The following is a 72,089-nucleotide window of genomic DNA, read 5'->3' as shown; positions in this document are numbered from 1 at the left end:
GGTCATGAAAGAATGGAGCGTGAATGTATTGCAGTGGGTGAGACACAGGTGAATTCTTTGAGCGGCTTCTCTTGAACATATCGGCGACACTGACATGATGGATTGGTAGCATTCACCCCAAATGTGGATGGTGTGACGGAACCATGGTGATGTGACCAGTGAATGGAACAACCCAACCCGACTCGGATGCGGAGTGAAAGTGTCATGTTCAAGAGCGACTTGCTACCAACAAAGTTTCTTCAAGTTTTCTTCCCAATTTTCCCCAATCACTGCTGACCAGTACCTCTTTATTTTTGTCAAGCTTGAGGAGGATAACATATGCTTGTTCTATAATTTGCCCTTTGAGCAAACCCATCGCTATGTTTTAACGAGCCTAGTGATAGTGAAACTCGTTCTTGTCTGTTATGGACAAGTTTGTCGCTATTCGGTTTTAACGAGTTTAACGACAAAGATAACTCGGTCCTTTTCAATTTTAGAGAGTCTGAAAAGGGATGTAAAGGAAACTCCAAAAATCCTTTTTCGTCATCTAATCCCTTAAGTCCGAAAAAGTATAAAATAATACAAAAGGGATGAATTTTCGGTAATTTTAACGAGCCGAACAAAACAAGCGCTCGATATTTTTGTGTAATAATCCCTCAGGTCCAAAAAGATTAAAATCTAAAAGAGGGATAGCACTTCTGTTCACTTTAACGAGATGGAGAGGCCAATGGCTCGGAAATCTTTTCATATTTTACGAGTCAGTTGAAAAGAGCTTAAAGGAGACTCGTTTTTTGAGGAACGAGTGATAGATTCGGGTAGCAGCTAATTCCAGGTAAGGTTTGGAATTTTCCAATCACGACAATGTCACAAGGATGGCTAACAGGATCACTCTTCACAACTGTTCCTCAAAAGGGGTAAACAATCAAGTGGAGGTGAATGATCGACCAATACAGAGTGGAGGTGATGATGAGAACACGACCAAGGCTTCAAAGGCTGATGATAATACATTCGCGATGGTTATTTACCAGAAATTGGTTCATTTTTTAATGAGCTTAAACACTGGGGGAACACTTGCTCATTGCTTATGTTTATTTTTAACGAGCTTGAATTCTGTGTTAAAACTTCTCAATCCAATGGTCATTTATTTTCTTGATTTTACCATTAATAACTTTGTTCCTTCAAAGATTGTACTGCCTGCTCAATTGCTTCATCAAACTAGTTAGAAATGAATGATATATGTTTGAAAAATGAGTTAAGACACTAATATCTTACTTGAATTACATAAAAAGTAATTTAAAATTGCTTTTACCCCTCATTTTACCATTTCATTTGAACTTTGGTTTGTTGGAGCTTTGGAGGTGCTTTCCCCCTTGATTTTCACCAACTGATTCCGGGAGATTCTGTGGACAATTTTCGGTGCCGTCTGGACCAAGTAGGAACTAAACCTGAGCTCTTTCATTTCATCCTTTCCATTTTGCATTGTAAGCATGTTTTCTAGTTTTTCTGAGCCTCTGGGGTTTGAAAAACTCGCCCTGGTTCCATCGCACCCTTTCTATATCGAAAGGTGCATTGTATGTTGGCCTGACCATTGGCCAATTAGCATGCAACACACCCAGAACACTACTGGGGTTGCGATGGGCATAAGGAGGGAAATTTGTGCACAGTTTTCCATGGAAATTTTTGCCTGTTTTTCACCAAATCAGGATCTAACTCTTCTCTTATTTGTTTTCAAAGATTCATTGGAGCAAAATGCCTGTTACATGGTGAGAACGTGAGCATGAAGAAGAGGACATGCTTGCTTTACATGATTTGGTTACGGTAAATGCACTGCGGAACTGTGGCATGTTCAAGTTCTTCCGCATCTCTAGCATGAGGCAACAAATCAACTTGTTGCAGTATTTGCTCAATGCCTGGGATCCTACCAGCCAGGTGTTCCAGATTAGGGGCAAATCTATCCCCTTGACTATCGTGGACATCTATTTTTTGACCGGCTTATCGAGGTGGGGTGCCCTTATCTCATTATTAGGTTCGGCCCGTGGGGGTGAATCTTTGAGAGACTACATTCGCAGGTATTGCAGAGAGGGATCTCAGCCGAGTAAGGACGGCAAGATCAACATCCGAGATGTCACTAAAAAGCCCTTGAGGACCATTCTGTTCACTTTTTCTAGGATGGCTGGTAGTGCGGCTCTTCATGTGGCCAACCGATCTTATATGCAGTATGCCTTAGAATGCCTTGAACCAAAGGTGTTCAACTAGTGTGATGTAGTACTCTTTGTGATGAAAGAACAATTGACCAAGGTGAAAAATGGAATATTGAAGAACTTTGGATATGGTTCTATTTTGACCGCCTTTGCCTTGGAAAAGATCCCGCTGTTGCAGCCGCAGTATATTTCACTTGGTTTACCTCCACCGACTGAGCCACGGATGCTGAGATGGGTCGACCATATGTCCAGACATGCTGGTCAATATCAAGTTTCCTTTTCTGATACCTTCTTCGGGTGGTTCGATCATCAGGAGATGGTTTTTTTCCGAGTATCCATATGCCGGTATGGATTTCCGGGTTGACCCGGATTTGGTACTGCCGACTGGCGAGCAGTGGGGTGCCATTGGTAAATTCTTTGACCATATTCCTCTTTATCGTTTCTCTTTATAATTTCCTTGTGCTTTATTCTATCAAGACTAATCAGAACTCATGTGCTCATGTAGATGTTGGACCAGTTCGGCCTGTAGTACGCCTGTGAGTGCCAGCTGCCGCTCCAGCAGGAGAGGTTGTGGGAAGGGCTATCCTTCACGACCTTGATGTGGCCGAGACTCTTTCAGCATTACAAGATCAGGTTGAGGGCCTCACTCTCGGTATTCCAGATGTGAGGATTGACGAGCTGCCTTTGAGGTTGCAGTGACATAATACTGGCGTGCCAAGTCGATGGACTAGGCTTTTACACATGATTGCACAGGTGGTGACTTGTTATCACTAGCATCATTAGACTATGGTGCCCCCTAGAATTTTGAGTTTTGGGTCATTTGACCAATTTTTGTCTTGGTTACAGAACATTATGTGTAAACCATAAACAGTTATATATATATATTTTTGATTTTCGGAGTTTTATTTTGGTTAAGTTACATGATCAGGATGCAAATATTGATGAAATGCTTCTTTTTATAAATGTTGCAAATGTCTATCTAACACATAATTTGCCAATGAGTCCGTTAATGTGTTTAAGTTTCTAGAAATATGCTGATATTGAATAAAATCAAATTTCCTTTCCAAAATATTGGCCCTTAGGAACATGCGATAGATAGCTGGATTTCGGACGGAGTAGATACCAGTGAGTTGTAGCATGACGAGCTGTGAGTCTAGCCTGACGACAAGTCGATGTATGCCGTGTGTGATGGCATCAGAGAGAAGTTCTATCAACGCGCTATATTCAGCGATGTTATTTGTTGACCGACCAATACATACCCCTCTAAAACTTACTAACTCGCCGCTTGGATCAAAAATGGCCTAGGCCACAGAAGATAGGTTTCGCGAACTACAACTCGCTCCGTCAGCATATCCAACAAATGATTCCAATAGGTTCGACATCTACAACAAATGTAAAAAGTGGATTACTTGACCAAAATGATTACCCTTAGCGAAAACAGAAATGTAACAAAAGCATAGGGGTTACTACACTGAATCATGCGTAGTAACGCTTAAGGTACAACCCGTTACGGGGTTGCGCCAGTGGAATCTCGTTGTAATCCATTAACTCGTAGGCTCCTTTTTCTAATACACACTTAACAATATAGGGGCCCATCCACAAAGAATTGAACTTACCTGCTCCCATTTTATTGGATTCCTGGTCGTAAAGCAAGACCAAGTTACCTTCTAATAAGACACGGGGTTTGACATTCTTGTCGAACTGCACCTTGACTCATTTCTTATGGGCTTTTTTAGCCAAAGCAGCATCACGACGGGTTTCATCCAATTGGATTAGTTCCAAGAAACGAGCCTCCTCTTCTAAAGTTCCGGGGAGAATGTCGATTGCGAGTTTGAGGGACGAGATTTCACACTGAACTGGTAAAATTGCTTCTAGGCCATACACCAGTTGGAAGGGTGTAAACTCGGTCACATTCCTTACAGATGTTAGGTATGCCCACAAGGCCGAGTACAGGATCAGGTGCCAACTCCTTTTGTGGACTCCAATCATCCTTTGCAGCATGCACTTCAGGACCTTGTTGATTGCTTCAACTTGTTCGTTGGCTTGCGGGTAATATGGAGTAGAGCTGTCGTGAGACATCCCTAATTTGGCAGCCAATTCAGTCATCATGTGATTGCGAAAATGTGATCCATGATCTGTGACTATAGCATGTGGAACGCCGAATCTGACGACTACATGATTGAAAAAGAAAAGGACAGTTGTTTCATCAGTGTTATCTAATGTAGGGATTGCCTCGGTCCATTTGGTAAAATAGTCCACAGTGACTATGATATACCCATGCCCCCCAGTCGAGGTGGGGTTACATGTCATGAAATCAATGCCCCATTTGGCAAATGGCCCTACAGCAACTATTGGCTGCAGAGGTGCGGGTGATCTTCTAGTTTTTCTATCAAAAATTTGACAGGCATGGCAACTTCTGACTGCGGTTATGCAATCTTTAAACATTGTTGGCCAGAAGTATCCTGCTCGTAAAAAATTTTGCGCCGTAGCGTAACCAGATTGATGCCCCCCACATGTGCCTGAATGCAAATCATTCAGGACTTTTTCGGCCTCCTCATGGGTGAGGCACCTCCTCAGAACTGTATCGACACCACGACGATAAAGTGTATCATCAACGATCATGTAGTCTTTTGATTGGTATAGAATACGTTTTTGTTCTAAGTAGGAGGTATTAGGCCTATATTTTTGGTTTTGGAGATAGATGATTATATCTCCATACCACGGATTGCTTGAAGATATCAGAAACAAAGATTCATCCATGATTGTTTCTTCTGATGTTTCATCGTTGGACAACGATGGGAGATCACATAGTAATTCCGCGAAAACCAGGGATTTCTTTGACTTGGATTTTACAAATTCTAGATAAAACTCTTGAAGAATTGCTATCCATTTTGAATATTTCCCCCCCAGCAACTGTCGCGACAATATATAATTCATGGGGTTGCAATCTGACAGAATGGTAATTTTTCGAAAGAGGACATAGTGTCGAAATCTCTGTATCGCTTGAACAGCTGTGAGAGCGAGCTTTTCAACATAGGAATACTTGCTTTCTGTATCATTTAAGTTCCTACTTAAATAATATATAGGATGTTCAATTCCGTTGTCTTCTTGAACTAAAACCATTGCGATGGTTGTATCCGCTGCAGCCAGATACAGGTTAAAGTCTTTTTGATGTCAGGAGCATACATTAATGATGCTTTCATTAGGGATTCTTTTAAAGCATCAAACGAAGCTTGCACGACTTGATCCCAGACGAAGGGTACTTCCTTTTTTAATAGACGTGTATAACCTTTAGCAAGTTCGGCATAATTCGGAATGAACCTCCTCAGAAAGTTTTCTTTCCCTTGGAGTTTATGAATCTGAAGCAAATTTGAAGGTGGAGGCAAATTTATGATTGCCTGAACCTTACATGGGTCGAGACGAATCCCATCCTTTGAGACTACAAAGCCAAGTAAATGACCAGAATTGACACAGAACACACATTTGTGTGGATTGAGTCGTATCTTGTAGTGTCGGCAACATAGAAATATCGCTCTCAAATGCTGCGGATGATTGGTCCACTTTCGCGAATGAGCCGGAAGGTCGTCGAGATATGGTTGAACGATGTTTTTGATGTCATGGAAGGCATAATTAATTGCCCTCTGAAACGTTGCCCCTGCATTCTTTAAACCAAAGGGTAATTTGCGATATGCGAATGTGCCCCACGGACAAATAAATGCAGTCTTTGACTGGTCCTGTGGGCGGATATTTATTTGATTATACCCAGAGAATCCATCCATGAATGAAAAGATTTCACATCTGGCGCATTCATCAATTATCTGGTGAATAAAGGGTGTAGGGTAGTTGTCTTTTGGACAAGCTTGATTTACATCCCTATAATCGACGCACACTCTGATTGTTCCTTGTTTTTTCATCACAGGAACAATGTTTGATACCCAATTAGTTAGAGGAACCAGGTAAATGAAACCAGCATGGAGAAGCTTTTCAACTTCTGCTTTGATGGTAGTGGCTTTCTTGGGGTGCACCTGCCGTAGCTATTGTCGTACTGGTTTGACATCTGGATAAATCTTGATTTCGTGTTCAACTATACTCGAGTCGATGCCTGGCATTTCATCATATGACCAAGCAAAGACATCTCTAAATTCGCGAAAAAGAGCGTTATATATTTCCAGTTCTGAAGGAGAACAACATTTGCCAACATAAATATTCTCTACAACATCTGTTTTGGTCAAGATATTTATGGCGATAGTCTCTTCAATATTGGACAAGTTTCGCTCGGAATCCACCGTGTTTACAGTATTTGATAGGAAATCAAAAACTAAAGGATGATGAAGGTCATCAGGAGTATCTTCTTGACAGTTTGGAAGATGGGAACGATGGTGGTAATCTTCCCATGGTGCCCCTTCAATTACCATTGACTGAACAATTCCTTCGTCGGTGTGATGCACTTGCGACCAAGGATCTGAAGGGGTGCCATATTCCTTAGACCTATCTATCCAAACGCTTGATGAGCGTTGATTCGGGTCTGCCTCCCATGCCAAAAACATTGATTGCTACAATATTTCTATTGGGCTTGGAGGCAATACCTGCGGATGATCCATGTTTATATCGTTTTCTGAGATCTTTTGAATCGAAGATATCATATTGCAGGTTCCTACCGTCGCCACTTCTGCCAGATTGATTGGAGGTGGGAGGGAAAAAGTCCCCATTAATATAGGGTCTTTTAGTAGGCCTACTCCGATATTTTGAAGCGTATGGGGGCTTCCATGGATCATCGAAATGCTTCCCGTAACTTGGGAACTATTGGGGAGAAATGTTTGTTGGTCGACGATTGTAATTCCTCCTTGAAAAGGAAATGCAATATTCCTAAAGTAGGTCGACACAACCATAGCCATAGCATATATCCTTGGTCTTCCCAGTAAGATGTTGTAGTCGAGGTTTCCGTCGATTACTTCGACATCTATTTCTATTGTTTTCCCTCCTAGTTCAACTTGCAAGTTACTTAGAATACCATATGGGGTATATGTTCGTCCGTCAAATGCTTTTAATGTTGTCGAAGATCGCAACAAGGTTGGAGATCCTAAAGTTTTCCAACAACTCATCGACATAATACATGTAGATGCCCCCCATCAATAATTGTTCGATGAACAGTTTTGCTGAGGGCTTTCACTTGAATGAGGAAAGCTAGTTGAGCTGGTAACTAAGGATTGTATCCTTTATGATTAAAGGACACAAGATTAGAATCCTTTGGGTCTATCCCACCTATAGCTGATAATAAAGCCTGCTTTTGGGATGGACAATTTTGCAGTACTTCAAGTGTTGACATAGCGGATGGCGATTGGGCCAGATCTCCACTATATTATAATGCGGTGCTACTCTGGCACGAGGATTAAATTTTGACTTGTGTACTACTCCCTTTGGCGGTTTTATTGTTAGCTCTGGAATGATGGGCGGTGCAACTTCTGTTGAAGTTGTTGTCGAACTACTAGGTTGATCTTTATCCTTGTTGTTCGATAGCTGTGGATTCCCGTAATCTTTATTCCTTGTCGATATCAAAGCATCATTTTGCTGTTTCGAAACCGACAACATCAGCACTTGGGACGGGGAAGCATTTTCACTAGCAACCAGATTTGTCCCTGGATTTGGAAACGGATCAGTCAATACCGCCAAGGTTTTTGAATTCTTGAAGAATATTTTAAGCTCAGCTTTATGTGGACAATTTTTTGTCCAATGATCCTCATCGCATATTAAGCATGGATTTTTTGGTTTCCTATCTTCAGGAGGGTTTGCAGAAGAATTTTCAGGTGATGATTCTTCGTGTTTCTTCTTCTTCCCTTTGTTTTTCTTCTTTCCTTCCTGGTTTCTTGGTTTCTTTGCCTTTATCAGTCGAGACGGAATTTACTTCCGAGGCGAGAAGTTCTTCTTTTTCATTTTGACTAGAAATCTTACGGGCCTTTTTAGATGTAGCCTTTGTCGATTTCGTGTCTGTCGTACCAATCTCGCCATCGCCGACATGAGAGTCGTTGTTTGATTTAGGAGGAGGAGGGACGAAAAATTTCGGTCTAGGAGCGTCAGGGATTTTATCGTAGAGCGTGCCAGACTGCATATAAATCAAGTCTAAATATTGTGCACGAGCAATTACTTGCTCTTCAGTGACGACTCCTCCTTTTAACACATATTTCATTAAATTTGGAAATATTTTATTACAAGGACAATGACTAGAATTGAGATTTTTGGTTATTTTGAAATTCTAGATCCACCATTTAATTCCAAATTTAATGGAATATGTGTTTTTTGCCACATCTTCTGTAATGGAAGGTAATAATGACTTAATAAACCATTCAGCTAAAAGATGATCAGGAACATACATTTTTACCATTCTACTATTGAGATTGCAACAATATGATGGAGCTTAGTGAAAAGAGTCGCCTTCACTAAGTGGGCCCGCAAGCTATTTTTGGCGCAAGTCTATTTTTAGACTATGTCTATTTTTAGACATATGGATCATGTCTATGGATTGCAGGTTGCTGTTTATGGATGATTGATCAAGTTGGGAAAAAATAGATGGACTTCTATTTTTGATGAAAGTGTGAGTGATCACAGTGTGAGTGATGAAAGTCTATTTTTAGACTGGCTGTCAAAAATAGAAAAGTCAAATATTATTATCTCACAATAATATTTGGACTATAAACTTAATCTTATTCTCTTGGAGCACTTCAGTTTGAGCTACAGAGGTGGCACATGCAACTGTCAGAAGGAAATACGCTTTTCTTATGAGTCAGTTGAGTTGTTGCATGCATGACTTCAGTTAGAACTCAATCAGTTGAGTTTGGTGGAGTTGATTGTGGAGTTGATGGAGTTGTGTTCAGTTTAGCTTTGTTAAACTGGTTGTATTTAGTCTAACTGGAAAATAGACTAGAGATGAGTTGGGTGAATTAGTTATTAATTAATTCACAAGTTATTAACTCATAATACAACTAATGAATACATCAGTTAACTCAGTTGCATGTCAGTGCATGTTCAGTTCAACAGGGACAGGTGGTAGAGAATCAGATTGCTATCAGTTGTGACTATAGTTGTGCACCAGATCTTGCACAATCAAGGGATTGAGTATGCCAATGAGTTTGCTCATGTATTTTCCCACATTATAGCTTTTGCTCATGTCCAACAAAGAGTGAGTGACTATTTTGCAGGTGAAAAACGAGTTTGGTGAGCCATTCTCATCAGTTCTTGAGCAGGTATTGAGCAGTGGAGGCAGGCAAGCAGTGGAAGAGATTTGGAGATCAAATCTGAGCTGTATTGTGTGTAACAGAGGTGGAGATACTTGTGAGAAGTATTATGTTGTGTAATGTTACATGACTCAATCATTAATATACAGATAGTTGGGGTTTTTAGCGAGATGCTTTCCCCGGGATACATATTGTGTTAATGTGTGAATGCTCTTGATGTTTTATTGTTATTGATGATGCTATATTGATGATCAACGTAGAGGAGCTTATGTATTGTGTATGTTTTCCACAATAGTACATGATTAGGATAATCTCCATTGAATATGTGTTAAATTATTCAAAATTTCTACATCTACGACGACGTCGCCACTCATGAATATGATCGGATATGTGAGTGGCTGTTGTTTGTTTGAAATTGGTAAGAAGTTCTGTTCCCGTTTCGTACCTTATTGGTAACTGAAAATGGGTTAAAAAGGTTGTGGCCAGGGTACTGAAGTTGCCAAACGAAGCTCTGGGTAACTCGATATACCATTTTACTACCGGACCAGTTAACATCCTCTGAAAAAGGCGAAGCCTAATCGAATCATCATTTAGGGTGTTTGATGAACACCACAGATGAAATGTCATCACATGATTCGACGGGCCTTCACCCAGATTTCCATTAAATTTAGGAATATCTGATGGAAGTTTATGCGGAATCGCTGGCCACCAAGGGGCGTAAGCAATTGGATCGTTCGTTAGCCGATTTAGATCTGGTAACTCTAAAGTCACCATGAAGGGTAACTGATGATTCAAGTTTGGCGAAGCATACCTAGGATAAGATGGAATTGCCTAAGCAGTTGGTCTTTGCATACCAACATAATTCATTTGATGCTGGTAACTTTGGTAAGGTTGATGGGCATAACCATTGTAGAATGGTTGATTTTGACCGTTTTGAATATACGGCTGCCCACTATTTGCAAAGATTTGTTGCTCAGATCCTTGGTATACTTGTTGGAATTGCGGTTGTTGGTGTTGTACCAGCCATGGTTGCGAAGCCATCTACTGTTGTCCAATACTAACTGTTTGACCAAGATGAGGGGTAATTGTACCCGTTTGGGCCTGTGTCACTCCACTAGTTGGCGATTGTGGTTGAGTCGTAGGGACAAGACGTTGTTGCATTAAAACCTGAGAAACCTGAGGTTGGCATACAACATGCAACGCTTGTACTTACGACACCGTCACAATAGCTGACGTAGTTGGTATATTTGACATAGGTAAACATTGTTGCATCGAATATACAACTCTTGGTTGTTGAGGCAGTACTAGCACCCAACCACTAGATGTAATTCCAACATAACCTGAATTTTGTTGTGAACTCTCGTATGGTTGTTCTCCCGGAGGAGACAATGAAAGGGTATACTGCCCCCCATACGACGGTAATCCGGTACTTAAAGGTATTGTTTGCCCTTGAGGACCGGACTGCCCAAATTGACACCCTGAAGGATCAATTTGTTGAGACTCAACATAAGAGTTCCCAGATACTATTCTGGATGAACAAACAGGAACAGACGATACTGTCGAAATAGCCCCTGAGTGGGCTCCTTCTAGCGATTGAGAGCTAGTTGGGATAGATGGTATGCTGGCGAACATTGTTGGAGTGACAGCAGGAAGTTCTGCCATCGCTGTGTCAAATGACACAGTCCTAGATGTCGACGTTTGTTCAAACATTTCTAGTCTATCCAAAAGATTGTCTAGCGATTCTACAGGAACTTCTGATGGTGGTATACTAATTTTTGACGAAGAAGGATATAGAGTGATCCCGACTCCAAATCGCGATGGAGTACTCGATGGAGGATCTTCCACAATCTCTTCTATAGCAATCAGACCAGGTGGAAGAGGTAGGCCGTCAGGTCTGTAAAATATTTCTGGTGCCGAAGAAGGTATAGAATCTGCAGCAACAGATGTTTGGGGAATAACACCTTCTGAATCAGCTGTAGATGGAGTTGGTTCAGTAACACAAGTGTTTACCTTCACACTAGGATCAGTTCTACTGTCCTTTGGTGGCTGCTGAACTTCTTCTGTAAAGGCAGGGATACCAGAAATGTTTGGAGTAACCGGAGTCTCTGATGGTGTTGGAACACTTGTTCTAACTTTACCAGGGGATTTAGAACCAGTTAAACGAGTTCGCTTTGTCCGTAACAGTTTTGACTCTAGAGACAAAGACGGTTGACTCATAAGCCTCCGTGAATGACGGGGTTTCAATTGACTTTCTTCCACGATTGCGGATTACTCGATCAACTAAAAATCAAGGGGAAGTATGTTTCCGAATTAGATGAATTTTAGACGCTTTGACACAACTTGTTTTTTCAATTTTTAAGAGTCGAGAAAAAACAAAAGATGACTCTAGTTGCCTTCGATTTTTAATGAGCCTGAAGTGACAAGTGCTCAGATGGACCTTTTCCGTTAAGGAGTCTGAAAAGGAATGAAGGGGACTGCTCTGGAAATCTAGACAGAGGGATTACCAAACCAATCGCAAAACTGCAGAATACTTTTTACGGTATGGCAGTCAATATTCCCGAATGCTATGTTCAGTGCATTGCGATCGATAGGTCGGCAGAGACGGCTTCCTATGGATAAAGGATAAAGCCTATTGTGGTCTCCCAAAATATACTTGACGGTACGTGGGAGCACAAGTCCGTACTGGCACTTGTCGTCTCAAAGTGGAGGAATCACCCAACCAACAGTGAAAACAACAGTTACCAGGCTTTATGACGCTGGAATATGTCTCTAGCCTAGACTTCTAGATGTTGTGTGTTAGGTTCCAAAGCATTTTTAGATTCATTAAATTTATTTTATAGTTGATCTTGCTTAAGAAATTTTCCTTTCAAGTTCACCGCGTGATGTAGATGTACAATTCCTAAAATGCAGTCTAAGATGATAAACAGTTGTTTAATCTTCTTTTTGCAATGAAAATCCTAGCTACTAAGGAAAGAGAGATGGCATTCTTTCAACAAAGAGAAGAGAGCACACCCTATATGCACTGTCCTAAATCAAACCAACAAACAGTCTAAATGCAAATGCACATGCATGTATTTTTTTTCAGCCTTCTTAATGTGTGAATGATAAAAAGAAAGCTAAGCGCAAATATGAATTATTTTTCAAAGCAACAATTACTAACAAGCTTCTTTTCAAAAAAAAATGAGGACAATGACGACACTTTGCTATTCGGAATTGAAAACTTGCTTTCGACACTTGAAAAACTATCAATTCAAATCAAATACAAGAGTAACAGTGTAATTGACTATCAAGAACAATTGGATTCTCTTCTATGACTGAAAACGACACTTGCGACACTTTCAAATCAAGAAACGATAGTTCAATTACGCTACTTCTTTGTAAAGGAGAACTGAAAATGACTAAAAATACATAAAAACATTTACAGTTCTTTGCACAATGGAGGTGGAATAACGGCAAGGAAGGGGGTTTCAATAGAGGTGTACTGACTACAGGCAGCAAAACTCCTGAATAGAGCTGAAAAGCATGAACACAGAAGCCAAAATCTAAGAGCAGAAGAGGTCTGATCAGTGCACCTATAGCACAGGGAAACTGAAATGCAACGCACCTACTACACTCGGGAAGTGTGATGCATTCAGGTTTCAAAGAAGACACAGTGCGATGGACCAGGGACGAGACTTTAGCTGGGTTCCGGGTCACAGTTTGCAGCTCAGTTGAGGGATTTAGGCCGAGAAAGTGGTAATCAGTAAATCAATCACAGGGGTAGATCTTATGAGGTTACTAGAGCCACCACAATGGCAATTAGAGAGCTTGTAAATCAATCTATTAATTCATAAACAAAACCCGGAGATTGCCTGAAGCAGCATTGATCTACTTTTCACTTGCATAGAAAATGCAGTTCGAAGGCTAGCTGGCTTGACTTCAGGCTCCGTCTATAAGTTTATAAAGTAAACAAATGTAGATAAACAAACAATCTATTCGCTCCCCAGCGGAGTCACCATTTTGTTATCAAGAAAACTAGTGTCTATGCAGAGCTGCTAGTCCCACTAAGGCTGGTAGCTACCTTAGAAAAAAACAAACTAAAAACTACTTTCGTTTTCCTTTATGAGAAATAGATAAGAGAGGAATAAGGAGACCAACCTCTGTCTTGCGCTTGGTTCCTTGCTCGATTCCTCTCCCTTCTGATAGGTCTTCGCCACTTGCTTCCTCGTCTACCCAGCTTCAAAGAGCACCTGTAGAATAAAAGCAGCATAACACTATCCAAGAACATAGATCTATTATCATAAACAATATAGGACCAGATATATATTGACCACACAAATGCATATAACGTCAATCATACAATAATGTGGAGGAAAACTTGAATAGATTTATTGATAATCAAGAAAGAGAAAAGAGGATTACAACCAATTGTTCTGACCAACATCATCCTCTCAGCAAGAAAGCCCTTCTTCACCTCATGAAAAGCTTAGATCACCCAACACTATGATATGGCACCAAGAAACAACAGCACTTCCTTACAAGATACAAAATTCCAGCCTCTAGATCTCTGGGATGAGGGATCCATATATAGATGTTTGCAAGGGGAATGAGTCAGCTTTTGAGATTTGATTAGTGTCCTCTCTCTGATAGTTCTTGATTCCACTTGGAGATTGATGATCTCTTACTCATCCCTGGGTGAATGCAGAGAGGCAAGTGTCACAGGAGAAGTTTATGGAAGATTCCATGCTCCTCCACCTTGCGGATTGACCCTGCCATTTGTCCACTCTCACCCATCGCACCCCATAGAAGGGTTTTTCAACATGCATCGCACCTACTGTGTGTATTCAGGTGGGATGCAACGCACTTTGACCATGGAGCAGGTGAAATGGTCCAGTTTTGACCAGTTTTGAGTAGTTTTTCATGGAGAATTTCTTTTAGGGGTTGGAACAACACCTTTAGGGACTTAGGAGCCCTTGGTTTATGGACATTTATGATTGGGGTTACAGTGCCCAAAAATGTCTATAATGGACATCTACCCATAGTATTCATTCACCCATGGTATTTTCCCATGGTATTGTGACATCCACCCATGGAATTGACCCATGGTATTGTGACATCCACCCATGGTATTCATTCACCCATGGAACTGACCCATGGTATTGTAACTAAAAACTACTATAAGTAACAAGTTGCATTTTGTAAAAGAACAGATTGTCCACCACAATGTAGTTCTTACAGTTATTATCTGTTTTAATAAAAAAATTCTTTGTGGCTTTGTTTATTGGGCACACTACTCTTTTTTCTTCTGGAAATTTCAATTTTTCAGATCTTCGGGGCCTCTCCCCCAAGAATTTCAACCTTTTAGATTTTGAGGGCCTCCCCCCACGGTCTGGATCAATGAACCCATTAGAAACATCATATTATTGATCTTGATCTCTACCTCATGTCCACATGGGTTATCGCCCAACCTATCATGACTTCCTTGATACTGAATTTCCTTCTAAGGAGGCCATCTTACATGTCATGGCTCCATTAGATCATCCTAGGGAAGGCACACCTCACAGTGAACCTTTTCAAAATTATTTAGAAGAGTTGGGGCTTGGCCCACAAAATATTATCTTGAGGTAAGGGGAATTTCTTGGGTAATCCAATGAAGTTGCATGCTCAAACCAAATCGACTCTTAGATTTCTTCTTCTAAAATTACAACTAAATTGTACACTTGAAAACCTAATTATGGCAAGTACCTCAAGCCTTATTTATGTCTTGAGGTCATCCTCATGGAGAATTTCTCAATCACAAGACCACTCACTTTTCATTTCCTCGAGTAGTTCCTAATAATGATATGGTTCTAAGCTCTCACTAGAATCATAAACTTTTAGGACAATATCAATACAATTCTATGCGCGATGTACTTGACATAGTGTGCCATATCATGCTGACAATATCCCATGACTTCATACACATCGATATGAATCCTCATCCTATTCCTAACAATGGACATTACATGGAATGACCTATCTAAATGAATGAGGTTTCATTTTTTGACATTTTCATGCTTGTTAAACAATGAAAATATGAAGCTTTCCTTTACTTGTCATTTCATGCTCATTAAATTGATGAAAACACTAACTTTATTTATGTTATTTCCTCCTCATTATCCAAGTTGAAAGTTAGCAACAATAATCTTCTCATGTTTATAATGCTCGTTAAACCATGATAAGGAAATGAGCACACTTTTACTTATCTTTTATCTCAGCATCTCATGAAAAAAGACACATTGAACCTCAAGGTACATTTTTCCACCGACATATAGCAATACTTTTTTCCCTCCGATTTGAATTATTAACTATTGCTTGCTTGATTTTTTCCTCAAGTTCAACCCAAATGATGTGTGAAATTAAGTGGAAATTAAACACACTTATTTTCACATTGTCAATCAATGGCATTACCTACCCCCATGGGCACCCTAGGCTAACACCTATTTTATAAATTGGTGCCCATTATGCATTCCTTTTCCATAGGTTTGGGAACCTTTGTATACCCACCATGACTTGTCATTGAACCTCATGTTATTGTCTTGTCCACATTCTTGGCCAAATCCTTCTAGGTTACCAATATTTGTATGTTATACTTCAGAAACACCACATTACTCATGCCCCAGTGCTTGTTGCTCAACTGTTGTTTTCTATCATCACTCTCAACACCTTTGGAGTCACATTTACTTTGTTGGCATTCATTATATCCTTAGATAGAACCACTATGATGAGTGGTGTTTCCTTTCTAATACATTTTTTCACTTTTTGCTACATAAGTCAATCCCATCATCCTAAAAAATAGAAGCATTTCATGATGCCAATCATTCTCTCCAACAAGCCATCTAGAAATTCGCATGGCATTACCATTATCCTTGGCATAAAAAAACAAACATGTACATATTTAACATGTAAAAATAATATTGACAAATATTAATTAACTTTATTAATAACTTTATAAACTTTATATATATATATATATATATATAAACATTACAAAACATATCCTTAGATAGAACCACTATGATGAGTGGTGTTTCCTTTCTAATACATTTTTTCACTTTTTGCTACATAAGTCGATCCCATCATCCTAAAAAATAGAAGCATTTCATGATGCCAATCATTCTCTCAAACAAGCCATCTAGAAATTCGCATGGCATTACCATTATCCTTGGCATAAAAAAACAAACATGTACATATTTAACATGTAAAAATAATATTGACAAATATTAATTAACTTTATTAATAACTTTATAAACTTTATATATATATATATATATATATATAAACATTACAAAACATACATAATAACATATAAAACCTAAATACAAAAACATAAAGAAACCATATGTAAAAACAAATATTTTTTATATATTATTTATTATGTTGTAAATAATAATGGAGTTGTCTTTAGTGTGACTTTTTGGACTTTCTGGTGCTGGAATCCGGCTAAAAATTTTGAGGTGAAATTTGAAATCTTAATTTTTGTTATTTAAACTAGTTTTTTTGACTGTATATATGATTTCAACACCCTGAAAACCCCCTAGGGCACTTCAATTGTGCAGGGGTTGCCCGTCAAGCTTGTGATTTCAATATATTCTTGCCGAATTTTAGAGAAAATAGACCTGTAAAACCCACTGGAAAAGCTTCAACTCGAATAACAATTGTATAATGTATTAAAGTCACACTGCATAATGTAAAAAAAAGAAGAAGAAAACATAAATTTCATATCACAAACATATCCATTCTTACAAAGACTAAAACAACATGGGGAGGTTATCTATCATGATAACCAAATCAAGGTAGGGTCAGGGTCCACAAACCCATCTGATGAACAACGTTGTTTGTTTGGTTTTTTTTGAAGACCATATATTATTTTCATAGTGGATCCATGTGGATGATATAGAGCAAGAGTCATAGAGCTTACCACAACCCCACGTTAACTAGTCATCTTGGGGTCGTGTCTTTTCCAAATCGCAGGAAAGTCTCCACCTTACCAAAGGCATGAGGACACTAAGACCATATACTTGGAGGTTGTTACTTCATGTGAAATTTTATACGTCAGGGAAGGGAAGGTTAATTATGCCGAAGGTGTTTTTCTATTGTGAGGTTTTATGAGGTAACATTGTAGAGATTCGTAGGTTGACAAGATCTTCCATGTGGCATTTTGACAAGTCAATTGCAATTGCACTCCCCCTCTGTTTAACACATCTTCTCTTTGTTTAACGTCGTCGACGTTCCATTGCATGGTATTATGCAAATACTAGTAAATATATTTATGGATGAATTTCAGTGGTGTTCGAGTGTTGATATGCAGATTGGAGTGTCAAATGAACACATGGGGCTTATAGTTCGATGGTTTATATACGGATAGGGATTGTGTGAAAACTAGAGGAATATTTATTTTTTAATGGTTCAAGGGTTTCTCTGTGGACAACGGGGTCTCTAGGTGGGCATGAGATAAGGCAAGTTGTAGGGAGGGGAAGGGCAGGCTAATATATACATATAGTTAATTATTATTATTATTATTTAATTTTAAGGTCACGGCCAAGTGAGACACTAAATTGGTGTATAAGACCCCTTATGTTTGTGAAACAAGAGGCCCACCTTCGTACAACGATTTGGCTACTAAATTTACGAAGACATACATACTCTACCATTCTAGTTTTGAACTTATGACTTCTTGAAAAAAAACACTCTTAACTTAAAAACATACACTGCATAAATAGTTATATAATTTCTTTCTAAAATTTGGATCGAAAAGAATTACAAATATATACCATGGAATTCCAATTATAAAAACACTGCCATGTCAACGCATCAATGAGTCCCATCTCTAGATTTTGGACTTATATGTTGCGAGTTAGGAATACTTCATGGCTTCTATATAATTTCCATAATATTCCTTTATCACTAAACAACCAATAAAATGAAAAGCTATGATTCGGTATTTGGATTTATTGTGTTTGATTGGATTTTATTCTTTAATGATAAAGTAAATAGTTTGCTTAATATGCCTTATTTTGTTGTGCAGGTCGAAGGGAAAATAATTAAAATAAAATTTCACAAAATTATTATTGAGATTTTAACAACGAATTTTTTCATAAAGTTTACTTGGGAATAGACGAGACCGGCAAACTCCAAGATTGGATTTTTTTTCTAGTCAATTGAATATTCATAGGGTTTTATTTATTGTTTTTAAATTTAAATAATGTTATTTGGTTGAATATGATAATAACTTTAGCATTTGGTAAAGTTTGTCGAGAATTTGTATATTTTCTTATATGGATTATGAGAGGTGTTTTTTATATGATTGATTATCTATTTATATGGTTGAATAAATTGATGATTGTTTTTTATTGTGATTTTGTAAGTTCGAAGAGATATGATAACTATTTGTTGGAGTACTCCTAAATTAGATTTTATTTAACAATTATTTAATCACAAGAATTATTTGTTTGATTTAATAATTGATATTTAATTTGGAGTATTTGTTAATTTACATTTGATTTAACAATTATTTAATCACAAAAATTATTTATTTGATTTAATAATTCATAATTAATTTGGAGTACTTGCTAATTTATATTTGATTTAACAATTATTAAATCACAAGAACTATTTATTTTATTTAATAACTCATACTTAATTTGGAGTACTTGCTAAATTATTTTGATTTAACAGTAATTTAATAAAAAAAAAAACTATTTATTTGATTTAATAACTCATATTCAATTATTTGTAGTATGTAATAGTTCTCCAAAAAAAACATGAAATGAGTTAATAAATATTAGTTCTTACAACTATTTTTGTAACTTCCAATTAATTTTAAACATCATGTTAAATCCCCATTTGAAAACAAAAACCTTTTCTTCTAGTATGTAGAAATAGTTTTATATTTTCCAAGTTGGGACAACTTTATTTGCATTTTAATTAGGTTATATTTAGGATTTACTTTAATTAATTTTAAACAAAAGTCTCCTTGCATAGTAGAAAACCTTTTTGGTGGCTTAGTTGAGACCACATTTAAGTCAACCCAAATATTTCCTCTTTCAATTGATTACAAGTAGGCAAGTTTTCTTGATTTTTGTGTGTTAATAGCAACAAGCATATCATACATCAATAGGTGGAAATTTAATTTATCCATAGTTAGATTTATGATTTTATATTAGTTTATATTATATTAGGGATTTAGTTTAGGATAGATTTAGGTTGAGGTAAATGGGCCCTCAAACTGGTCAAGATCACCACAAAAAATAGAAAAGGGTCTAATTGGAGCCTTGACCACGTGATTTCCTTAATGTTGGACATGATCAATTTTGACCATCAATAAGACTATAAACTACATTGGCATTTCTGCATCTTGTCCATAGACTAGTTGAAAATGCGTCTAACCAGTGAGCTTCTTCGACGTGGTCAGGTATGCCCATAAGAGCATAGGAATTCTTAAGGCCCAATCGTCTATGTTCATATTAGACATTTGTTAGCATGATTTCCAAAATCCATAGTACCATTTGCTTGTGGATGATAGGGCATGCTCTTCTGATGGTATATCTAGAACTCCCTATCAGAGCTTCGATATTCTTGTTCAAGAAATGAGTTCCTTGATCGTTCATCAAAATATTGGGGCATCCACAATGACTAATGACATTTTTAAGTAAAATATTGGGAGTGGTCATAGCATTGCAATACCTAACATGTGTCATTTAAACCATCATTCTCCACTCCTCTTTTTTGGTGGACTGATTGTTCCTATGAAATCAACAACCCATTTCTTGAATGCTTGTAAGATCAACCTTGAGTTGAGCAACATCTGATCTCATCCATAAGGTCTACCCACTCTTTCACACACATTGTAGTTGTGACAAAATTCCTTTGCATCCTAGTGAATTGTTGGCCACCATAAGCTTTCATGTAAAACATTTTGCAAAATTGTCTTCCCTGTGTAATTATCTCCAACCACACATTCATGTGCCTCCATTAATACGGAAGGCCTCTCATGCTCTAGTCCACATTGCCACAAATTATTCCATCTACATGTATTTTATATAAAAATTTCATGATGAGTTGATAATATGAAGCCTTCACTACTAGCTTCTTTTTCTATGTCATTATATACTTTTATGAAATCATCCCTATAGTGAGAAATAGAAAATTTCAGCGATGTTATTTTCCATCATCTTTACACAAAATAATTGCATGTCTATCAAGCCATCATTGACATTGCTACCTCCTCATTGAAACTAATCTATGACAAGTGATCCAACCCTAGATTCAGCTTACCAAGCTTTATAATTACTTCAAAATCATATTCTTAAAATAACAATAGCCATCTACATATCCTCCCACCCTAGATTGGCTTTCTAACAAGGTATCTTAGTGCATATTGGTGTATATATAGTTTGAAGTGTGAATCCAATAGATAATGACTAAAATTTTGTAGTGTGTACATGATGGCCAAAATATTCTCACTCTATGGTGGTATAGTTTTTCTATGTTGATAAATTTATGCTAGAAAATGCAATCATATTTTTTATTTCCGCTTCACCTCGTTGAGGCAACACAACACCTAGTGTTATCATTGATTCATCAACATGAACATGAAATTCCTTGCTCCAATTTAGGAACACTAGGATCGACATACATAGTAAATTTTCATTTAGTGTATGTAATGCTTACTGGAAATCCTTGGTCCATTAAAACCTAACATCCTTCTCTAGCATCCTCTCTAATGGTGTGGTGACATGTCCATCTCTATGCACAAATTTTTTGTAATACCTCATATGTCCTAGTGTCGCTTATAGCTCTCAAACTAACATTAGAGATGGGACTTTCGCTATCATTGTGATATTTTTTGGATTGATGAGTAATCCTTTCTTACAAAACATATTCCTAATAAAAATTCCCATCGTCGAGCAAACAATACACTTCTTCAAATTGAGGGAAATATGCATATTCCTACACCTATCCAACATAAGTCATAGAACTTCAATATGGTTCTAGAGAAGGTTAAAAATAGTCCAATCATCCAAGTAAACTTCCATAAATTTATTAATTAATTCTTAAAATATCCCACTGTCACTTGAGAAAACACCACTAGTACATTCTTTAAATCAGATAACATGACAATGTACTAAAATGAACCCCAATCTATCACAAAGGTTGTCTTGTGATGGTCCTCCTTAGCATTTCTAATTTGGTGGCACCCTGAGAACCCGTTTGTAAATGAATAGGCTTCTCTCCCTCCAACATTCTCCAATACCTCATCTATAAATGGGGTGGGGAATGTATCATGAATATAAGCATCGTTCTGTTTCCTTAAATCAATATAGATTTGAATTTAACCTATCTTCTTCAACTGTGTCGTCGTTGGACTGATCCACTCTTATGCTTTGATAGGCTATATGATACCTTTTTTTAGCATCCTATTGAGCTCCTCCCTAAATTTCTACTTATAAATCAGATTTAGGAGGTAGGCTCTTTGGCATACTATCTTGGTACCTAGTTTTAGAGTGATTTTCATCTCCCCTAGCTCACCCACTATACCCTTCATCTCTGTAAAAGTATTGGGAACAATTCTTGATGTTCATGTAGTAGGTTAGAAATTTGTCTAACAGTTTCTTCATCCCCTTTAATCCTTGATCATCACAAACTTGAGTTTGTTGTTAATATTTACTTTGTACATATTAATAGGATTCTCATAGTTTGGCGTAGAAGAGTCCAACTATGTTCCATTCAAATGTTTCTCCCCCTTGGACTCTAAGATATTTAGATCCCTAAGATCATAATCATCGTCAACTTCTTTTACTATGCCATAGCATTCTGCCAATTTCCTAGTAGTTTATGAATTTTGGTGAATTGCATAGAATGGCACCTCCCTTAGCATAGTCATTGGCTCTTTTGCGAAGATATTATATTTGGTACTATGTAAAGCCTTATCTATCAGTGGATCATCCAACTCAAATTGAAAAGTTAAGACAAATTGTTTTTCCATTGCTGTGTAGTATGTTGGCCTCACTACAGCTCTAGATTTGTGTACCATTTATAGGTACAACATCCAACGTGTGCCAAAAATGGTGCACCCACTCCAACTCTTCAATATATTCATCTCTCCATTCTATGACACACTTCTCTAGATGATAAATAGAGGATTCTTCACCCATATATCATTCTTCATACTCCCTAGCATCCAACCCAAACTTAATTAACAAGTGCCTACAGTATTTCCACGTCTTCGCGTGCACTTTGTGCATTTCCCACCAATGTGAAAGAGAAAATTTGAGAGAAATGTCTATCATGGAAAACCAGTATTTGAAAACTTTTGACAAAATTAACAATGTATTTCAACACATCATTGAGGAGGTTCCCATACTTTTGTGCTAATCCATCGTACAAACCTAGTAGTTCGAGCACATCTCCTAGTGAAAAAGTTATGGAGGCACTACTACTAGTTCCATAGCACCTCATCTATGTTCGATGAACATGAATTAATGCTTAACTAGCTCAAGGTACTATCCACAATTGGGTTAACACATGTCACATCGAACTATTAAATTATATATTATCTAGGTTGATTATGTCAAGGTCCTCTCTTAGCATTTCAACATAGCAACCACCATCCTCAGGATCCAAGGGCATGACGACCCATAGGTCTCGATCTTCAAAAATAAATTTCCCCTTCTTCAAGTTAATAATAACCTGGTTATCGAATTCCCAATCAATACCAAGTAAGGTTGAGTAAGGGCATGTATCATCCAAAATTTTGATGACTTCAACATCTACCAAACTCTTTATTACGTCAATAGTCACTTCCACATTTGTTAATTATCTAATTGCTAATATCCAATATTTATTGGAGAGATGTAATTGGATTAGTGACCATACAAGCTTAACCATGCCCAACTCCCAAGTATTCTTTGGAAGGATATGACATCCAAAACCAAATCCAAGATGGTATCATCCATATCATAGCCATTTATCTGGCCACTGAACTAATGTTCCTTGTTGGCACACCTTCAATGCAACACCAACTTTATCATATTTGGAGGTACCTATTCAAAATTAACTTCATTTTCCTATGCACCATGGTATGCGGTTTCTAGCACATAGTGATCAATCATCCTATTTAGTCTCCCCATATTTTATTCATTTCTCACCAAATTTAAACAAATCCTCAAGAAATTTTGGATGGAGCTTATCTCCCATTATGACACCTTAGATGGAGGCTCATACTATATCAATGGAATATCATATACTAGTGGCCCTTATGGTTATTTCATCAAGCTTGATGTAACCTCAAAGGAGGTTTTACAACTTTCCAAACCAATTTTTTAGGTTGCTTCGATGGGTTTACTACATCCATACCTATTCTAGGCCCACCTCTTATTACATTGAAAAACACCTCCTCATCAACTCAAAGGATAAGACCAACTTGGATTGAAGTGAAACCCTAATTCACAAGCCTATTTTCCATGGTAATATACCCCATAAACTAGCAAAAGATGTGCTAATGTAGCCCAACAAACTAGCAAACCATGTTAACCTAAAAAATCACACTCTTTCTCTTTAATAAGTTCGTGGTACCTGAATTTCATAAGCTCATGAATTGAAATCACGAGTTAACTCAATCTGACTCCATCATTTACTCAAATTTAAATCTACAAAGCTAGAAGGGATCGCCTCAAACTTTTGTTTGGAAGTTGCCTATCCTAACAAAGACTACTATGTAGGTAAACAACAATAAGCAGAGGAAACTTTTGGATTTTTCCCAAAGTGAACTGGTGAATAAAATGGCATAAGTTGAGCCTCCCATTACTTATATATGGGATGCTAGGCCACTGTAATCATGAGGAGAATTTGTGCATTATTATGCTTCCAAGATATTGTTGGGAGAGAGAGACAGGAGCTAGGAGCCAGAGGAAGGCTTGTTGCAAAACTATGGTTGTAATCTTCCTTCTTTGATTTAATAATGTAGATCTATGGTTGTTCCGTCTATATCATGGTCTAATGTTTTCATTTTACATGTTATACATCTATGATTTAGATTAATGTTTTTATACAGATGCATTCAATTTCTATATGTTTTTATATGTTAGTATGATTAATTGTTGAGGTTTATATATGTTGTACAGATCACTTGTTTTCCATTTTGTGTGCAGGTCTCATTCTTGGAGTTGGCTGAGGGTTCCTTCTCTAACACATTAACTACTCCAATAGAGTTGTAGAAAGGATAAACAAGTCTCCACTCATCCTTTCTTTGTCAATTCCATGTAAGATTGTTATGATTGAATGTTTCTTGCTCGAACAATTTCAGATCCCTTAATCTGTTTTCCTTAGGTTCCAAGAAACCTGAATGGGTTATCCATCCATCCACCCATGATTTAATCCCTACAGTAGAATTTGCAAATCCACTAGCGATCGTCCTTTAATTCTTGGTTTTAATCTCCTAAATCTTGGATCTCTCACTCTCTCAACTTCTGTCTATTTTTGTCAACTTGAATTCTTGTCATTCTATCTTCTCACAGTTAATACTTTTGTTCTTAGCCCTTGTTTTGACCTGGATTTGCCCTTTTTGTGCCTTCCAGAGTGTTATAACACCCTTCTCTACCTAATACAAAGTGTTACCCCTACTAATAACGCCCTGGAGACCTAAGTTATATGGCCAAACCTCTGGTGTCCACCCAATTCTATGGATTTTACTGTTTGACAGTCTCACTTGGTGGATGGTCTTTGGATCTATTCTTTTTGGATCTGTTTTCATTGGCTACATGCATCCATGACTTTGTTTTTGAAAAATTAGCTTAATTACATTAGTTTTGAAAAAGAAAAAGAAAAAAATTTGCTTTATGTTGTTTTAGTTGGTTTTTTCAAGTTTATTTGGGTTTGTTATCTTGTCTGCATTTATTCTATTTGTGTTATAGCTGCATTAGAACTATTTCATTTTAAGAAAGGCGTACAATTACTCTCTCCTTGTCTTAAGTCTTCTTCTTTAAACTGAAATTGAAAAACATATTTTTTGCATAGTTTGAGTCAGGTCTCACAAATTCCATATGTCAACACCCCTCTGAAGACATTAATAAAGTACCCTTAAAATCAACCTCGTAGTAAAATTGATCAACAACTCTTTTTCAGGATATGCACATATTTGTTTAGGCTAGATTCTTGGGATAGGTTGTGTGAGTCAACTCCCCAATACTGCAAACTTTAAACTAGTGCCATCAAAAAGATAAAATCTTTATGCACTCACATCATCTGGGACCGCTCCTCTATCAAGGGAGTTAAGCACGAGGTAATATTGGGGTGTGAAAGAAGGTAGCCCGCCTTCGATTGCATTTCGATGGGTATTTTATGTATCGAGGATATCAAAGTTTAGTCGGGGACTCATATATCCTGCTTACACAATGTACTTCACATGACTGTGAACCCCCTAGTGGTGTCTATGATTTTATGTGAACTTAGTGGCCATAATTCTATGGACTAACATAAAGTGACTGGGACGGGCTTCCCCAGCACCTCCACAAATGAACCTACTCCATCTTTGGTTTTTTGGAGGGTACTCATCTTCACGAGAGTGCTTGGCCCCTTCTTACCAAGGTTCAAGAAAAGTTCAAGAGTGATCATAACTGTTAAATTAGACCAACTCTCTCTTATAGCCCTTCGATACTAGGTTTCATCTCCAGCTACTTGTGGCTATTAGAAAAAGTTTTTTCTTAGTTGTTTCTTGGACTCTTTTAGAGATTTTGTTTTTCAACTATGTGCTCTTTATTATTGAGACTAATGTATATATCACACTTAATCTAAAAATAAATAAAATATATCATTCATTGTGGCTACCGTTAGAGAAATTTGAGGTAAAAAATGGGCCTCAATAAAAAATGTACAAGAAAAATCAACTTTATAAGAGCTAATAGGATTCAAGATGATGATGTCAACCATGGGGAATGATTCACCATTTTTGGAATAAAAAGGAAAAAAATATTTTAAAATTACAAAAATAACAACCTTTTCAAGTTATTCCCCTATGAGTTTACTCAAATTTTTAGCAGGAGCACTCATTGGATACAAAATTTAATTCCTCATCTAGGGAGTACCCATATTGCATATTTTCGATGGACCTTGCTACATGAAAATTGTGAAATACATGAAAAATGTGATTGAAATAACATTTTTTCATGTATTTCTCATTTTTTCATGTAGCAAGGTTGATCAGAAGTATGCAACATGGGAACTCCTTGGATGAAGAATTAAATTCCACATCCAACGAGTACTCTCGCTCAAATTTAAGTAAAACCTTAGAGAGATAAGTTGAAAATACGAGTTGAAAAGGTAGTTTTTTTTTCCCTCGAAAATTTGATGATATAATATAATCTAATTTGATTATTTCCACTATTATTTAATAATATTTCTTAGGAGGCCACGAGTGTTTACTATAGCATGATGTCTACAAAATCGAGGGTTTTAACCTAAATATCCTGAACAATATGCACAAGTGTATCTTTGCAAACCCAAGGGCGGTGTCTTACGTTGCATCTCTGACTGGGGCATGAGCATGCCAGGTTGGAGGGGAGAGATACCCTCCTATAGAATCATAGCAGCTCGAGAAATGAGCATCCAGGGAGGAAATGCAACTGCAAACATATCTGAAGGAGGAGGCAAAGATAGCCTAGTCTTGGGAGCACAGTGGCAAGCAAGAATCTTGGGACAATGCCTGCCAAGAGCAATGAAAAAACCTCTATTTGTGATTCCCAATAATAAATAGAACATTATCGGAAATTTATGAAAGACCATGTGTTGATATACAAGTTTTAGGAATTTGGCCCTCTGAAAGAGATCAGGTTAAATGGATCCAACTAAAATGGAAAACAAAAGGGCATATAGATCTGAATTTGGGGGCTTGGGGTTTCTTTAAAGTGATCTTTACGAGTCTTGAAGATAAGGAGATGGTTTTTTAAAAAGGTCCATACTTCTACTACAATGTTGGTTTGTTCATGCGAAATTGGGAGGAATGCTATAACCCAGATTAGGAGAAATCTATGGCAGCCCCAGTATGGATTGGATTATTTGGCCTCCCTGTGGATTTCTGGGATCCATAAATATTGGAAGGAATTGGAAACTCCATTGGGAATTTTGCTAAGGTTTCCGGCTCAACAAGACGAGGAAGGTATACCTCATACGCTCGGATTTGTGTGTACATGAATACAATAGAGCCCCTCTTGGAATTTATCGAGGTAGAGTACCAGAATGAGGTATGGCAACAACCATTGGACAACGAGCATATCCCATATCATTGCAAAAGATTTCATGAATACAAACACTTGTACAATAATTCCCCCTTAATCAATTTGAACCTATGGCATCTCAGAGTGATAAGGCTATAGCAAAATCTCAAGATGATTGAGATGGAATTCAGGAAGTCCAGCAAAAGAGCATAACAAGTGAAATACCTAGGGCGTAGGCCAACAATAGCCTCACAATCATCCTAACAACCAAAACCGCTACGAGATCTTAACGCAGGAAGACGAAACTCCTAGTGAGGTGTGAGATACAGTAAGTCAGGAAAACCCTAATGCTCCTCCAAAGGGTGGCCAAAATGCTAAGAAGAAAGTTGAGGAGGAACTGTAGGAAAAAGAAGGACAAGGGAAAAATAAATATCAAGTCAACATGGAAATAGATGGAATGGATGAGGATCTCAGTGCAAAAGAATAAATCATGAAATGACTATTGAACGAATGGAGGCACCAGGACAAAAGATTCATTCCTGAAGACCAGAAACAACTATACAAGGAAACTTTTCAATAATATAGAGCTAAACAAGGATGAGTTTATTTGGATCAACCAGATCACTTGGGTTCTCAACCTAGCCAAGGATCAGAGCCGAGTGTATTTGGAAAAGGAGGTAATAAAAGAGGTAGAAAGAATTTTCAAGAATCCATATAGATGGTGGGTGATTTGTTGGTAAACTTAGGTAGGGTGGTGCCGCTTTCTGCAGTCTTCCACCAAATTAATAGGTGTTCCCAATGATTATCACATCCTAGAATGTGCGAGATCTCAACAATAGAGGCAAGAAACGATACTTGAAATATCGTCTTAAAAGAGACAAACCGAGCATTGTGATTCTCCAAGAAACTAAAATCTCGGAGACTAGCTAAAGGACCGAATCAGAAATTTCAAACCCTAGTATGAGGTGGTAGCCCAAGATTCCAAAGGGAGTGCAGGAGGGCTCACTATCTTATGGACTCTCACTAAAATTACATTTGAAGATTGGGTTAGTATGCCTCGAATTCTCTCAGGCAAATTCTGACACATTGGTACTCATGATTGGGCTCTAGTATCAGGCGTATATGGGCCTCACAATCCAGGTGAAAAAGGGGTTTTCCTTTAAGAGATCGGAAAACTCAAAATACTTTTCCCAAAGGAGATGTGGATTATATGAGGTGACTTCAACTTGATTATGTGACTAGAAGAAAAGAGGGGTGTCTTGCACCGCATGGATGTCGAAATGGAAGCATTCTGGGAGACAATAGAGGAGACACATCTAGTGGATCTGACAACAAATAATGGGGTGTATACATGGAACAAACGGCGTGGAGGCACACATCATGTAGCTTCACGACTTGATTGATTTCTAGTGTCGGAGTAGGTAATTCGTCAAGACATTTTGCTTGAAACCTCCATTCTCCCATGCATGGGTTCGAATCACTGGTTGATCATGCTAGAGATTGATCTAAAAACGACCCCCAAAAATTATCCTTTTAGATTTGAATCTTTCTACCAAGGACCCATGTTCATGCAAAAAGTGGAAAGCTAGTGGAAAAAGAGCTTAACCCAAGGGAAAAAGCACATGCACACTTTTCCGCTAAAATTAAAAACCTGAAAACCCAGATCAAGAGATAAAATTAAGAAAAGTTCAACCACATTATGAAAGATCGACACCAACTTCAAAACCAAATGCAAACAATTCAAAAAAAACATTAGATCGACACCAACTTCAAAACCAAATGCAAACAATTCAAAAAAAACATTAGTGAAGGCAAACCTCATAGCACCAACAAAATGCAAGGGTGCATAATATAGTAAAATATAAGCATATTTCTTCGTCGGACTGGGACCATTTCAATTCATTTTTTCAATTAATCATCAAAATTAAAGCATACATTCTATAATAAAATATACGCATGAACCAATTTCAATGATCCAATCTTTAATCATATCAAGCATGCATAAATATTTATATAATTTCTTTCTAGAATTTGCATCGAAAAGAATTACAAATATATACCATGGAATTCCAATTATAAAATAATATTGCCATGTCAACGCACCAAGTCTGATCTCTAGATTTTGGACTTATATGGCTTTTATATAATTTCCATAATATTCCTTTATCACTAAATAACCAATAAAATGAAAAGCTATGATTCGGTATTTGGATTTATTGCCTTTGATTGGATTTATTCTTTAATGATAAAGGAAATAGTTTGCTTAATATGGCTTACTTGGTTGTGCAGGTCGAAGGGCAAATAATTAAAATAAAAATTCTCAAAATTATTGTTGAGATTTTAACAACGAATAAAATTTCTCAAAATTATTATTGAGATTTTAACAACGAATTTTTTTTAATAAAGTTTACATTTATTATTATAGGTTGATTGGGAATAGACAAGACCAGCAAACTCCAAGATTGGAGTTTTTTTTAGTCAACTGAATATTCATATGGTTTTATTTATTGTTTTTAAATTTAAATAATGATATTTGGTTTGAATATGATAATAAATTTTTAGCATTTGGTAAAGGTTTTTCGGAACTTGTATATTTTTGCACTAATGTGGATTATGAAGGTGCTTTCTCACATGATTGACTATCTATTTATGTGATAGAATAAATTCATTATTTTTCTTTGAATATGATCGTGTATGTGGGCAGAGATTTGGTAGAGTGTCTGGTAATTTAAATTTGATTTAACAATTATTTAATTATAAGAATTATTTATTTGATTTAATAATTTATATTTAATTGTTTGTAGTCTGTGATAATTTTCCAAAAAACATGAAATGAGTTAATAAATATTAGTTTTTAAAATTATTTTTGTAATTTCTAATTAATTTTAAACATCATGTTAAATCTCTATTTGGAAACAAAAGGCCTTTTCTTCTAGTATGTAGAAATAGTTTTATATTTGCTGGGACAATTTTATTTGCATTTTAGTTGGGCTATATTTAGGATATACTTTAATTAATTTTAAATAAAAGTCTCCTTGCATAGTAAGAAACCTTCTTGGTGGCTTAGTTGAGCTCACATTTCAGTCAACCTAAATATTTCCTCTTTCAATTGATTACAAGTAGGCAAGTTTTTTCCCTTTTTGTGTGTTAATAGCAACAAGCATATCATACATCAATAGGTGGAAATTTAATTTAGCAATAGTTAGATTTATGATTTTATATTAGTTTATATTATATTAGGGATTTAGTTTAGGATAGATTTAGTTTGAGGCGACTGGGCCCTCAAATTGGTCAAAATCACCACAACAAATGGAAAAGGGTCTAATTGAAGCCTTCACCAGGTGATTTCCTTAATGTTGGACATGGTCAATTTTGACCATCAAAAAGACTATAAACTCCATCGGCATTTTCACATCTTGTCCATAGACTAGCTGAAAAGATGTCTGACCAGTGAGCTTATTCAACATGGTCAGGTATGCCCATAAGAGCATAGGAATTCTTAAGGCCCAATCGTTTGTGTTCACATTACATACCTTTGTTAGCATTGTTTCCAAAATCCATACTACCATTCGCTTGTGGATGAGATGGAATTCTCTTCTGATGGTATATCTAGAACTCCCCTATTAGAGCTTCGATATTCTTGTTCATGAAATGAGTTCCTTGATCGTTCATCAAAATCTTGGGGCATCCACAATGAGTAATGACATTTTCAAGAAAAATCCCGGGAGTGGTCACTGTGTTGCAATATTTGACAGGTGTCATTTCAACCCATTTGGTTAAATCATATATTGTTGTGATGTTGTATCGTTCTTCACTCCGCTTCGTTGGTGGACTGATTGTTCCTATGAAATCAACAACCCACTTATTGAATGGTTATAAGGTTAACTTTGAGTTGAGCAACATCTCATCTCATCCATAAGGTCTACCCACTCTTTGACACACATTGTAGTTGTGACAAAATTCCTTTGCATCCTAGTGAATGGTTGGCCACCATAAGCTTGCATGTAAAACATTGTGCAAAATTGCCTTACCTGTGTAATTCTCTCCAACCACACATTCATGTGCCTCCATTAATATGGAAGGCCTCTCATGCTCTAGTCCACATTACCACAAATTATTCCATCTACATGTATTTTATATAAAAATCTCGTGATAGTTGATAATATGAAGCCTTGACTACTAGCTTCTTTTTCTATGCCATTGCATACTCTTATGACATCATCCCTATAGTGAGAAATAGAAAATTTCAACGATGTTATTTTCCATCATCTCTGCGCAAAATAATTGCATGTCTAACAAGCCATCATTGACATTCCTACCTCCTCATTGAAACTTATCTATGACAAGTGATCTAACCCTAGGTTCAACTTACCAAGCTTTAAAATTGCTTCAAAAACATATTCTTTGATATAACAATAGCCATCTACATATCCCCCCACCCTACATTGGCTTGATAACGAGGTATCTTAGTGCATATTGGTCTATATATAGTTTGAAGTGTGAATCCAATAGATAATGACTAAAATTTTGTAGTGTGTACACCATGGCCAAAATATTCTCACTCTATGGTGGTATAGTTTTTCTATGTTGATAAATTTATGTTAGAAAATGCAATCGTATTGTCTATTTCCACTTCACCTAGTTGTGCCAACACAAAACCTAGTGTTATTACTAATTCATCAAAATGAACACGAAATTCCTTGCTCCAATTTAAGAACACTAGGATCGACATACATACTAATTTTTCATTTGGTCTATCTAATTCTCATAGGCAATCCTTGGTCCATTAAAACCTAACATCCTTCTCTAGCAACCTCTCTAATGGTGTGGTGACATGTCCATATCTATGCACAAATTTTCTGTAATACCCATATGTCCTAGTTTCGCTTATAGCTCTCAAACTAACATTGGAGGTGGGAGGTTCACTATCATTGTGATATTTTTTGGATTGATAAGTAATCCTTTCTTACAAACTATATTCCTAAGAAAAATTCCCATCGTCAGGCAAAAAATACACTTCTTCAAATTGAGGGAAATGTGCATCTTCCTACACCTATCCAGCGTAAGTCATAGAACTTCAATATGGTTCTAGAGAAGGTTAAAAATAGTCCAATCATCCGAGTAAACTTCCATAAACTTATTAATTAAATATTTAAAATATTCCACTATCACTTGAGAAAACACCACTAATGCATTATTTAACTTGAACAACATGACAATGTACTGAAATGAACCCCACTCTGTCACAAAGGTTTTCTTGTGATGGTCCTCCTTAGCATTTCTAATTTGGTGGGACCCTGAGAACCTGTATGTAAATGAATAGGCTTCTCATCCTCCAACATTCTCCAATACCTCATCTATAAATGGGGTGGGGAATGTATCATGAATATAGGCATTGTTCAACTTCCTTAAATCAACACAAATTTTCATTTCACATATCTTCTTCAACTGCACCACCGTTGGACCGATCCACTCTTACACTTTGATAGGCTATATGATACCTTATTTTAGCATCCTATTTAGCTCGCCCCCAACTTTCTACTTATAAATGGGATTTAGGAGGTAGGCTCTTTGGCGTACTATCTTGGTACCTAGTTTTAGAGTGATTTTCACCTCCCCTAGCTCACCCACTATACCCTTCATCTCTGCAAAAGTATTGGGAACAAGTCTTCATATTCATGTGGTAGGTTAGAAGTTTTTCTGACAGTTTCTTCATCCCAATAATCCTTGATCATCACAAACTTGAGATTGTCCTTGGTTTTAATATTTACATTGTGCGTATTAATAAGATTCTCATAGTTTGGCATAGAAAAGTCCAGCTATGTTCCATTTACATGTTTATCCCCCTTGGAATCTAATATATTCATATCCCTAAGACCTTCATCATTGTCAACTTCTTCTACTATGCCATAGCATTCTGCTAATTTCCTAGTAGTCTATGAATTTTGGTGAATTGTACAGAGTGGCACCTCCCTTAGCACAGTCATTGGCTCTTCTGTGAAGATATTATCTTTGATACTATGTAAAGCCTCATCTATCAGTGGATCATCCAACTCAAATTGAAAAGTTAAGACAAAAATAGTTTCCATTGTTGCATAGTATGTAGGCCTCGCTACAACTCTAGCTTTGTGTACCAATTATAGGTACAACATCCAACATTTGCACAAAATGGTGCATCCACTCCAAATTTGGAATACATTCATCTCTCCATTCCATGACACACTTCTCTAGATGAGAAATATAGAATTCTTCACCCATATGTCGTTCTTCATTCTCCCTAGCATCCAACTCGAACTTAATTCATAGCAAGTGCCTACATTATTGCCACGTCTTTGGGTGCGCTTTGTGCATTTCCCACCAATGTGAAAGAGAATCTTTGAGAGAAATGTCTATCATGGAAAACCTGTATTTTAATTTTTTTGACAAAATGAACAATGTTTGTGAATGTAACACCATATCCCACATCTACCCAAGTAACTGACCAACCGGGGTAAACATGTGATGAGAACTTACTATGATATGATTCGACCTCCTAAGTCACTTTAAGGAAGTGGAACTGATGGAAACACACCATACAAACCTTAAACATCAACAATAGGTCCCCTAGGAACCATCCCAACCTTTCTGCTAAACAAACCCTGGGTAGCACTAAGATTTTAAGTTATTAAACCTCTGGACACTCCCATGCTATGGGCATGTCAGTGTCCATAGGGCTTTGGACACTCCCACAAGCATGCATGCCTGCATCGAGGGACTATTTCCAGTAGACTTGTGCCTGAGTCTGGGGAATTTAAGGCACTTTTCAAGCCCAAAACTTGCTATAACTTCTGGAATCCATTAAACACATAATAATAGGCTAATAAACCAAAAACTAACTCTAGGAATAGGCTTGAACATCCCAAACTGGAACTGGCATTCTATCAAACACTTGGCATCAATGAAATCTACAGGTGTAAACAACAAATCTAAGCATAGGCATTGTTTCCTTATATGAGATTCGCTATGAGGCATTGTTTCCTTATTACTTTAGCTGCAATTTCATCCATTAGGCCATAGATACATTGTTCATATATATACAAGTAAAAACATGATGGGATCCATACATAGCCACTGTCATAATGCATATTCATAACCAACAGAATAACAACATAAATGCCAAGGAAACAACAACCATATAATCTACATATAAACCAGTATAATACTCATGAGATTACAAGGAGAAATAACCTTATATTAATGATGCAAAATCCAAACCCGGATGGGACTTACACGTTCTACTTGAGTGTAGAATGGTTGAGCCAAATCTTTCTTCATCCATTCACCCCCGTGCCATATTCCAAGCATGAATGTGGGATCTCATAAAACACATCAATCCAAAACCATCCAGGGCTTCCATAGGCCAACCACCTCAACCCATAAGAAAACAATCCCACCTCATGATCGGACATCACCAAACCATCACCAGATTGATCTCTATCCAAGCCTTCCAGGGCTCCAGATCATTTGTTCCAACCTAGATTTCAAGACTAGTAACTCAACTCACGGTTGCTTCTAGGCTCCACAGGATTTGTCCAACCAAGGCTCCAACACTAGTAACTCAACCCAAGCTAAAGGAAACATGAGAGCCAACCAAAAAAATAAAGAAATAAACCCACAACACCATGGCTATCTAGGATATGGCTGTAACAGCCCCGAAATAAAAACATGTAAATTATTAGAATAATCATGTGATTTATAATCAACACGCAATTTATCAAATAATTAACATCAAATTTCAAAAATATGAGTAGAGACACTTACCTGTGGCAATGATGTTTCTCACTTGTGATTTCAGGTTGAATGCTAGTTGAATTCTGCTAACTGCAACAACGTTTTGGGGATGACTCTCCACCCAACCGTAGGCTCAATTGCACAAAATCTTGCTACAACTAGCCACCCCCAAGCCCTCAATCAATGTACTACTGCCAAAGAATCCTTTGTCTCACAACACTATTCTCCCAAGAGAATGGATGATGGAATGATGCAATGCCTCTCATCTTCCTCACCATCTATTAAATAGATCAAACATTGGAAGGGTAACCACATGCACACACTCCATGTGTCAACATGCAACTTTATTGTTTTCTTGTTTTATTTCTTTTGTTTTTACTTTTTGATAGCTTTACTAATTTTTACTTCTTTCTTGTTTTATTTCTATTTATATTTATTTAGAGCTTTAGTATCGTTATTTATTATTTTATTATTATTTATTATTTATTTACTATTACTATTTTTTATTTATTGTTTAATATTATATTATATTATTTATTATTTTTATTATTATTTATTATTTATTATTAAGGGACATTACATACTCTCCCACTTTAAGGAACTTCGTCCTGAAATTAAGTTGAATTATTTAACATTTTATTTTGTTATTTATTACTTCAGGTTTTCGACACCCTCTACTGAACTATTATAACCAGCAGGCATCGAAAGTTTCACAACACCCAGGAAATCCCAAGGAATCTCTGTCCTTTTTCCCACTTTCAGAACCAAGCATAAGCCTCCCCGGTCTGTATCCTAGTCCAAGGCTGGCCCCAAGGCTCGCGCCTGACTCAAACCTCATTTTCCCCAAGGAAGGCATCCGGTAAGGTACTCAATGATTCCGGGCATCTTGCAAGGTTGGCCCAGTCCCTCCACAACTCACTAAGGCGCACAACCCCAGGCATCAAAGTCCTTACACCCCCACTGGACTTCAGCATCCCAATCCAATAACAGGCAGCTAGCCTAGAACATCAGGCACTTGGCCTCCTCAAGATGGTCTCATATCCCTTCAAGAGCTATCCATCAAGAGCTACACAAGACAAAGGAAGCACTGGCATATGTAGTGTTGATTGAGTTTGTCCCCAGCCCCTATGGTGTTACTTATTCTCCCTCGTGTGTATGAGCTCGCACGAGATCATCAAATAAACCAGTCCTCTTGGCCCATTTGAGGAGTCCTGTCAATCATCACAACTCAACATGCAACCAATGCATTAGCTATACCATCATAGTATCATGCCTAGTCTTGCATGTCATCATGAGAACATTCATCAATGTTAATCGCAACATTATGAATAATAACGAACTGCATGCTCATGCATGTCATAAATTTGTACGCAACTATCACATGCTTCACCTCATGAAATATCATCATAAGTTAGAACATCAACATATTTGCATCAAAGACATAAATAACTTCACATAATAAATGAACCACATGTCAATAAACCTCATATTATAGCATCATAATTCCTATGCCATGTTATGCATATCATATCCATCATGAGTATTCAACATTAAATACCTATCATCACGTAGTAAATGAATATGTCAATATACCTTGACATAACATCATAATGCCTATGCATATCATCATCATCATAAGGATACATCATCACTATAAGAACCATATGTGCATCATTATCCTCCTACCATTATATCACGAAACCTCATGTAACATTATACTCAACATCATAACAGTTAATTAAACTAAACTGAAATCATAGTGAACGATTTAGGTGTATCACAGTATAACTTTATAACTTTTTATCAACAACCATTTTTAAAAAAAAATTGAAAATGGTATGCATCATTAAAGAATAGAAAGTTGACTGTTGGAATTGATTAGTTTGCATTTTGTAATGTGTCGCAGCTAACAAGCGAACCCTTAGATGGATGCTTATTAAAATCATTTAGGAGGAAACCCAACACAATGTTGGTTTTGAATAGCTTTATTAAATCAGATAGGAGGCAGCTCAACTCTAAGAAATGATATAAGGAGAATCAAAATGATTTGTTCTGATACAAAAAAAATTCTTGGAATTCCAATGCATCCGGTGAAAATACATCGAAAGGACTAAAAGCAGGGAAAATTTTAAGAACCCCCCTAAATTTATAAATATAATAAATGGGCGAATCTCCATGGTATATAGGAAAAATGGAAGGCGATTTTATCAATAATATAATATGTATATATAATTTTTTGGCGAATCTCTCACCAGGCATGGCGAATATTTTACTCAATTATAAAATCTTGTAAGATCTTGGCGAGTCTTTCACTAAATAATAAAACTTTGTAAAGTCCTAGTGAATCTTAGCATAGGCTACATGATGGTTTAATTCCCCCATTTAAATAGGCTACATTCCAGGTGAATACCATGGGTCAATACCATGTGCCATTTTGGTGAATACCATGGGTCAATACCATGTGCCATTTTTATTTTTATTAATTCTAATATTAGGGTTAATAATGGTTTTTTGCATGGTATTAATAACAATCTAGTCCATGGTATTTGTCCCATAGTATTTTGGCCATAGGTTTCACCTAAATATAACCCATTTTTTGAGTGTTCGTAAATATAAGGTGACTTATGGAGTAAATATAAAAAAATGTTTTATTTGTTTACCATACCTCTCGTTTATTTATATTTTTATTAATTTACCATACCTCTTTTACAAATATGGTATTTGGCCCATAGGATTCACTTAAATAAAACCTCTTTCTTGAGCCTTCATAAATAGAACGAGGGTTATGGACTAAATATAAAAAGAGGTTTTATTTATTTACGATACGTCTAGTTTATTTATATTTTTATTTATTTACCATACCTTTTGAGTAAGTATAAAAAGACGTTTTATTTATTTACCATACCTCCACTTTACTTATATTTTTATTTGTTTACACCCTTACATGTATATAAGGTGACTTATGGAGTAAATATAAAAAATGTTTTATTTATTTACCATACCTCACATTTATTTATATTTTTATTAATTTACCATACCTCTTTTATAAATATGGTATCTGGCCCATAGGTTTCACTTAAATAAAACCTATTCTTGAAAATGGGCGAATGGATTCACTTAAATAAAACCTATTCTTGAAAATGGGCGAATGGAAGTTTGTAATTCCTAATTTCAAGGGCTAAATTTACCTTTTTTACCCTCTCCCTTAAAATAAGGTGGGCTATTTGAGGTGATTTGTAAAAATGTACTATGATACAAAATATTCACCCACTAAAAATTTAAAACCCCTTAATTTCGCCAAAGGCGAACATTCGCCCCTAAAATTATCCTTGACTAAAAGTAATTCTGCATAACCAACACTTGCAAATTTTTATAGATCACTGTGTAGTTCCCTACTATGAAATACAATGCATGATATGTAATTTTCTTGAGGCATGAGTAAGTAGAGATAAGCAAAAGAAATTTTGTTTACATACAACTGTAGAAATCACTTATGTGTAGTTTTGTTCTCTTAGATTCAGATGCAATATTATATGGCTTGCCAATTTGAAAAAAAAACGAATTGAGAGAAATTGGTAAAGAGTGAGTGATAAAGGGTTTTCATTTGGACCATGGATTTTATTTGGTTAACAATGGTGATCAATTGGAAATTTCTTGGCTTTGAACCAGTGATGAAACCTTTCCAATGTTGTAACGCTGACCCGTGATTCTGGATATAGCCCACAATCCCAATTAACAATTGATGTATGAATGCAGATCAAAATTAAGTGAAAGAGGAGATGTCCGCCAAAGAAACCTACAATTTTCCAATTCGATAGTCCCATATTAAGATGGATTTCTCCAATAAGTGAGTTTGAATACACAGTGAAGCTGTCTCCTTGATTTCAAATTTCCCAACATAATGAAGAATCACTAGAATTAGAATGAGAGGGACCCTTTAGAAATAAAAAGAGAACTTCACACTCAAGAGACTTGTTGAATATGGACTGATCAACAATATTTTTCTCAAGCTACAAGAGATCAATGAGGTAATAGATACAAATCTGCTGGACAACTTGACTATAAAACTCCCCAAACAACTTTACTTTAAACCTTTAGATGCCTCAAATCTTTGACAAATATATTCTCAGAAATGCCCACGAATTTGATAACAGTATCTCAAAAATTTGCTCATGGATTGGAGGAGAAAGGAGGCCTAGAAACCCTATGACCTTGATGAAAAGAAGTCAGAATAAACTCACGGCCAGCCCAAATATTGCCTTAGAAAATAGTTAACAAAAATATGGCAGTTCCTAGAAAGATTAGGCTCTCCAAAAAAATGTAATTAGCCCCTGCAAAATTAATGTTCTCACATTAGGTAGAATAGATGTGCTATATGTTCAACGCAAAACTTGTCAAAACAGTAAGGGCTATATCAACAAAACATATGCCAAATTGAACAAAAAAAACCTTTCCATAATTGATCTCTTCAGAATGACAAGAAAATAATCATAAATTTGAAAAATAACAAGATCCAAACGCAAATATGCCAAAATCAACACCAAAAGGGGTAGATATAGATACTGGTCAAGTATAGGACTTTCGATACATTCAATGATTTTATGAAGCCTTGAAGCTCTTAGCATTTTAGAGATCAAGATGCATTAAAACAGGGTATTAATGCCTTCAAACTTTCTAGGCATTCATACAGGACATAAAGCCTTCAAACTCATTAACCAAGCTAATATGGTCAATTCCAGAAAGTATCTACGTGGAGCAGTTTGTTCAAGACCAAAACTCGACAAAATAGTGGATCTAACATCTCAGAGAACAGATCTTTCCAAGGACTACACTGATTAAACATGGAAAACAACATGGGAAGAAAGATTCAAAAAATTTTACCATTCAAAACACTTTAGAAGCATGAATAAAAGCTTCTACAAACAAACCACCAATCTAGGCATTAAGAAGACAAATCCTCATACGGATTTGGACAAAAAGAGCGGAGACAAACAGAGATCTGATAAGATTAAGGATTCAATAAAGAGATCTTGGCTTACAAATTTTATTACCAAGGTTTATAAATATAAATAAAGAAAATTTATCTACTATATTAAAAGTAATTGTATTACAAATCCTGTCACTGCTGGATTGGCTCATGGCAACCAGAAGGGGTATGCCTAAAAGGCATGAAGCCTAAATTCTTGGGGAAAAAGTGCTAAAAACTGATGATAAAGTTTGGTGTTTTCTTCAAATATGGAATTAATTTCTTGAAATCAGAAAAGCTAAATTGCAGATTGATGATTTAAATTGTCAAATCAGCTCGAAAAAACATAAATCCGTGAAATTCTCTGCCTGTTTTTTTTTCCAACTAATTGCAAAACGGCAAGTTTGGTGCCCTATAAATGGCGGATTTTCACTTTAATATCAACAAATTAAGGTGAATTTATAATATTATAGCTGGTCTTATCAATTCCGACACTTTGCTTTGGGAAATGGAGTCAAGAAAAGAAGAAAATAGTAAGGTGAGTCTGTCAAATCTCACTGATTCGAACAACACATCGAATTCCAAATTGAAAACTATGAAAGCATTTAGAAGATGAATTTTTTCACATGTAAACATTAGTGCACAGTCAAACTATGTGATTTCCATTATTCTAAATGAAAATACAAGTACAATGTCCAATCAATAACAAAAGTGAATCATATAACCAAGAAGGGTTACTAACAAGCTCTAAGTAGTTAAATCTAATCATTCGTCAATGCAATAGTATGGATCTCTGTGAAACCTGGTGAACATGCACTACCTTCAAGTCAGAGAGTAAGTGCAGTAGAAAATGGAGTGGAAAATGAGGAGGAAAAGAATGAAGGAAATACCAGAGTTCAGAGAGTAATGGAGCCCCCCTATAATTTTTGAATCTATATTAATAGACTAGTCCTCGCCAAGTGATGTACCTTGCTTGGCTTGTTTTTTTAAATTAGTATGTCCATGCATCTAAATTTATTTAATATATATATATAGATATATCTATATATATCTATATATATATATATATATATATATATATATATATATATATATATATATATATATATATATTGTAAAAAGAAAGGTTAGATTTGTATTTATTTCTCTCAAATTTAGTTTGACTAAATTTTTCTTGATCATCACAAACAAAATAATTGGAAAAAATAATTTAGTATTTTTCTCAAAAATTTTACTTAGAGGTCACACAGAGTTGAAACTTGGCTCTGATACCATATGTAATAGCCCCGAAATAAAAACATGTAATTTATTAGATTAATCATGGGATTTATAATCAACACGCAAATATCAACTAATTAACATCAAATTTCAAAAATATGAGTAGAGACACTTACCTATGGCGATGATGTTTCTCACTTGTGATTTCGGGTTGAATGCTAGTTGAATTCTGCTAATTGCAACAAAGTTTTGAGGACGACTCTCCACCCAAACGTAGGCTTAGTTACATAAAATCTTGCTACAACTGGCCACCCTCGAGCCCTCAATCAACGTACTACTACTAGGGAATCCTTTGTCTCACAACACTATTCTCCCAAGAGAATGGATGATGGAATCATGGAATGATGGAATGCCTCTCATCTTCCTCACCATCTATTAAATAGAGCAAACATTGGAAGGGGAACCACATGCACGCACTCCATGTGTCAACATGCAACTTTATTGCTTTCTTGTTTTATTTCTTTTGTTTTTACTTTTTGATAGCTTTACTGATTTTTACTGCTTTCTTGTTTTATTTCTATTTATATTTATTTAGAGCTTTAGTATTGTTATTCATTATTTTATTATTATTTATTATTTATTTACTATTACTATTTTATTATTTATTGTTTAACATTATATCATATTATTTATTATTTATTATTAAGGGACATTACATACTCTCCCACTTTAAGGAACTTTGTCCCGAAGTTAAGTTGAATTATTTAACATTTTATTTTGTTATTTATTACTTCATGTTGTTGACAGCCTCTGCTGAACTAGTATAACCAACAGGAATCGAAAGTTTCACAACACCCAGGAAATCCCAAGGAATCTCTATCCTTTTTCTAACTTCCGGAACCAGGCATAAGCCTCCCTGGTCTGTATCCTAGTCCAAGTCTGGCCCCAAGGCTCGCGCCCAACTCAGACCTCATCTGCCCCAAGGCAAGCATCCGGTATGGTACTCAATGACTCCGGGCATCTCACAAGGTTGGTCCACTCCCTCCACAACTCACTAAGGTGCACAACCCCAGGCATCAAAGTCCTTACACCCCCACCAAACTTCAGCATCCCAATCCAATAACAGGAAGCTAGCCTAGAACATCAGGCACTTGGCCTCCTCAAGATGGTCCCATAGCCCTTCAAGAGCTATCCATCAAGATCTACACAAGACAAAGGAACCGCTGGCATATGTAATGTTGATTGAGTTTGTCCCTAGCCCATACGGTGTTACTTATTATCCCTCATGTGTATGAACTCGCATGAGATCATCAAATAAACCAGCCCTCTCGGCCCATTTGAGGAGTCCTGTCAATCATCAAACCTCAACATGCAACCAATGCACTAGCTATACCATCATAGTATCATGCCCAGTCTTGCATGTCATCATGAGAACATTCATCATTGTTAATCGCAACATTATGAATAATAATGCAAACATTATTAAATAGAGCAAACATTGGAAGGGGAACCACATGCACACACTCCATGTGTCAACATGCAACTTTATTGCTTTCTTGTTTTATTTCTTTTGTTTTTACTTTTTGATAAATTTACTGATTTGTACTGCTTTCTTGTTTTATTTATATTTATATTTATTTAGAGCTTTAGTATTGTTATTTATTATTTATTTCCTATTACTATTACTATTTTTTTATTTATTGTTTAATATTATATTATATTATTTATTATTTATTATTTATATTATTATTTATTATATATTATTAAGGGACATTACAATGGTAAGGCGGGGTAAATCCACTGTGAATCCAGGGAATCCTTTATGCCAATGACAACTCATTATCAATAAACCACATGCACGTGCTATGCATGCCAAAACTAGTGAGGAAAACATACATGCAACTTAGTACCTACAAGCAAAACGTGATGTAGTTGTTGATCCTGATGTCCTCATACGCTTTCATGCTCTTCCTTTTCCTTCTTGCTCCAAAACTCCAAGTATGCCACAATCTCCAAGAATGCTCCAAGAAAACTCTAAGTGTCCAATATTATGAGAGAGAGAAAATAGAGAGAGAGCTCCACAATTGAACTAACCAAGCTTACACATTGATCTTCAAAAGCCTTTTTATTAATGAGGCCTCTATTTTCTTCATTTTCCATTATTTTCCTTCATTTTCCTCCTCACATGCAACCTGTGACCTTTCACCTTCCTTTTCTCATAATTTCCATTATTTTCATAAATACAATGTCAATATATGCCTCATTCCTTTCCAAATCCTTTGCCATTTCCTTTGCAAATTTCCTTTAGACATAATAACCAAGTTGAACACCTAGTAGGATGTTTTTCTCACTATTCAACTTGGAATACGTGTCCCATCACTGTGGCCTTATATATTTTTACATGGTTTTTTAACCAGGGCTGTTACAGAACCCTCCCCCTTGGGGGAACACCATCCTCGGTGTTCAATGACACTTATAACCAACAAGACTGCTAAAAACAAAACATATTTCCCATGGAGCTGTATAACATAGCTCGTTACATTATTTACAATGACCATTTTCTAAAACATGACAAAAATATTATTTACTGGAGCTTTATGACACAACTCATTACGGTATTTACAATAATCACCACATATACACACATACAAATTTGCTTCACCCAGCAAATAATCATACTGTTTATGGAGCTTTATAAATCCATCTTGATACCATATTTACAATAATAGACACATATACACATATGCACATTTTCTCAATCAGAAAATAAAAGGATACGATGCCTGCATCCATAACAAGGAAATCCAGAGGCTCACACCTCCACCCTCAAAGTAATACCAGGATTCACTTCCTTCCCATGAAGTCTAGAATCCACTACAAAGTCAAATCTACATCTAATTTCCATCACTATAATCCTGCACCATAGTCCCTCGGGCAATCCAGTCACCCCCTTTCGTGTAGTCACTCATCTTCCAAGTTCCTCGACATGCCCTATCCCATGCAATCCATCCCTTGGAAAGCCTTCCTTGCATCGGAATGTCAACAACCAAGCCATATACTTGCCTCAAAACCATCATACTAGTCATAGCATTCTCAGGGAAATCAATGGACACTATTAGGTACTAGTGTCCCACAATGGCCCTGCTCTTGAATGCTTTACTAGCATATTGTTTCATGTTCCAATTCCTTTCACTAACACTAATAATTCTTGTAGTCAGTTTCAACCACCCAACCAGACATTTTTGTGCTTCCTGTACCAAGAACATAAATTCCATTAGATTTAAAATAAATTGAAATAAACTCACATCATACATCATTGGTGGCCCGTCAACAAGGTACACTTGCAATTATGTTCGCTTCCTGTCACAATAAGTCAAACTATCATCTTTGACCAAATCATCATGTATAAACATATCACATCAGGTTAGCTCAAAACATAATCATCATATATCAAAATCATAAATCACATGTAACCATCATAAACTAGAATCATAGATCACATGTAATCATCATAGACCAAAATCATAAATCTCATGCATAATAAAACTGAAATATAATACTGATACTTATTCTTTATCAATCCATGGCTTCTACCTTTGTCTTTATTCCTTATGTACACCAAATTGGTTGCCACACCTGAAAAACACCCAATTCCTTCTCCTCAACCATGTGCATATACACATAGTGTGCATCACACACATACAACCACACATGACATACAACACCATGCAATACATGCACTTACACCTCACATACCACATATGCACCTACACTTGATGTACAACACATTACATCCATCTATACCTGATGTACAACACTACAAAATACATGTACCTACACCTGGTATACAACACAACACAATACATCTATACCCAATGTACAACACCACACAATACATGTACCTACACATGATGTACAATACAACACAATACATGCACTACACATAGTACAACACAACAAGTACACATGTCATGATACCACAACTACACAATGCATAGACATAGTACAACATGCTTGCAACACAACATGTACGACATGCGCAAAATACCACATGTACATCAATACCATATGTACAACATGTACACAGCACCACTTGTAGACAAAACGACCTGCATAACATGTGCACAACATCACTTGTACATGGAACCACCTAAAAAATGTGTACATAATGCCACATGTACATTGTACCACCTGTACAATGTGTACAAAATGCCAGATGTACTCAGCACCACATGCACGACATGTATGTGACACCACATATACATAGTACCATATGCACCACATGCTCATAGCACCACTTGTACAATCATGCACACAACACCATGTGTACATAGCACCACATGTACAACATGCACACAACACCATATGTACATAGCACCCTACGTATAGAGCACCGCATAGACAACATGTGCACAACACCGCATGCACACAATGCTGCATATCCATCATGTGCACATTACAATATGTACATAGCATCACATATTCATCATGTACATGGACCATCTATACCGAGCACAACATATGAAATATTCACACAACATTATCTGTACCACCCTATATGTAGCATTGCATAAACAACATGTACACACACTATATATACACCACACTGCATGCACACAACATCATAGATGCAACATGTACAACATATGTACAACAGTAGTACCACACATCCAAAACCACACTATCTCTACCAAGCAACCTTGCTTCCAGTGTATTTATTCCATGCATGCTTATCCTAGCATGCTGCAAAGCACGTTTTTTTCATTCCACTGATGTATCCTTCAGTGTAACCTATCATAACATAAACATAGGCATAATACTAACATACAATATCAATTCATATACACATGATACTGACCTTATAGATCTTTCAGGGTTACTCTCTCCACTTGATTCCTCATGAACCAGGAACCTCTTCATGCCATTCACCTATATAAGCAGTCATTCCTCCACAAGAATGATCCCTAGTGACCCTATCAGACAACGACATACATACATACATGTATACATATAAACATCAACATAAAACAATCATGATCCCTGATGACCCTGTCAGATACTTACAGACATACATATGTGTATACATATAAACATCAACGTAAAGCAATCATGATCACAACATAATTAATAGATATCATAAGGTCAAGGTTAAAAGAACTCCCTTTATGCATGCAACACATGCACAACATTGAGAACAATAGTTCCCAACATAGCCAAGGCATATGACGATGTACCTCTCTTTATTACCTTACCCATTACTGTCCTACCATCATCCATTTACACCTTTGGACCCAACCAGTCCAACTAGTTTTTGTACTCTTACCTTCAACTTCCTTACTCATGCACTGAGCTTTATTCGAGTCTTACCTTACCTATCGAGCACCACACAACTCTCCGTGAGCTCCACTAACTTTCCTCTTTTCTCAACCAATTCCCAAGGCTCTCAAAACATAAAAGTAAAGACAATAAACAAACAAGAAGAAAACCATGAAATCAATAGCAATACGACATCGCAAAAAAAGTGGCAAGACCTTGCACCATACATAACAAAGATGAAATCAAGCTCAACCAAATCAAAAAAGACCAAAATCACAACATTGAAGACAGATGCCATGACTCGATCCCATGGCTCCCAATGCTTCCCAGGGAAACCTCAACTTGAGCCTTCTCCAGAATGTCATGGCAGTCTCTTTGCCATAAAATCCCATGCGTCATATTGCCATAAACACATAACTTCTAGTGCATAAATAAACATAACAATACACCAGTTACCTTATATTTTTGCATCAAGCATGTGTCCCTGTAACCAAACACATCTATTCCATGTATCAAGGGACTCCAATTCCTTGACAAATCCATCCATAACTGGAAACTAGTTGATATACTTGTCAAATACATGTTCATGACTATAGCACATATCCACATAATGTCAGACAAAATCAAGGTTAAGAATACTTCTTGTATGCAAAGCACGCATTCATTTGGAATTAGGGTTTCCAAACATAGCCAAAGGAATTCTTTCCCAATTCATTTCTTCTACCTTTTTACTTTGTTGGAAATTGAGGCTTACTATGTGTTGTCAAATCACCCAACTGTTAGTTATGTAAACACAATAACTGTTACCTTGTCACATTAATACCAAGCATGTTTCCTGCAACTATTTACACATGACAACCACATGTTCCAAATATCAAGACAATCATATCTATCAATTTGAAATCAACCTTTACCAAGACTAACAATCACGTCATAATCCATAGTCCACTCATAGTCATTAGACATAATGCTACAACGGTCACCTACTACACTCAAGTACATATCAACTATCTCAACACATGTGTTAGTGCAATCATCTTAAAACAATATCATTTGAACACACTCATATGATGCAATTCATCAAACATTGAACCAATTTGCAAACATACCATATTAAATAAATCAACTAGACGACATAATAGACACCAAACATTCAAACACCAAATATACAACATAACAAAAGTCATACCTTAATGTATCTTAAGGGAGGCTATCTTGTCTGCACAATCAATCCAAATTAGCATGATATAGCTTTATGACACATCAGCTCAAGCACAAATAATATCACGATATCCATAACAGTAAATAACTAACATGTTCACATCATAAGCTCATAAACATTATTGTTCATGCATAAAAATTACATATGTACAATCAGTTTAGATTAGTACAACACAATGTCACAAATAAGTTGAATCATACCTAAATGCCATAACCATAACCATCTTCATAGGCAAATCCAATTTAGTATGATACATATAACATCAAGATCTTAGTTGAAATAACCCTAGTCATCAAGTTACTAGCATATAACAACAACAAGTTAACCTATGACATACTCAATCATGCGATAAGGAGCTGATGTCGAGCACATGAGAAACAACCAAGGTAAAGGGAAATACTGAGTCCCTTTGCTTGATCTGAGGCACCAAACAAAGATGGAAGTTGGAACCAAGGTACACCACCCCCTAGACCACTCTTCTGTAATAAATGTGTTGAGGTCAACAGAAGAGAGCCTGCGAGAGTCAAGGTAATGAGGAATCCTCAATAAAGGCACAAGGGAATATAGTAGAATGACTGATGGACTAACACCAGGGATAATGATGGAAGGAAATAAGATGGATGGTAGACTGACAACTTCCCTTGTCAGAGCATAATAAAAATGGTTGACCTAGTAGTGATTGGCTCGATTCCAGAGGGGATGGTCGATGACTCAAATGAGGGTTCAACAAAGACAGAGCAGAAGGAATGGAGGCCAAAGATGAGTAAAGTGGGAGAAATGTGATGCGACAATGAATGAAACATTGTAATGGGACTCAAATGTGGACTTAGAACAGACTCCATAAGTACAAGGGTGACACATCTCAGATGCTTTGAATAAGAGTGACTCAATGATATTTCCATGTGGGGGAGGCCCGGTGGGGACCATGAAAACATGAGTAAATGATGGTTACTCATGACGAAAAATCAACATGTGATTCAACTAGTGCAAAGGAAAAGTGGTACCAGGGTACGGGTGTCCCAAATGAAGAGATTTAGTTTTAAGAGGTGGCAAAGTGAGACCTCATGGAAAAAATGGCTTCCAGGTGAAGTTTTAAATTAGCAAAAGCAAAGAGAGATCCATTATAGAACTCAGTGATATATTTCCAATGGTTTTGATGGTTCGTCAAATGGAGCTACGATTTGGTCGCAATGGGTGAAGGGAAAACTATGATTTTTCCTATAAAAGGGTTGTTTGCCTCCAAATCCAATTCATTGGCATAGTGAGTTGTGGAGAATTTGGAGAGGACGAGAAGGCCCTAAATATTGTGGAGATTGTATTGGACAAACCAACCAATGGAATCAGTATCTACAACTTTCAGGTAGGTGGCCTTACTTGTCTAAAATTGGCCTTAACTCTTCTAGGAAGGACCGTTCCTAGTGAAGAATCAAGGTAAGAAAGGAATATCCTACGAGAGAAGGTCTAGAATCATCCCTACTTGGCAAGTCAAACATGGGGACCAGGTGGTAAGTGTGGCATCACAGAGAGTAGAAAGGTTGAAGATATGGTATCGAGCATCTACAATATGTGATGTGTATATGGCTCACCAGAGAGGCCGATAGGACAAGCTATCCAAGGCATGTGAGGATAATTGACCATACCTAGATCGATTGGGTCTTAGGCTGAGATTTATGTTAATTAAGTGATAAGGTGGCTAGGGGGGTCATCATGCTCCCAAGTATATGTGATGGAGGGGATTGATCTGGTATGAAAAGGTGGGAATGATTCCCACTAGCAGGAGGAGTTTGTGGAGTGCCATTTTGTTCCAAGTGCTCAAATAAGGGATTCAAGCATCTCGGCCCAATTGGCATGACTTCCATCAAAGGATGATGAGGAAATGTAGGAGCATATGTGCCCCCTAATTTTGTATGGATAGATGGAGTATGTTATGGGAATACCGAATGTATTTAGAGTAGTGGACTCCAAACAGATTTTGATGATGTGGTTCACCATTTTTTAATGGTTGTATTCTTATGGGAAGAGTGGACAATTATATTTAGAGAAAGGAAATGGTGTAATACCAATCTCGTTTGGCACTACATATATGAATCAAATGGACTAAATTTCTGGGTTCACATACATGGTTTCACTATGCCAAAGAGTGGCTTTGGATATAATGAATTGATTCTTACCTAGAAAACATGGGGGTTATGTAGAAAATCATGTAGATTCACAAGCTCATGCAATTTACTAAAGCACAGGACAAGAATCTACTTCTACTTTCAACCAGCGGAAGCCAATAGATCGACGAAAACAATATGAATGAGAAGAAGATAAATCAATGGCACATAACACAAGATGTATCTGGGGAAAGCCACTGTTCAAAACCCCTCTATCTATATTGCATATATCATAAATATGAGTGAAGATATAAATATTTTTCTCACTAGAACAATTCTGCACAAGTATGCTCAACTCTCTCTGCGCACAAGCTAGCTCTTGGCCAACACTTAGCCAATTTTGCATCTCTCCAAGCCCCTAATCTCTTGTGTAATTCCTAGGATTAATAACCCATATTTAAAGGGAATTCATGCTTCCAAAATTGCGCAATCCAAACATAGGATCAATATTTGATGCATGCATGATATTTACACTCCAGTAAATAATACCATTGATAGTACACTGTCCCTGCACTCTAGTCTCTACTAGGTCTTTCTCAGAATCGACATGCATGAGTTTCTCATGAGGGAATATTCACTTAACTAGAGTAGCACTAGTGGATGCACTAGTACACCAACTGACTGTTAGTCCTCTATTAGTTCCACAAGCAGTTTGGAACTAATTTAACTTAACTTAACTCAGTAAACTAAGTGATCTAATTTCCAACTCAATTTAAACTCATACGCGACCCATAAAACTTAGGGATAACATATACATGACTACATAAATACTTCCAACTCGAAATTCCTAAGCTAATTAAGTTAATTAAATGTAATTAAATATTTACATGTTTCTATGAGAATAGAATTTGATTTTAATTCTTAGTTTAATTCAAGGACAAATTAAACTGGAATTTCTTGTTGCTATTTCTTAACGGGTTAAACAACAACAATGTCTAAGGGATTGGTTTTGTTGAGGTAATATAAAGGGATGAGTAAGTGGATCATCCCAAGAGTGATTTGAAGTGATATCAGACTCTAGAGGTTCTTCTGAATGGGGAAGAATAATGGTACTAGATTCGACACTACCAAATGCACAAAGAGGGTTGGGGAGAATTTCTTCTCCTAGACTCTCAAAAGTGGATGCCCCCTTACCGAAACATTGAGTGGAAATGTAATGGCAACAAGGTGTATTTCATTCGAATTTGTGTGTTCGAAGTAAGGGGTTATTGAACCAATCAACTTCACTATGGATGAAGTCTTTGGACTCCACAACATATTGGTCATGAGTCTGTTGCGGAAGGAAGTACGCACGATGGTGCATATCATACCAAGGGTAATCAAGGGTGGTCATATCTTCCATGATGTCATCATCAGAATGGAATATGGGCAAATTGGAATAAGAAATATCACATGATGATGAAGAGCTATGTGAAGCATCTTCATGAGAGACAAGGTTCACATACACATTGTCAAGGTTAGGAGACATTTGACTAGTATATGGAATATCTACTGATTTTGAGACTGGTGTTTTTGTCGAAGAAGGTTCAAAAGAATCACAAGAGAAGAAATCAAGGGAGTTCCAAGGTATCGATCTCATGGATGATGACTAGTAGAGAATAGGGGCAAAACTATCTATCATCTCTACATCAGGGGGAGGGATCATAATTGGTGTTTGAGAGACCTCCTATTCTGGTGTACGAGTGGGACCAGAATCCGTAGGTAAAGGATATGTGGACTCATTATGAGCATCCTCTAATTCGCAAAGCACTTGAAGTGTATCGAGAACATCTTTGAGATGGGGACAATGATGGTAATAGTGGCCATAGTTATCACAAAAAGTGCATGGGTGGTTTTGCGTAATGATCTTTTCTTCTTTGCTGACTCAAGTAAGGTGACATGGACCTTAGGAATGTTAGAATCAAAGAAGGTATCAATGACCACATCCTTAACATGAGGGAGCTCTAGAAAATTAGTGGTGGCATGACTGACAACATCACACAAAGCACAAGGAGGCAGAGGCTTTGGCGACTTAGGAGGAGCTGGAGTTTCTGGGGGGCCTTGTCCTGGGTTCCCTTCTTTTAGGCTATACCCCACTCACCAAATGCTTTCGCAATGGGAGTAGGCTCCTATTGAGGTTTTTGTCGAACTAAATCAAAGATAAGGTTAGGAACAAATGGTTGGACTGGGGTCAAAGAAGTGTAAGGTTTCAATTGATTAGGTGGAGTGTTCGCAGGGGGATCGTTGTACCAGACTGAGATCCCTAAGGTAATATTGGGTAAACTCAACGTAGCCATGATAGGTGTAGAATAAAATCTAGGAGGTGGGAATAAGAATGGTATTTGACCAAAATGATAATGGCCTGGAGGAATTTTTCCACAATTGTTAAGGCCTGGGGGAACGGTTCTAGGAGGAAATGGAGTAGGAGAGACACTAGCAGAAGGATGTGATCCTTGAGGAGTGTTACCATCGGGCAGGTTTGAGTCAGAAACAACAGGTTCTGAAGTTGTGATCTACTATGTGGGCATACTGAGCCATTTTGTGTGGCTTGCGATGCTTGGAGCATGCCAACACTCGATGGGCTAGGCTTAGAAGGAGTAGGCAGTGGACCATAGGAAGCATCAAGAAAAGAGGAATATTTATATACTCCTGGAGATACATATGAGACTATCTTATTTTCTTCCATGTAAGAAATGTTGGACTGATGTGAAATCTGGGATTTTGGATCATAGTACGTCAACTAATCAATTGTGACAATATTTCCTTTATGGGGAAAGCACATCTTACGGCGAACCACAAATATGATAAATGACATTGCGTAGGTATAAATACGACCCAAAAGGATGTTATAGTCTAAGGGAGCATCAATGACTTCAATGTCAATACAGACGGTCTTGCTAGCAACTGTGATTGGGTAGTTGCAGTATAAGCCAAGGGGCTGTGAAGGATGACCATCCCATGGACGTAGAGTGATGGTGGGTAGGGAGAGGTCAGGGGAACAAAGTTTCTTCCAAACACTAGATGCCATCACACAAGTGGATGTACCTTCATCAATCATAGACCATTGAACAAAGGTGTTTCAAATGGAGACTGGAACTTGAAATGCAACAAATGAAGGTAAGGGAGGATTTTCTAAATTTTCAACATGAAATACAATCATTTGATCATCTTGAGTATCCACAACACCCATAGTATATAGTAGAGCTTTTTGTTGTGATGGGAATTTTTGGAGGACTTCCAGCGTTAACATGGAAGTAGGAGACTGCACCAAGTCATCTACTATGTTATATGTATGGGCGACTTTGGTAGATGTGGAATTTCGACGTAACGGGCCTTTGGGGATATTTAGAATAACCTCGACCTTAGGCGGAGGGATCTATAAGGTACTGTCGGGTGATGATAGAGTCTCAGTGGACACTTTGGGTTGGGACTCAGTCGCTAACTTAGAGAATGGATTGTCGTATTGGTGTGATCAAGTCTCAAGGTTGACTCGCTCATTATTTACCTCATCAGAATTCACCATAAGAATATGATAATCATGGTGATCAAATGGTGGAGTTGCTTGAGTTGCTTGACCTTGTGTAGGTTGGGCAGCTATGTATCATTGGTGAGGAAAAGGATTGCTAAGCATGGCTAGTTGAGATGAAGCAAGAGGAGGAGGAGGAGCAATGGGTTGTGATCCTCAAGAAGTTGCTTGAGCTTCCCATACTGGTTGCATCTGAGGTGAAAGAGGACACTCATTGGTATAATGACCATAGACTCTGCAACAAGAACAAGGTATTTTTGTATGAAGATCCTTCTTTTGCTTGGGCTGACTGCCCTGTTGTTGGGTTACGGGATTAGGTTGAGGACCCTGGTTGCCTTGATTACCTTGATATTGCGGGTTCCTATTACCCTTACCTTTGTTCCTTTTCTTGGGGTTAGGGGGATTGGGTCCACTGTGTTGAGCATACACTTATCTTTGTGGAGGAGGTGGTTGTTGTAGTGGAGGGGGAGCAGGCATGGGGGGCTAGGGCACTGGTGTCAGAGGAGCTGTAGCACTAGGCTGTGCATATTGATAATAATGAGATGGGGAAAATTGGAATAATCAAGGGGTACAATAGCTAGCCCAGGAATTTGTTGATGTGGATGGGGATATGCATATGGCATGCTAGGACCTGAATAAGGATTACATTGAGGAGGATTGAGGGAGGGATAATTGTACATGGAATTGGTCCCTCCTTAATGTTGACCATAACTCATCTGAGGTGGAGCATATGGTTGAGGGCGTGAAAGGATTCCAACTATTCCATCCACGGCATGAGATATCCCTAATGCATTAGCAACACCAGGCCGAGGTAGATCGAGGATGACAATGTAAACATAACCTGACTAGGTATAAATCAGATCAAATTTTAGAGCTATTTTTAATGCCTCTTCCCCAGACTGAGGAAAGCGTGATGAGACATATTTTTCAATGGGGGCCATCAGCGATCTAAGAAACCAATCCATATAGACCTGGTCTTCAAATTTAGTAGCTCTACAAATGCTCCTCCTTCTATGCCATTCCTAAACATGGCTAGAAAGGCTAGTGGCAAAATTTTTACGAAAAGAAGTCAAAATTTTGGTATTAGAATCATAACGGAGAGGTAGCTGGAAATATGAAAGAAAGGTTGTGGCAAGAGTCGCTAAAGTGGAATGGGTTTCTCTGTTCTAGTTAACATACCACTTATCAGCAACTCTAGTGAGCATGCGTTGGAATAAACAAAGACGAATGGAGTCTTCACTAATGGAATTGGATGAACACCACATATGGAAGGGGCGAACATGATTAGTTGGATATTCTCCAGGATTACCTTCAAACTTGGGGATTTTTGAAGGGATTTTAGTAGGCATTGCTGGCCATGTGGGATCATGGAGAAGAGGATCATTGATAAGATGGCTAAAATCTAGGAGACTTAAACCAGCCATAAAAGGAAGTAAGGGAGTAGGAGTGACCACACGAGTGGGGGTTTTGCTAGTAGGGGTATTCTATTTAGCACCTAGGTTAGCACCCTGGGGTCCCACACCCATATTGGTGCCTGACATGGTGGTGATATGGGGTTGAGAAGACGTCGAACCAGAGGATGAAATGGATGAATTAGCAGAATCAGAATGATGACTTGATGGAGGACTAGGAGGATGAACTCTAACTCGACGGGGAGGAGTAATATGTCCTAACGGGAATTGAGGATGAAGACCTCGAATTCGATGTGACAAACATCTTGGAGGTGCAATGGTGTCTAGACTAAAGGGTAATGATAGCAATAAAAGAGCAACAAACAACAAGAAAACACCTAGTGCAGTGGTGCCAAGTGTAAACAAAATATTTTAATGATGTTACTCTAATACAAGAAAACAAGCCCTATCAAATAAAAATACCTCTAGCCTATAGGTGATCTAAATCCTCAAATAATCCTAGATCTATTAGTTTAGATCGCCTTCCAAATAACTTCTTACTTGATGGAATTTGATCGTCGCAAGAAGAGTTGTCCAGAGAAAGGTGGGGTAGAGGACTAATTGCTTCCCACAACCAGTCCTATAAGGTGTTTTCCTAAGATGGGTCACTATGGTTACCTTCATCCCATGGGGGTGGTTGAGTCTTGATCTTCTTGGTAGTCATCCACTTCATAGAACTCCATACCATGGGTTGGATAGCCCCAAGGAGAATTTCTCACATGATGACCTAGCCTAACCCCCTTTGAATCAGGTTTTTGACGCACTCCAGCTTTGACGTGGGATGGTGAAGTATTTTAAGCTCTCTAATATGTCAACCTCTATGTCTTAATGAAAGTGTCTGATGGGTGTTATTGGAAGCCTATCCCACTGACCCTACACCTACACTAAAAAGATTGTTTGGCCTTGATGCTCAAGTGGGCTTAATCTATGTGTGTTTATTTATTAATGTTGGGTATGGAGCCTGATTATCTTCTATAGTCAAAGGTATCGCCACATTGGACCCCAGTTTGAAATGGGGCGGCAATGCCGCCTGTAAAATATTCGCTGCAGGGGGGGCCGGGGGGGGGGCGACTGCTAAGAATAGATTAAAGTTTCCTTGTAAAAGTATAGTAATTTCTAGTCAATCTGGGCCATTCATTAGGCGGAGATCTGACGGTAGAAGTTATGTTTAATTTAGAGTTTTTTGCCCTAGAAGGCAACCCCTCACTATATATGAGGGAATTGTATTACATCTATGTAGATTTGTATTCTGAGTGAGAAAGAGAGAGGAGATTGAGAGTGAAGAGGGTGTTACAACGGATATGCTATAGGTTGTATCTCTTCAGTTTGCTAGATAATATAAAAGGAAGGACTGGTTGTTTCTCCATGGATGTAGCCTAAATTGGGTGAACCACATATATCTGTGTCTCTCTTGTTTTACGCGTTTTCTGTGTTTATATTTCTGCAATATTTTATGTGTTCCATTGCTCCGTAATATATAATTTTCTAACAATTGGTATCAGAGCTGAACGTCTATTTGGCTGATAAACTCGCAGGAAAGAAGGGTTCCTCATTCGAGTGGGAGAAATTGCAGAAGATGGTACATTTAGGGTTGAGAAATTTAACGACCAAAACTTCTCGCTGTGGAAGATGCAGATGGAAGATTATCTGTATCAGAAAGATCTGTACCTACCATTGGGCGGAAAAACAAATATGCCAATGGGTATGACAAATGAAGAATGGAACCTTCTCGATAGAAAGGCACTCGGAACAGTATGGTTGTGCCTCGCAGCATCAGTCGCCTTCAACATTTCGAAGGAAACAACTACAGAGGGTTTGATTAAGGTGTTGGCGAAACTATATGAAAAACCCTCGGCCTCAAACAAGGTATTTATTATGAAACAGTTATTTAATATGAAGATGTCGGAAGGTGGATCTGTTGCAAACCATTTAAATGATTTTAATACTGTTACAAGTCAGTTAATTTCTATAGGGGTAAACTTTGATGATGAAGTTAGAGCTTTGTTATTCTTGTGCTCATTGCCAGAAAGTTGGAATGGTTTAGTAATGGCCATTAGTAACTCTGTTTCTAGATCTAGTACTTTAAAGTTTGATGATGTTTTTGGTGCTATCCTTAGCGAGGAAATGTGATGGAAAAGCTTCGGTGAGACATCGGGTAATGCTTTGAGTGCAAAGTCTAGGGGAAGAAAAATGGAAAGAGGAAAGAGCTCAAGATGTTGCAGTAAATCAAGGAAAAGCAGATCCAAGTGCAGATCAGGGATAGTCTGCTAGAAATGTAGAAAGAAAGGATACCTAAAGAAGTACTGTAGATCTCAGAAGGGAAAATAAGGAGATGCACAGCAAGAAAACAATCATGAAGCAAATGTGACAGGTGAGGTGTTACACAATGCTTTGATTCTTTGTTTCGAAACTGTTACTAATTCCTGGGTGATAGATTCAGGGGCCTCATTCCATGCCACACCTGATAAGAAATATTTTCATGACTATGTTCAAGGAGATTTTGGAAAAGTCTGTTTGGGTGATGATAAACCCTATAAAATTGTTGGAACAGGTAAGATTCTTGTAAAACGACAGAATGGAAACCAATGGCTACTAAAGGAGGTAAGGCATGTTCCAAATCTGAAGAAAAATCTTATTTCAACAGGGCAGTTAGGCGGTGAAGGTTGTGTGACAACTTTCACAGATAAAGCTTGGAAGGTTACCAAAGGAGCCTTGGTAATAGCAAAAGGCAAAAAGGTTGGTAGATTGTATTTATGCAATGGTATTTCTAACTCTGTTAATGCTTTAACTTCCAAAGGAGCAGATGCAACATTATGGCATCATAGGCTCAGATACATGAGTGAGAAGGGGATGAAGATCCTTCATTCAAGGAATTTTTTGTTGGGTTTGAAGAATGTTGATTTTGACTTCTGTGAGAATTGCATTTATGGAAAACAAAAGAGAGTCAAATTTTTCAGAGTTGGGAAAGAAAAGAAGAGTGAAAAATTAGAGCTTGTGCATACAGATGTATGGGACCTGCTCAGGTATCATCTCTTGGTGGCTCTCATTATTATGTTACTTTTATTGATGATGCAACTAGAAAAGCATGGATTTATTTTATTAAGAATAAATCTTATGTATTTGATACTTTCAAGAAATGGAAAGCTTTGGTTGAGATTGAGATAGGAAAGAAATTGAAGTGTCTCAGATCAGACAATGGAGGTGAATATTGCAACAACAAGTTTGATAGGTACTGTTCAGAGCATGGAATTCGCAGAGAGAAGATAGTTCCAAGAACACCACAAGAAAATGGTGTGTCAAAAAGGATGAACAGAACAATCATGGAGCATGCAAGGTGCATGATATTGCATGCAGGATTGCCTTTACAATTTTGGGCAGATGCTGTAGATATTGTTGTTTATATAATAAACAGAAGGCCTTCAAGTTCCTTGGATGGTGGTGTTCGAGAGGAAGCATGAATAGGTAAAAAGGTAAACTAAGCCTTTTGGTTGTGAGGCCTTTGTCCATATTAATAAAGAAAATAGAACAAAGCTTGAAGCAAAATCAAAGAAATGTACCTTTATTGCATATGGTGTTAATGATTTTGGTTATCGCTTATATGATTATGAAAATCAAAAAATCATTAGGAGCAGAGATGTAATATTCAATGAAAAGGTCTTGTATAAGAATTAGTTGCAGGAAAGAAAACAAGGAATACACAGTTCTTGATGAGATCATTGAAAAAGTAAAGGTGCCTGAAAATAATAATAATTAGCAACCACAACAACAGCAACCACCGCAACAACAACTGGCACCCCAAACACTTGAAAGTGGTGTGTTACACTAAAAAAATGTCACCATGACTATTTACAGTTAGTATGGCTCAATCAACAGTCATGCTACCCTCTTAGGCAAGTCTTATGCCTCTTCTCTCCATGTCAAACTCCAAAAAAGAGAGAAAGTCTTGTATAAATGTATTTATCTCTGGGGACGCAGGTTCTCTCAACCTTACCTGCGGGGACGCTCCCAATGTTCACAAAAGCTGCGTCCAAAGACGCTCTGTATGTAAAGGGACAGGTGCGCCCCCCTGTAAAGGTTAGAATGCGCAAGTTTCATCTTTAAAAAGTTACTTGTGGTCATTTCTAGAGCATTCTAGAAGGTTGTTCGACGTGTATTGGGCGCCTCCAGATGGTTCATGCACTCCTATCAAAGAGGAACTTATCCCATCAATAAGGGAGCTATCCCACCCAAGGAGGGGATTATCCCATTGATGGTGGACCTGATTAACCTCCTCTTGAGCACTATAAATATAGGCATTGGGCCAGAAGGAGGAGAGGTTGAAAGCTATACATTTCTAAGGGTAAATGCTGCAGGAATTAGGACTCCCATTTAGAAGCTTGTGAGGAGAGATTGCCATCTTTGCTTGTTCTATTTGGAAGTGGGTGAGCTTTGTCAAAGTAGAGGAAGACTCTTGTGGACCCTGGAAGGAGCTTGCACAACACCAAGGCTCAGGTTGTAATGGTTCCTTTTGATTACCTTTAATGCAAATTGGTCCATTCTTCTCAATAACTTGTCGTTTATGAGTTATTTCATGTACTCCTTGGTCTATATGTTGAATATGCTTTTTTTGATGTTATAATCAGGTGCTATTTAATTGTTTGACTGTTGGTGATTGCAGGTTTTGGAGGAAAGGAGGAGCTCATCCAGATCAACAAAGCTTGGACTTCTACAACAGCGTTTGGACAAAGGTAAGAACGAAACACTTGATTTCTCATATCATAATGCATGTTTAGAGAAGGATAGCTCCAGTTTGTTTTGTTTGTCATTAGAATGTCTTAGACTTCTAGGAAGGTCGGTTGTGTCCGCACTCTTGACTGATTCCGTGTGACAAATTGGCGACTCCGCTGGGGATTCCATTGATGAGAAAAATCTTTTCCTTTGTGTGAACTTTGTTTTGAGAAAATTGGTTTATTTTTCTGGTTTTGGCTCTGTGATTCTGTCTCTGGGTGGGTTAGCTTAGGATTAGTTTTATTTTGGTTTTTCTTGAGTTTTTCAGTAGGACGCACCTTTGCTGTGTGCACAGAGTGGGCCCGCACCTGTGCTAACGGGTTGCCTGCGTCCCCTGCTAAAATTTGAGAAAATTTCATTTTTTACATTTTTCCTCTTAGATTTTGCTTTTTCTTAGTTTTTACTGCCCAGATCCATTAGTCTCCTATCCAAGATCTTCACCTGAACTTGTTTCATTAGCATTCTTGCTTTAAGCTTTCATCAATTGGGTGTTTTGAGTCTCTTTTTTGAGAAATTCTTGATTTGTTTTCCTTTGGTCATTACTTGGAGGTTTGTCTCAGTCTTTTCACAATTTTTCATCTTTTTGCTTTTGTTTTTGCAAAAAAAATTTCCCCCTCATTCGCCGGGGGGGGGGCTAAATTGTGTATGAGTGTTAATCGCCTTTGAGTATTTTTATTTTTGATCTTTGGAACTCTCACCCAATTTTCTCGACTTGCACTTGATTGGTTCTTAGATCACATTAGAATCATCTTGTGTTTGAGGATTCTCTTGCATAGATCACATTTGCATAATTAGAATTCTCACTTTCAGAATATGAATGAAAAATGTGCATAGATTACATTTGCATACTTTTCAAGTGAATTGTGCTTCGATTACCATTGCATAGTTTACATTCTGAAAAATCAATCGTAGATTTAGATCAGCTTTCTTTGATTTGAATTTACACAAAAATAAAAATAAAAAAATTGGTTTGGAATTGATTTGCATTAGTTTTTCTTGATAAAATTAGTGCATTAGAGAATCTGTTATATTTTCTCTTAGTGATCAATTTTTGCATTGTTGGAAGTGAATGGAAACTCTCTCCTTACTTTAGTTAGGATTCATCGAATTGAAAGGATTGCATTATCATATTCGATTGCATTCAGTTGAGTCGGGTCATAACACCATTGGTTTCGTATCCATTTACCCATTTGAGTAAAAACAGCCTTAATAACACAACGCTTAATTAAAATTCATCTAGTAATTTTTACATTTCTAGGGCTCTGATACACCAACATAGCTTAGGCTAGTGTCTTGGAGTAGGAGAGTAATTAACTCTCCAAGACAGCAAAACCAAACAAGTAGCTTATCTTGTGGTAGGATAAATCCAACTGTTTCATTTGTACTCTGGGAAAGCTTCTCTTAAAGGAGAAGCACGAGCTCGTGTCCGAACCAGTGAGGGGATCAATCCTCCCTCATTGGGAACGACGCCAGACACGCACGTATTACAAATGGTAAACCTCGGATTAACCATTGTCGAGGAGCCAGGGGTCACTTGTCGGTAAATCTTGGATTATTGTCAAGGAGCCGGCAAGGGGATTGAGCTTGATACTCTGCCCTTGCGTGCTGTCGGAGTGTAGACTGTTCCCCCAGGTGCATTTGTTGCTGTTGGTAACCTTAGTGACCATTATCTTAGGATTCTACCCAAGGTGACGGTGGAGGGAAGATCCCACTGTACCTGGAGCAGACGTCGGTTATACTCACTTGGATTTTCTGGGGGGTTCACTTCACTCGAGACGGTTAAAGTGGAGGAACTTGGTCCAGTCTATTCATTAAGCAGGTTGCCGGGGTAACTGTTCCACCCACTATTTCTGTACTGGATTCTGCGAGGTTGGGCTTCATCACCAACTAGTGTTTTCGGTCCGGAGAGCTTACTGTTTGTGTGTGATTTGACTCCTAGATTTGATAGCGCGTGTTAATTTGTTTGTTTTTACTTTTAGAGACCATAGGTGTGAATTGTGAATTTTAATTGTTAGGTGTGCATTGTGAATTGTTAATTTTAGTTTTAAATTGTTAATAAAATTCACTGAAGTTGAATATAATGGCAAATGTTCCGGAATTTATCAACCTAGGAACCCCTCCCAATGAGAATCCTAGTACTTTTCCTTACTTTGGAAATGTTGGTCCTCCTTATATGGCTACTTTGTCATTACCTGGATTTACAATAGGATTACCGATATGGTTATTTTCAACTTCGTTGGCCCAAAGTACTCCAATTGTTCCATCTCAACCGGATGCTTCACTTCAACAGAGTTCACCATCTCAACATCACCAACCTTCTGTTGACCCTTTACCTTCTTCGCCTAATTTTTCTTCCTCCATTTCTTCCTCTTCGCCTGGTAAAAGCCTTGATGCTAGTAACCAGGAGGCTAAGAAGAAGAAGAAAGGGAAGAAGAAGAAGAAGAAGAAGAAGCAAGATAAGAAAGAAGTCAACCAACCAACCATGGCTGTAAGTGTTAGTTGTGTTGAGGAAAATTCCGACATGCATCGTAAACCCAAATACCCTTGCAGGCTTTGTAAGGGTGACCACTTCCTTGTCAATTGCCCTGGTATTCCAAAGGTCTTGGAAGTATGGTCAGAAAAATCTCATCAACTTTCCGTTGATCCATCAACCAGTGATAGTCAGGTTCCTGGGAAAAAGGGTAAAGTTAGGTTTCCTTGTAAGTTATGCAAAGGGAGTCATCAAACTCACATTTTCCCTCACATGGGTGAAGCCTCAACATTGTTGGAAAAACTTACTGTTCCACAGCAAGAATTTCCAACTGGTTACCGTAAACTTTCTCCCAACCTACCGTCAACTGACGGAGTGATTGATCTAAATTCAAGTACAGTCAATCACACTCTTCCATTGGGGAGTGAAACTCATGTCACTCAGGTTGATGATCCATTAGTTGATCAAGTGGTCGATTCAATTTCACATTCGGTCGATCCCACTTTCCATTTAGAGAGTGAACTTCATACCACTCAGGCTCTTCTTGTTACATCAGATTCTTTTATGCCGGGGGGCATTTCACTTGTTTCAACAGAACCCCCTCCAAGTACTGAGGTCTTTTCCTTTGATTGGAATAGACTGATAGAACCTCGTCTTCCTTCCTCCATCCCTTTCCAAATCATTGTCAAGGCTGGTGGTAGGGACATACATCGTACTCAGGTAGATGAAGGTGCTTCTGTTAGTATTTTATCCTCAACTGTTTGGAAAGCTTTGGGTTCCCCTTAGCTTGCGCCTATTACGCAGAATCTGAAAGCTTTTAACAAAACCATTAGTGAACCTTTAGGGATCCTTCCTAAGTTTTCTATTACCTTGGAAGGTAAAACTGTCTGTATTGATCTTATGGTAGTTCGAGGTCCCTTGGATTTCAATTTACTCCTTGGGCGAGACTATGTTTATGCAATGAAAGCTGTCGTATCGACACTCTTTCGCGTGATGTCTTTCCCTCACAATGGCAGTATTGTGACTGTAGACCAGCTTTCGTTCCCTAGTCTTGTTTCAACTACCAATAATATGACACCCCTAAATGTTCCTGATTCTAAAGTGGTATCTACCCCGCCACGGGTTAATTATGTGGCGACCGGTCCCATGTTTTCAGTTACCGATGTAAGTGAGCCTCTCACTGTTGATTTAGATCCGGTAATTGACATGGAAAACTCTATGGGATTATTTGAACACGATGTTCTTATCCCTCTTGAGTCCCTTGACATGTGTTCCTTCCAAAGAAGTGTTCTTCCTTCTGATGAAGACCTTTTGGAAGCCATGATCAAGGTGTGTACATTGACATGTCTTTCTTCCAGTTGGAAGCCATGATCAGTGAGCGAGGATAGTTTTTTCTTGTATCAACCTCGTTAAAAAATGAAACAAGGAGTAACGAGGATAGTTTTTTCCTGTATCAACCTCGTTAAAAAATGAAATAGGCTGTAACGAGGAAAGTTCCTTTTACTGTGTCAACCTCGTTAAAAAATGAATCAGTGTGTACGAGGATAGTTTTTTCCTGTATCAACCTCATTAAAAAATGAAACAGGCTAGCATGAGGATAGTTCTTTTACTGAGTCAACCTCATTAAAAAATGAATCAGCTAGATTTTAGGATATGTAGTTAGATTGTAGAAAGTAGGGTTATGAGGATAGTTCCTGTTACTGAGTCAACCTCGTTAAAAAATGAATCAGGTTTGAGGATAGTTCCTGTTACTGAGTCAACCTCGTTAAAAAATGAATCAGGTATGAGGATAGTTCTTTTCTTGTGTCAACCTCCTTAAAAATGAAACAACTCCCTTTTTCAAGTTAAATATTGAAAGTAAACCTTCATTCCATCCATCTGGTTGAATGCAATGAAGCCTGGGGGGCATGCACCTCGCTTTGCATCATTATACTGGGGGCATGCGAACTTTTTGAGCATAGTTCCTTGTCTTGTGTCAAGCTCATTAAAAAATGAAACAAGGGTAGGTTAAGTAGGTAGATTGTAGAGAGTAGTCATGAGCATAGTTCCTTGTCTTGTGTCAAGCTCATTAAAAAATGAATCAAGGATTTTAGAGCACAGTTCCTTGTCTTGTGTCAAGCTCGTTAAAAAATGAATCAAGGTTTTTAAAGTAACGTTTTTTGTTAGGTAGATTGTAGAAAGTAGTTATGAGCATAGTTCCTTATCTTGTGTCAAGCTCGTTTAAAAAATGAAACAAGGGTTTTGAGGATAGTTCTTTTCCTGTGTCAACCTCACTAAAAAATGAAACAACTCCCACAAGTCTTTCCAAGATTTGGAAAGTAAAGCTTCATTCCATCCACCTCATTGAATGCAATGAAGCTTGGGGGGCATGTACCTCATTTTGCGTCATTATGCTGGGGGCATGTGAACTTATAACAAGCATAGTTTTTCGTTTCAAGCTTGCATAAACATGAAACCGGATCCGAGCATAGTTCTTTTCCTGTGTCAAGCTCATTAAAAAATGAAACAAATCCTCCTCTAATTAAGTCGAGAGTTTGACTAGACCTCATAGATGTTAGGTTGTATGTTTAGGTTAGTTATTTCAGTGTTTTGTATAATTTTCTTACAGTTTTAGGTCGAGTCTTTCAAATGATCTCGTAACTCAACCTTCATTTCATCCAACTGGTTGAATGAAATGAAGCTGGGGGGCATGCGCTCTAGCAATTATGCTTAGGGAGCATCAAGCACAATTTTCTCTCTGTTTCAAGCTTGTGTAAAAATGAAACTACTTTGAAGCATAGTTTTTGTCTGTTTCAAGCTTTTGTAAAAATGAAACCTATCTCGAGTCAATTTCAGTTATTTTCAAGACTCGTTAAACTCATGAAAATACCGAGATTATTTTGCTATCTTTCATTCTCGTAAAACAAATGAAAATACCGAGTTCTTTCCGTCTTTTCCTGCTCATAAATTAAATTGAAAGTCGGCCATATGAGTACATTTTTATCATTTTTTCGAACTCATTAAAACATACGAAAAAGTGAAAACCATGAGTACATTTTTATCATTTTTTCGAACTCGTTAAAACTTACGAAAAAGTGACACCTTAGAGTCATCTTTTAAGCCCTTTTCTGACTCCTAAAAAATGAAAAGATTGCCGAGCGTTTCTTTTACACTCGTTAAAACGGAATTAAAAGACGGTCCCCTTATAGCTCTTTTCTGACCGTAAAATCAGGAAAAGATTGCCGGGTTTTTGTCGTTTCGAACTCGATACGGAAATAAAACGACGTGTCCTTGATTGCTTTTTACTTTTCAGGTCAGTGGCACTAATTATGAAAGTACTCCTTGGTCGCAAGATCAAGCGGTTCCCCCAGGTATTATTTTATACTTTTTCGGGCTTGAGGGACACAAATCTACGAAAAAGTTCAACTTGGAGTCTTCTTAAGTTTTTCAGACTCTCTAAAATTGAAAAACACCGAGTTTCTCCTATACTGGGCTCGTTAAACATTTCACAGTAAAGGACCTGTTCAATTACAAACAGGAACGAACCACTCCTTCCTGGGGTTCGAATCAAAACTAGGTTGGACTCATCCGAAGGATGAGCTTATAATCAAGCATATGTCATCCTCCTCAAGCTTGTTAAAAATAAAGAGGTACTTGCCAGAAATGGTGGGGGAAAAGAGAGAAGAATGAACCTGTTTGTTACCTTTTGTCTCAAAGAAACTTTATTACCACTCTTGAACACGACACTTTTCATTCACCTGGGTTGGGAAATCTTTTACCTCACAGTTGATCAAACCACTTTAAAAGTCTTTAACCAGGTTCCGGGGATTAACTTTGAGCTATTCGTCACCAAGCCATCTGTCGTGTCGTTATGTGTTCAAGAGGTCTGCAAGCAAAACTTTCATCTGCAAAATACTTGTCATCCATTTGACCATCCCTGAGTCAGTCCTTACAGCAACATTTCTTCAACTTGAACAATGATTTCGTGTTGCGGGCTTGCCTGCAACGGGTCGCTTTCTATCGACATCAGCACATTATCTAGAGAGATGACTTAGAAATCGTTAGTACCTTGAAGTCTGCATGCATCAATGGCAGGTTTCTCGCCTTTGACGTCAGTTTACATCATTGACTTTCAATCGAAGGATTCCGTGAAATGTTCGACATCAACTCATTCATTCACATCTCATGGATTGTACTGGGTACTTTGAGAACCATTGACATTACTGGTGGTCTCTCTCATGCTTGTTAACAGTTTACATCATTGACTGGTAATCAAGTGGTTTCTACCATGTTCGACATCAACTCATTTATTCGCATGGCTAGAATCGTACCAATTCGGGAAGTAGAAATAAAGACCCTGGATCTAGTTTCCACCATCCAGGCTGTGAGGAGTTTTGTATTCATTATCTAAGTAGACTAATCATAAACAGATGGATGCGTCCATACTATGTCTACAAAAGTCTATGATTGTGATGTACTGCAAAATCATTCCTGTATCAGAGTAGTTAGTCTGTTAGTTAAAGTTTTGATCTGAGTATGGGAATGCCTACCTCAGTGATGATATAATCTTATACATGTATTTTGTGTTGAAAATTGCAGGTTCTGACCAGGCTCTCCACGGGATAATCCTTGAAATGATAAAGCGCTTCACCCTTCCTAGATATTACAAACCCTAATCTATTCCAGGCTTCGCACTTTAGGGGGCAATCTGTTACACTAAAAAATGTCACCATGACTATTTACAGTTAGTATGGCTCAATCAACAGTCATGCTACCCTCTTAGGCAAGTCTTATGCCTCTGCTCTCCATGTCAAACTCCAAAAAAGAGAGAAAGTCTTGTATAAATGTATTTATCTCTGGGGACGCAGGTTCTCTCAACCTTACCTGCGGGGACGCTCCCAATGTTCACAAAAGCTACGTCCAAAGACGCTCTGTATGTAAAGGGACAGGTGCGTCCCCCTGTAAAGGTTAGAATGCGTAAGTTTCATCTTTAAAAAGTTACTTGTGGTCATTTCTAGAGCATTCTAGAAGGTTGTTCGACGTGTATTGGGTGCCTCCAGATGGTTCATGCACTCCTATCAAAGAGGAACTTATCCCATCAATAAGGGAGCTATCCCACCCAAGGAGGGGATTATCCCATTGATGGTGGACCTGATTAACCTCCTCTTGAGCACTATAAATATAGGCATTGGGCCAGAAGGAGGAGAGGTTGAAAGCTATACATTTCTAAGGGTAAATGCTGCAGGAATTAGGACTCCCATTTAGAAGCTTGTGAGGAGAGATTGCCATCTTTGCTTGTTCTATTTGGAAGTGGGTGAGCTTTGTCAAAGTAGAGGAAGACTCTTGTGGACCCTGGAAGGAGCTTGCACAACACCAAGGCTCAGGTTGTAATGGTTCCTTTTGATTACCTTTAATGCAAATTGGTCCATTCTTCTCAATAACTTGTCGTTTATGAGTTATTTCATGTACTCCTTGGTCTATATGTTGAATATGCTTTGTTTTATGTTATAATCAGGTGCTATTTAATTGTTTGACTGTTGGTGATTGCAGGTTTTGGAGGAAAGGAGGAGCTCATCCAGATCAACAAAGCTTGGACTTCTACAACAGCGTTTGGACAAAGGTAAGAATGAAACACTTGATTTCTCATATCATAATGCATGTTTAGAGAAGGATAGCTCCAGTTTGTTTTGTTTGTCATTAGAATGTCTTAGACTTCTAGGAAGGTCGGTTTTGTCCGCACTCTTGACTGATTCCGTGTGACATGGTGTTAGAAGATCTAACAGGATAAGTAGACCTCCTGAATGATACTCTCCTTCATTATATTATTTATTGTTGACTGATTCTAGTGAACCCGAATGTTATGAAGAAGCAATGCAGGTTAAAAGCAGGAAGAAGTGGGAGCTAGCCATGGAAGAAGAGATGGGCTCCTTAATGCATAATCAGGCTTGGGACTTAGTCAGGTTGCCTGAAGGTAAAACTACATTGCAGAATAAATGGGTTTATAGGCTAAAGGAAGAAGATGGAGGAAAGCAGAGGTACAAAGCTAGACTTGTGGTGAAGGGGTTTGCATAGAAGAAAGGTATTGATTTTGATGAAATATTTTCTCCTGTTGTTAAAATGACTTCAATCAGAACTATTCTAAGTCTAGTAGCAGCTGAAGATTTGCATCTTGAGCAATTAGATGTAAAGATAGCCTTTCTCCATGGGGATTTGGAGGAAGAGATATATATGCAGCAGGCACAAGGATATGAGGTAAAAGGGAAGGAGAAACTAGTGTGCAGGTTGAAGAAGAGCTTGTATGGATTAAAACAGGATCCAAGGCAGTGGCATCTAAAATTTGACAAGTTTATGTCTGAACAAGGGTATACTAGATGTCACTCTAATCATTGTGTTTATCTGAAAAAGAAAAATGATGGAAGCTATATTATATTGTGCATGTGGATGACATGCTTGTTGCAGGGTCTAACATGTAGGAAATAAATGTGCTTAAAAGAAAATTGGAAAATTCATTTGCAATGAAGGATTTGGGAGCTGCAAAACAAATCCATGGTCTGAGAATAACTAGAGACAGAAAAAATCACAAATTAACATTGTCTCAGAATGAGTACATACAAAAGGTGTTGAAAAGATTTAATATGCACAATGCAAAACCAGTCAGTACACCTTTTGCTAGCCATTTTAAACTTAGTAAGGAAATGTGCCCAAAGACCCAAGAAGACATGGATTATATGTCAAAAGTTCCATATGAATTAGTAGTTGGAAGCTTAATGTATGCAATGGTCTACACAAGGCCTGATATTGCACATGCAGTGGGAGTTGTAAGTAGGTACATGAACAATCCAAGAAAGGAACATTGGATGGCAGTGAAATGGATTCTTAGATATTTGAAAGGTACCACAAATCAAGCATTATGCTTTGGTGGTTCAAACATTTCTCTACAGGGATATGTTGATGCAGATATGGCAGGTGACAATGATAACAGGAGGAGCACTACAGGATATGTATTTACTGTAGGTGGAACAACTGTCAATTAGGTTTCAAAAATCCAAAGTGTTGTTGCACTTTCAACAACAGAAGCAGAGTATGTTGCTGCTACAGAGGCTAGTAAAGAAATGATTTGGTTACAAAGATTTATGGGTGAATTGGGTAAGGAGCATGATATGGGCACGTTATACAGTGATAGCCAAAGTGTCATTCATCTTGCAAAGAACTCAACATTTCATTCTAGGACTAAACACATACAACTCAAGTACCATTTCATATGATCAGTGTTGGAAGATGGAGAGTTGAAGTTGGAAAAGATACACACTAGCCAGAATCCTACATATATGCTAAGAAAAGTTGTAACCAGGGAGAAACTGAGAATATGCTCAGTTTCAATTGGTCTTCAAGTATGATGAAGAAGATGAGAAACAACCAGGTCCAAAGACGAGTCATTGTCCAACAAATGAAGTAGTGGTGGAGATACTATAATCAGTATCCAAGTGGGAGATTGTTGGGTGTGGAGCCTGATTATCTTCTGTATTCAAAGGTATCACCACATTGGACCCCAGTTCGAAGCCACCCGTAAAATATTCGCTGCAATATTTATGTGTTTTCTGTGTTTATATTTCTGCAATATTTTATGTGTTCCATTGCTCCATAATATATAATTTTCTAACAATTAAGGTGTAGTGTTTCCAGTCTTGGCTTGGCGGTGTTAACTAAGATCACGTTCGCTTAAGGTGTGAGAATGTGAAAATAATGTGTCAAGTGGATGAGTTAATTAAGAATTTTTCATGATGCCATGTGTTGCTGAAAGTAAAATGTTGAAATGCCGTAAATATATCTGAAAACGACAAAAGAATAAATAGCTAATCAAGCACACAAAACCCCACCCACAAGGGCTACTAATAAGCTAAGCAAAAGAGGGAAAAAAACTACTCTAAGACACATAAAGAGGCAAAAAAATCTAATTTTAAGGGACTGGGATCTAAAGGCTCTAAACTATTGTAAATGATGTAGACAAATAGCAAAAATCAGAGGTGAAAAATGTTGCAAAGGATAGGTGTGAAGCTCAAAGACCCAGGATGCTCAAGGGGATCCTAAGGGGGAAAGGCAAACCCAAAATCTAAAGGGAGAAAAGGTAAAATAAACCTATCCAAAAGGTCTAAAAAGTAATATATTAGATCTGAAAACCAGTGGCAGAAAATGTTGAAAGCCCTAGATTCCTCACTCAACAAATCTCTTCTTAACAATGTGGAGGTGTACTCTAAACCCTAAGGGACTTTTTCCTTCCTCAAAGAGATAAATCAAGTGGATCCATGCATAATGGAGACTTAAAATAGATATGAAGTACCCCAAACCAATATATAGATAGCACTCTTGGCAAATCTGTAAAAAAAATTGAAAAGTTTCCAAAAAAGGTACAAAACGTAGGTACTGACATGTTTCTGGGGAAAACATATGTTTTTTGGCCAAAAATTGTGCTCTGCAACTCACTTATGGGGCTGGAAAGTGCGTTATGTTCCCAGGAGTTTTGATTAGCAGATCTTGCATAGATTTTGTCGTCTCTTTCTCGACTAGTAGCTGTGACCTACAGAAAAGACTAGAAACCCACTAGAATCCAAAAATTTAATAAAATATAGTTTAATACTATAAATTGAAATTGAGAGGCTAAAAATAGTTCAAGAAAACCCTAAATTTTTTTGAAACTTCAGTCACCCAAGAACATTGTTATTACACTAGTGGAGTGGGCATTTGTTGAAGACAAATGTAACTAAAAACCTAGTGGAGTCACCATTTGTTAGTGTGAAATTTCTTGGAAGGTTTACCAAAAATACTTCACTTAAGTCACTAGGTGACAAGTGACCCTAATAACAAGTTGATGGTTGTTGTTATCTTAGATCTAAAACACAAATAGAAAACCTGCAGTAAAAGAAGATATAATCCAAAACAAAAAGAAACAATATAAAGTATCCAGTATAATAACCCAATCAGAAATACTATTTTAAATGAATAAATATTTTATTAATGAAACCTAGTGAAGGAGATCTACAAATTGGTTTGTAAGTCCCCCTCCACGGGATGGGTCCTTTGATGTCCTTGATGCTTCAAAAACTGATTCTCTCTCTCAATATGTGAAAAACCCAAACAAAAGTGAAGAACTCAAAATAGGAGCTCAAGAAAAATGATGATAATGTTGACGATGATTATGATCATGGTGAAGAATGAATGAAAAACCCTCCTTTTTATAGCAAAGTATAGAGTTAATCTCGAAATTGGAGAATAATAAAATATTATTAACCAAATTTAGATCTAACTACTTGGAATACTTTATCATATTTATTGGAGATGGGAAAGGTATTTAAAATGGTTAAATACATTTATTTAGAAATAATTAACAAATAAAACGATTTATTAATTATTTTGCGAGAAATAAGAAAGGTGTGAAATCAAAAACAATTATTAAATAGTGATTTAATACTTCTTCTAATAACAAAAATAAGGAAATTTAAATAGAAAGTGATTTATTTAAATATTCCTAAGGGATTTAGTCAAATGTGATAAGGAATAATTATTAAATAATGATTTAACATTCATTCCTAGAGAAAATTAAATAAATTATGAATTATCTAATTATTCTCA

This window comes from Pinus tabuliformis, chromosome X, assembly GCF_031772625.1.
Source record: "Pinus tabuliformis cultivar Carrire ecotype Pingquan chromosome X, CPIR1, whole genome shotgun sequence".
Lineage (NCBI taxonomy): Eukaryota > Viridiplantae > Streptophyta > Pinopsida > Pinales > Pinaceae > Pinus > Pinus tabuliformis.
This window is presented reverse-complemented; position numbering follows the sequence as displayed.